A 53,045-nucleotide genomic window follows, 5' to 3' on the forward strand; every position below is an offset into this window, starting at 1 on the left:
TGTTGTTATTTTATAATAAAAACAAAAAATTTAAATTGCATTTATTTATCAGGAAACATGTCAATAACTAAAACACATGTCATTTTCAATATGTTCATCAAGTTTTAGTATAATAAGTGCAAAATTATTGAATTTGCCTTATTCTCCAAAATGTTAAAAAACAAACAAATATGGACACAATTTCCTTATAGCATGGTTTACATATCATTTTTTCTGTTTATATTAGTAGATGTACATCTGTTATAGTTATTTATGAAAAAAAATCCATACCTGTCCTTAATAATTTCAAATCTATAGCTTCCAGAGTATGTATACCCCCATAAAAAACCTAAGTCTGGCACCATACAACTGAGCTATTCAAAACCACTCATGGATTAAAATTTTATGTAATTTCATGAAAAGACACAGATAATAATTTCTTATCACCTTGGTAAAATGTTTGTGAAAAATATAGGAAATCTATTGCATAATGGACTTGATAAATAATTTAATGAAAACAGAGTTATTGTCCTTGGATTCACTATTTTGAAACACATCATTGACTATTCAAATATAACCAAGACTTTAGAAATATTTTATGGCTAACAAGATTTTTCACAATAACTATTGAAAAAGACTCCAACAAAATTTATGTTCCAGTCATTAAATTATTGACTTTGCAAAATCTTATGACGTCACAGGAGTGTGGAACTACGTTAAGTCAAAACTTAATTTGTCTTACTTTTATGGCTTTGAAATCTCAATCTAATTAAAATCAGATCCTAGAATACACCCACAATCGCAGAGTATACGGCGCGGATCTAAGAAGTCTGATTTTAATTAGATTGTTGGTATCTACACGTTATATAATTAATAAAATTTGTCTAGATTTATTGTAATTGGTATAATATTTTGAATATGTCATATATGTAGTGTTGATATGTAAAATAGATAGATACATATATATGTATAATGTTACGTTTCGAATGTTTTTGCATTTGAAAATCAGTAATTCAAGGAGGTATAATATCGTACTTATGCATTACTTATGCATGACGAATTTAAATTATTAATGAAAATATAAATATCAGAAATATATTCTATTAAAAGTTGATTGCCTAGCTAGGTAACTCAGTCGGTTAACGAGTCCAGCAGGGGTTTCCTAAATTTTCAGATTACTTTCAACTAAAACAACATTTTTTTTACTAAATAAAGTAAACTTGAAAGATTTTAATTTCAAAATATTTTCATACTTATCCTCCACTTCGCATCTATATAAGATTTTTCTAATGCGTTAATTATCCCTTTAACTAGCTTGAATAAAAATAAAACTTTTTGATGACGTTTTGTCATAAATTTTGATAGAGTGGATAAATACGAATAAAATCATATTTATCTTCAACATCACGCTTACTGAAATACACTAGAGCCGACTTTACATTTTACCTGCAACAACCAGAAAATATCAAAATAAAAGAAACATGCATATAGTAATATATACCCAAAGATGTTTAGTAGAAACACGAAGAAACGCAAGTGAATTGTACGTGAAATGAAAAGTGGCGTATTAAAGGGGGTACAACAAGCGCCCCCTCCCCCTTCCTAAATTTTCAAATTTAAGATAAATATTGTTTGAATAAATGTAAACGACAAAAGAAGCAATGATTTCTTCCACTCTCAGAGCAGTATGTTTGGTCCGTACTGACTCGTAAATAATGAGGGTTCTGTGAGCGCGGAGAGATCACTAACGCACGTGTTAACTGGAAGACATTTAAAATCAGTTACATCACAATCGACACTGAAGATGTCACACGATACACAAAACTGATACACATGTACAAAGAGGAATAACTCTAATTCATTTGTAACATCTCCCCTCTTAGGTAAAGTACAATCTCAATGATAGTCAAATATTCCAGACCCTGAAAATAGAAACTCAACATTTTCTGTTCCATTCAAAACACGAAAATGAGTATCACCAATTTAACAAACATAACTGTCAAGTTTAACTGGTTTGCGGCTAATGCGTCCACTACGAGTGATCACTGGCTGGGACGCATTGCATTAATTTTGCTGGTTGTTCTGCGACATGAACTTTTTCTGGTGATTTCGGAGCATTAGACAGCTGATTATGCGGTGGTTCTGTGGTTTCATGCGGTACACCTGTATCAGCCAGTTCAGCTGGTACTACCGATGTGGATGAATCATCACTTGCTGGATTTGTATCGGTCTTTATGTTTCGAATCCTTGAGATACACTTCATCACGGTCAGGCCATCCTGGTGCAAAAGCCTCCGGTAAAGTCGGAACTAGATTACGTATCTTACGACCCATAAGCAGCTCCGCTGGACTTACACCAGCGGCTCCCAACGGAGTTGATCGATAATCTAGTAATGCTTTGAATGCATCATCCTGTTGAAGAATATTCTTTGCTACCGTGACTGCACTCTCCGCTGCCCCATTGGCTTGCGGATAATGCGGACTTGTAAATGTTTGTCTGAAACCATATTCTTCTACGAATGAACGAAATAAGTCAGAGGTGAACTGTGTCCCATTATCTGAAACGACTTCTTCTGGAATGCCCCAATGCGAAAACATGATTTTCATTTTCCAATGACCTGTTGTTCACCAGTGATAGATTCAGGGTATGCTATTCCAAGGAAACGCGAATAGTAGTCTGTAACGACTAAGTGGTGTTTCCCTTTTAGTTCACAGAGATCTGACGCCATCTTCTGCCACGGTCTTTCAGGAAGGTCTGTAATCCTGAGTGGTTTCCGATTCTGTGACTGCCTATGAATCTGGCAAAACGAACAAGTAGAGATTTTGTTTTGTATGTCCTTTAATATTCATGGCCACCAAACCGTTGTTTGAGTCAATGCACGGCATTTATTGAGTCCAAGGTGACCTTCATGTAAACTGTTCAGAATGTCAGTCCTTGACGATTTTGGTACAAGTATTCGGTCCCTATGCAACAACGGAGTCATCCGTTGTCAAAATCAGTGTGCTAAGAACGGTCTAACAATCGGTATGAAACACGTCATACAGCATTTGACCCAATGATAGGTTGTATCGACGAACTAGATCATATAAAGACCATAGAAGCGAAATGCTGACTTCAATCGAGACTGTTAAAACCCCTGTATCATCAACTTGTTTGTCAGTAGCTTGTCTCGATTAAAAAACTGACTATACACAGAACAAACTTTTGCGTATCGAATCAATTGAGCAATATAAACACCATATGCAGGTGATAATGGAATATTGCTACATAAATATGGGAAGTTGACGATGGATAAGCTGAAATCATCTCGTTTTTCATACAGTTGAGTTGTCAGTTTGCCATTAATGTTTACTTTCAATAAAACATTTTGTATGAAGGAAAAGTGGATGACACTCTGGTGTCTTTTATTTCGAGCTCACAGGGATATACGAATCGACATATGAATGAGAGTTGACAAAACGTCGTCGATATATCTACATGTCAAATTAAAAACCACAGCAAAATATTTTTTCTTCTCACGTAGTTTTTTAATGGAAACAGGTCAACTAACAAAGGAGCACCATCCGTGTCCACGAGAATCCCAGCAGACTGTTGGAAGACCTGATCACCAAAGGCCACGAATATATTGTCAATAAGGAACTCTAGCATATTTTTTATTTCGACTTCAGAGTACCTTTGCGTGGAATCAGAGTGGTGTTTAACAAAGTAATTTTTTGGATGACTGATCACTTGATATGAATGTTTCCGTATTCTATTTTTGTTGAAGTAGCAATTGTCTGTGCTATCTAAAAGTCTAGTCTAGTCTTTAAATTATCGCAATGAATGTGAGAACTAAACTATATTTACATTAGTATACGATATTTGTCTTAAAGACCGTGATTTCAAACATTCGTTACTATCGCTGATTAAGAATCAACGTTTTGAGAGGTGATATTTCCAACAATATTCAAATATTTGCTTTTTGATTAAACTATGTATGAAAGGTGAAGATAACAAACAGTGATCAGTCTCATAAATCCTATCAGCAATACAAAATAGATAGTTGGACAAACACGGACCCCTGGACACATCAGACGTGGGATGACGTTCCTAGGAGGAGTAACCATCCCCTGTCGACCGGTCACACCCTCCGTGAGCCCTATATTCTGATCAGGTAAACTTGTTATCCGTAGTCATGATGAGTGTGCCAAGAACGGTCTAACAATGATATGCTGTATTGATAATCTTTAATGATAATCTGAATAATAGCTTTTTTAAATATATATTTCATAATGATGCAATGATATATTTACTTAGAAATACACTATTTTGATAAAGATGTTCATTGAATGCAAAGTGCAATGCATGTTTGTACATAATTGATAACTACAAATGTTATTTAATTAGCAGCATCTTTTAGTACGGGGATATAACATTTAGTCCATTGAAATCAAGCCTTACATGTCAAATAATTTTAAAGAACTATTGGATAATCAATCACTAAATCTCTGAATTTATGTTATGCTACACTTTCTTTTGATTAATTTGATAACCTAAAAACATATTCAGAGTGTCTCTAGAAAGCACTTGGTGATCTAAGTGATTGTGTTCCGATAACATGAATCTACACTATCAAAGGTTATGTCTCTTGGCTGTCATCTTTGGGAAAACCTCAAACAATTCCTACAGCAATCTTTGTAGCTTACATTTTCATAGCTGTGTAATTTCATATGTCTTTGGTTTGAACATATTTTATTGTCTAGAGATACCTCTACTATGTTACAATTAAAATCTCAAAATCCAAGTACAACGGAATCAAGGGACAATAAGATGAGTACGAGTACAAACGAAATAATTCATAGTATAAAGTTATTTTCACATTTCATTGTGAATAGGTAGAACTAAGCTATCTGCAAAATAACATGTACTTATTAACAAGCGGAAATAGAACAATCACAAAGATAGAATACAACAGACAACAACAGCAGGGTAAATATAAGCCTATATTCTAACTGTTATGTAATTATCTGAAAGATAGTTGATCTGTGGAGAAGTCTTTAAATTATTTGAATAGCCAGTCATTCTGGGTACCCTGTGTTGAGGAATCATTGATTTTACGTGTACGCTACTTACCTGTTCTTGTATTGTAAGGCGGAGATTACATTATGTCAGAAGGGGGTGGATTTATCTTTCGGGTGTAAGTGCAGATGACATGGCATATTGGTACTAGTTATGCAAATGTAAGATGTTACCTCAATAAGGGATTTTCGAGTTCTTCCACATCCGTGTTTATTCTGCATTTAGTCACTATTACGTCATACTTTTTTAGGCATGGTCATATCCGGTTTATCGTAGTTAACATAAATACACTACAGCTAAGTCTTGTGTAAGTGTATAACCTATTAAAATGGACGTTGATTCTATGCAAGTATAATCGAATTGAAGAAATTTGTGTTACAGATAAGTGTTTCTTGTTCCTTTTACCGTAAAAATAGCATACAAAGGTTATGTAAGCTTGCGATTGGTATAAATTCGGAAATCCTTTCCAAAAATGTTGGTGTAGATACATAAAAAATTTGATCTCAAGCTCTTGAAAATCAATCGCCGATCGATAAAGAAAATTGACTGAATGATTGAGTTGTCGGAAATCATCAATAAAATTGTGGGGAAAATTGAATGAAGACATATACCAGCTACTGAAAGTTATTATGTCATGATTTATCTTTACAAATAGGGGCTGTAAGCTCGCAAACGAGATGACGCGAGATTTGAGTATTTCCGGTGACAAACAAACCTTTACGGTTTGCTTGAAATCATACAAGATTGAAATATCCTGCAGTTTGTATCGTTGTTTTGGTCGATGCAAAGAAATGGACGTTATGGGAAAAGTTGTGCAGGTTAGTATAAATGCATTCTAATACCCGTAGTAAACTTGATTTCCATTAGATAATACATATCTTGGTTTTGTTTGTTACCACATCTAGGGCCTTCATACCGATCATCAGTCTTTAGTTACATATATACGCTCAAGTAGATCTAAATAGATTTACATTTATTCATTTACAATCCACAAATCAAGATGTACACAGTTATACGTCACACGCAGTCACACTTTAAATTGTATAAATCAAATGTTTATAGAGGGAGGAGCATGATTTTACGATCTATAGAGAAAGGTTTTACAAAAAAAAAAAAAAAACGAAAAAAAAAACCAAAAAAAAAAAAATCCTAATTCCTAGACACAGCAGCTGTAGCACTACTAAATAGTACTCTTTCCATGCCATATACAACAAAACTTCATCACTGATTTCTTATCGGCGCCATGCGTGCATAACCTTGATTAGCTGCAATAATGTAGCCATCTCCTTTTTAAAAAAAAAGGGGGGGGGGTCAGATTAATAAACTCGGAATGGGCTACATTATTGCAGCTAGACCTCGATAAATGTAATATTTACACAATTTTCAAAAGGAAGTGATAATATTTAATATTATAAAACAATAAATTATTGTTTTTAGAAAGTGGATTCATTGAGATTCGGTTGGTACTTGGTGGAAGGGGGGATATAATTTGATTACATGATACGTTATACTTTAAAGTTCGTACAATATTGTATTACTGGTTTACTGGGAATATTATAATTAAACAAACCTTCTCCATCCGCATTGAATTTTTCTATCCTCTCTCCCTAAACCAGTTTCAAATTGTATAAACACAGTTTTGTGTATAGAAAAATATTAGTTTAAACTAAATTCAAGAATGTGGCTTTGATTTAAGACTTACAATAACTTCCTTGAGATAAAGAGAAACGTATTGCATGGAAATAATTTCTATTCCAATTTTTTATTTAGGTTAGATGGATCGATGCCATTGAGACTAATCTCTTGAAATATTCCCGGACACCTTGATACCCACGCCATGACATACAGTTCCTGTAAGTGCTGACTTACCGTCAAAGCAGTGACTTGTATAACACCTAATGGTGCAATCACTTATTTTTCAACTTTGAATACAGGATTGACATGTGCTCCATAGCAGAGTTTCCGCAAAACCCACGTCTCTCGTTTTTTTTTTTTTAATATAATTTTCTTCATATATTATTTTTTGCAAATCCTTTATGAATGAAATAAAACGTGTGTAAAATAGTTTAGTATCAAAAAAATGCACTGCTGATTGTTATTGATTTACTAAGTATATTTTATCAATATATGTTGATTTTGAATCCATTCAGGAATGAAAATATTGAAAGTACAGTATATAATTCTGTTAATGGCATGTGCCCATTCAGAGTCCTTTATGATCCCAGATAACTCTGCTGTCAGCTGCTCTCCAAATAATCAAGTTGCAGCAATAAAATTCTATCACTTTGCAATGTTCTTTGTCCACTAAGAGTCCTTCATGATCTGGATAATTTGCATGCAGTCGGCTGTAGTCCAAACAATCAAAACACAATAATTCATATTGCACAAAAGGTGGCCCTGTATCAGGTGATAGTAAGGATGACTAGACTTGAAGGAGAAAATACTCTTCCTGTATTCTAAATGCAAAAAACGTTTATATATATTGTACAGTGAAGGCTATAAAAAGAGAATCCACAATAAACAGGCGTCAATCATTCTCGTACAGAAGATACACATTCTACAAATTCTCTGCCACATTATTGGAAAAAGCAACCACTGGAATTACTCTCTCCGACATTTGCTTCCTTATATCTTTAGACAAGAAGAGCCCCCCCCCCCCCCCCCCCCCCCCACACACACACTTATCCCGCCCTGTAATTTCTTGCTAGATATATACAAACTTAATCAAGCCATAGATAATCAAGTTATCTTAAAATATTACTAATTTCTCCACATTGCTTAAATAATAATAATAATGAAGCAATGGGACATAATATAACCATAACACCCCCCCCCCCTCCCTCAATTTTGGCCACATCACGAAATTATCTACTTGAGTTACATTGTACATTTGTATGTCTAATTATTAACAATAATATGCCTAGTTCTTTGAATTAAAAGAGAAGTAAGTTGAATTAAAAGTATAAATGAATTGTGTAATTATCGAATAATCATTTATGAAGATGAATGTATAATTCGCAGTTACCTGGTTACTTTATACAACTTGTTCTCCATCGACACTTGAACCACTGCATCGACAATGTACTTCAACTTGTTAAATAGGGACATAACAAATGCTTGGGGTACACAGTGTTCTTTGATTTACGCATAAGCGTTGGTTTTTCGGACGTGAAGTTGGTCCAATTCTATACTCGTAATACTGAATCGGATTTGTTTGTCACCGGAAACACTTCACTGGAAGTGACGAGAAATGAGACTTACAGCGCCTATATTGGGCACCATTGGAATGAACGGCGACTTCGGCATTGCAAATCCGATAATGGGTATATCGGTACTTTTGAGGCATGCACGTAGAATGAGGGAGGGGGAGGGAATGGTCCCCATTTTAACAACCATAATTTTCTATTATTTATATATACAAATAAAGATGTATTTCGTGACACAACCACCAAGCCCCCCCCCCCCCCCCCCCCCCCCTCCGATTTTTTTATGGCGGCAGAAGTGAATGGTAGGAATGCAATTTATGAAGTGAATCCATAATGTGTTCTCCCTACGATTCAAGTAATCATAATTTGGGAAAGAAATTCTTTGGCAATATACATGATACGCTATACTACCCCCCCCCCCCCCGGCGATAAAGAACCCTCATTGCTACGGCCCTGAGCGCTAAGCATAGGTCTAAATTTGCGGTACTTAAAGGAGGACATCGGAGTATAAATAGCAGCCAATGAGAAAAATGGTGGTTTATTTGATTTTTCTGGCCATATTCAGATTGCAGAGAATTTTTTAGAAATATTAAAATACAGATTCTTTTTTATCATCAGATTTTTGCCATGCTTGCTCTTCTCATGAATGTGCATCTTTGGTCACAAATTAAATTTAAAATAAAAAATTTTCTTAGCTGTATTTTTCATCGAAAGATGTGAAGCAGGACATCTATTTCTAATTGAAATTCAAAACTGACAGCAGTGGGAGTGACTTAGTTTGTTATTGTTTACACCGGATGTTGTCTGTATCTCATGCAGGCATGGCAGTAAGAAAACCAGAATTCTGCAATGTTTGACTTACTTTCCTCTCTAGATAAATCCAACCTCCAAAAGATAAAATCCATAATTCAGATTTATTTTTCACATCTGTATTGAAATTAGAATAAATGTAAAATCCTCATGATATTTACATTGTAATTGTCAAGTCCAAATACCTAGCTTATCCAAAACAAATGCAAACAAGAGGAAAATAATAATGTGATTGACTGTCAAATATGAAATAAAAACTATTCCCACAAATGACCCATGTATTGTACATCTTTTGGATTTGGTAGCCATGTTCTCACAGTATCCACTACACATGTTGGCATAATGTCACGTCTGTGCCATTCCTGTCCTGGCTGAAAAAGTTCCAAAGCTCGCAGTTTTTTTCTCGGTATATCGGGGATCACTCCATACTCCACGATGTAAAAGCATGGTCCAAAACCTTTTATATTTTTCTTTTCGCAATTTTGAATTCCTGGGATGAGGCGGTCTGAATGGCTCCATTTCCCACCATAATTGCCTGTTGATGTCGTCAGTGATGCATGGTTTGCAGAGGCAGAATGGACATTCGTCTTTGTTACTGTCTTGCAGGATGACAAATTTTTCTGCATCATCTCCATTATTGGCAATGCACTCAGTTTCCAAATATCCAGTTTCTAATTCAACATTTGTCTGCACTTCTTTGTCTACACATTCTGGTCTTACACACGTGTTCCCGCCAAATTTCTCTTCCTGTGATGAGTCAATAGAGTGAAAATCCCAGTCACTATGCAGAAACAAATGTTTTATGGCCTCCATTTGCATTTCACTTACATCCAAAATTAATCTCTGCCTTTCACCCATTATTCTTACAAAATACAATAACACATTGATGGAAAATGGTCTCTAAATGAGAACACTGTAGGTACTAATTGATGCAGCTGTGTGAAGACTGACCCCCCCCCCCCCCCCCCCCCCATGATGATATGGGTGATAAGAGAATATTTTTAATTGAAATAATTCAAATTATTTTTATTTCAATCAAGAGTGTATATTAATTGTATTCGATAATCAATCAATAAATCAGCAGTAGGTGTTGTAAATCCTGCCTTGTATATACTATGTAGAGATTATCACTGTGGGTTACTTGTTTAGCCAAGTAACACGTGTGCTCTGTTCTGTTATCAGCATGCTGGAATTTATTTTTAACTCGGCTGCAGCAATAAGCACCGCCCTACACCAAATTTGCTTAATTGCACTACCACCGGATTTTCAAGTAGGTCAAGCTCGGCCTTTAACCTAAAGCTGCTGGTGTCTTAAAATGAGAAATGAGTGAAAACTCCTCGACGAATCGTAAAAACAATCAATCATTCACCCACCCACCCCCTCCTGAATTTTAAAAGGTGTGAAAAAATATATATTGCGGTACAATAATTCGTATGCCACTACTTAACCTTCATCCGTGCATTTCAAATTTGAAAAATTTTGAATATTAGTCAAATGAACATGTTAGGATTTGTTTGTTTTGATATATTTATTTATTCTTGTCAAGAATTTTAGACAAAGTAGTGTGAAGGCATCTTCTCTGACTACCCCCCCCCCCTTCCCTGAAAAACGATGCTACGTGCCTGTTTTCTTCTCTTACGTAAATCCGTATTGCATCCCTCTGCCACACACCAATGGCACTTGTACTTAAATTCGGTATCAAAACCAGTGAGTAAAATAAATGAACGAAATCGTCTGATTGTTAGCTAAACCGGAAGAAATCACTTGACTTAGGTAGATTCTAAAACACAAAATATGCACGGAACGGAAGAACTCGAAAATCCCCTAGTAACACTTACACGTGTACACTGTTTAATGCACATGCTACATTAACTGTGAAACAAATGATTTTTTTATGGAATAAAACGAGGCATAGGTGAGACGACTGCACAGTGATACAGTGTTAGTAGCAAGATCGGCTTGATTCACCATGGATGGACATTCAGAAAGGAAACATGGAATGACTAGTACTGAACATGTAACCACAAATGAGCATATGCCAACAACCTCTGAACAAGAGGAGAAGCCAAACAGTGTGCAGAAAATGGCCAATAAAACCATCTGCTTCTTTGAAACAGAATTTGAGCAGTGAGAGAATGGTATCAGATATAATTTATATAGGTCTCTATGTAACTACGTGTATTCTAAGTATATTGTTGAATAACTTAGCATCCAGATCGTGATGAACAAGTATCGAGTTGTTAGACAAATATTTAGTTGACAGACAAGTATTTGGTTATTGGACAAATTTTAGGTTATTAGAAAAAGTGGGTTGTTAGAAAAATTTTGGTTATTATACAAATATTGGTTTGTTACACAACTGTTGGACTATTAACAAGTTTTGGGTTGTTACTTGTTAGACAAATTTTGGGTTGTTAAGCAAGTTGGATTTCAAGCAATGTATGACACTTATTAACGGTTTGGTAATAAACACTCTGAAGGTTTCTGTATATCGTATATTATTGTCAAAGTTGTAGTGTAATATATCATCATTGATATTGAGAGAACACTAGATGCACTCCCTTATTGTATCATTTTTTCCACTCAGGATTGGCATTTTGATAAGTGAACATCCATGGAAAACAATACTGGTACTTAAAAATTCTATGAATTTGGCCTTTTGATGAATTCTTAATATCACTTTCCCATTTGTTTAATGAATTGATCACTTAAACGTTGTTTAACAATAGCAAGGACCATATTTTTGTCTAAAGAATCTTGCCCATCCCATATATATTAGCGGAAAAAAGAAACTGCGCATTATTTAATATATGAAAAAATAATAAAAAATAACAATGAACAAATTTTATTTTTTGTAATACTGTTAACAAATGTATTTGTTACAACATTTCATAATCCATTAATGTTAACGTTGAATAACGTCAATTTCAGCACACTCGAAAGACGCTGGTATTCGAACTTGAATTAACAAAGTTAATAACGGGTGTGACCACCATTTGCATTCACACATGCTTGACAACGGCGCCTCGTTGATGCCACTAAAGTGTTCAGAAATGCTTAAGGGATGTTGTTCCAGATGTTGGTCAAATCCTGGCCAAAATCCGCCAATGCCACTGGCTGATTTGGTAAACGGCGTAGACGCCGTTCCATATCATCCCAGACGTGCTCGATCGGCAATAAATCGGGGGAAACAACTGACCAAGGCAATATATCGACATTCTGTTGAACAAAAAATTCCCTGACTACACGTGCAACATGTGACCTTGCATTATCTTGCTGCAGAGTGATGTGATTTTGCTGTCTCTGTATAAAGGGTATCAAATGGTGCTGCATTATTTCTTCTCGACAGCGTATGCCGGTGATATTTCCATTGACAATTTGTAGAGGGGTCATTCCAAGTGTTATTATTCCACCTCACACCATAACGCTACCTCCACCGAATTGTCGACGTTGCGGAACACGTGGCCAGGTACCGCTCCCCAACGCGACGATAAACTCTACAACGGCCGTCACTGCTATCCAAATGAAATCTGGATTCATCAGTGAACAGAATATTGGCCCAGTCCTGTATTCTGAATCTCATATGACGTTGAAGCAGTATTGGGCGCAGCGCTGGACGTCTTGGTCTGATGTTGTGCTCGCGCAGACGATTACGCACAAATATTGGACTGATTGGTCGAAGTTCAGGAATGCTACGAGCTGTCGAAATTGCTGTCTGGAAACGATTTCTCAGGTGCACAAGTCTAATGTGGTTGTCCTGTCGACGCAACGTCACACGAGGACGCCCTAAGCGTGGTCAATCCCGAGTGTTGCCAGATTATTGGAAACATCTCCATAATGACTGGATGGTGTTCCGATGAACTCCAAAGTGTCTTGCTACGATATTTTGTGCCATTCCAGCTTGAAGCATCCCGACAACACGATTACGTTGGTTTTCGCTGAGTCGTGGCATGACAGAAGGGTACATTTTGTCAAAATTAAAGTGCTTTCCTCAACGAATAGTTTCCAAACAAACCTTTTACGCTTCTTACTCCAAACCGTATTGGCCAGTAAAGCTCGTGCGTACGAACACTTCAATAAGCAACATGTGTTCACTAACCATGAAACGGTCCGTGCATCTGAGTTGAGTACTATCTGATATTGTTCAAAAACATCACATTTATCGATTGTTTAGATTTTATGAATATAAACAATAAATATAAAAAAAATTATGCTAAATTTTATAATGCACAGTTTCTTTTTTCTGCTAGTATATATGGGACGCCACATGAAGACCGGGTTTTTGTAATACAGTTTATTCAAGAATTGCTAATTAATACCTTTTTTAGAATTTTGCAGACGTAAAAATTTATACAATACACAGACAATTTTGTTTTTTGTACAAGTAAGTAGATTAGTCCAAAGAGAATTCATTCTCGTGAAAATATATATATTTGTATATACTGAAAAGCGCCCAGATTCGTCATACACCATATAGGAAGGTGTACTACTCTTTAGATGAAAAATATGTTTCACGAATTTTAAATGTCTACGCTCAATAATATCAATATTTTCATAACCTCAAATTTCACAACCATATGTCAAAACTGGAACAACGATTCTATCAAAAAGATCAAACTGAGATTCGATAGGTAAATTGAATTGTCTTTTCTTATTCAAAACACCGTACATAGCTTTTTGTGCTTGTTCACATATATGTGATTTTTGCTTTACAGAAAGAACCTGACCGAGGAAATATAATTCCTAGATACTTAAATAGATGTAAAGAACATTGGAATGTGGTTGGGGGTTATAAAAAACTAATGAAAGTGGTATGTTATGTAGGGTTGTGAATTTAGTGGAGGTCAAAAGGCACGAGTTCTTTATTTCATAAACATGTCTGAAACATGCATAAAAACGCATTAATCTCGAAGGATCTTTTAAAAGTTTTAATTGTAAATGTAGTCAGTCTGCTATTTACTGAAAGAATAACTGGGCGACAAATTGAAATATATGTGAATGTTTCAGTATATACTGTGACTGGGAAAGAAATACCGGGTTGGATGAAAATCGATCACCGGCGTCTGTTGTGCATGCGATAAGAGCATATTCTCATAGTAGTCAATCTGAAGTATCGCATTGCACGGGCATTCTTAAATACATCTTGTACAAATATTTTTCTTCCTTTATATATGACAAAGAATTTGATATCGACATTTTCGCTTTAATAACGAACTCGTTGAGAGAAATAAGTGCTAATGAATATCTGATCATTCCAAAATCCTATTGGGAGATTAATTATTCCATGGACAGGTACTGTAAATAGTTTTGCTTTATCTTAAGATCAATGGCTTTTATGTACTTTTTAGTTTGCTTTGCTAAAAAAAATATATTGGATTTTTGTAATACAATTAATTTGTTCAAACTAACCCTGTTTAAAGAAAGAGAACGAAGTTCATCAAATAAATATCGCGTAATAACGAACGTAATTCTTGTAGCTTCTCTAAAGTTTTATGCTAGTGCGCCCTCTAATCTTTCAAACTAAATTTAAAAGGATCTCGTAACTCACTACAGAATATAAAGGAACATCAGCATTATATATGTGTCCAACTGCAAATATATCTTCGTTTCCATATTGTAGTTCATTCTTTAATTGACACAACAGTTTCGAGTTATTTTTGATAATTATTTAATGACAGAAAAGGGCGATATATAATTATCAAAGGATAAAATATGATATTGATGTAGAAAATAAGAACAATTTAGAAACATCATACAAATTATAGGTTGATGTAATAATTGTAATTATGTGGCAATATTATTAATTCTGAAACACGGAATGCAAATGGCTGAAATAAGCACTAGAAAGATACGGGTACAATATATTAAAAGTATATGAAATATCCTTGAGTACACCCTAAGTATTCGATCTCGTTGTACCTTTGACTAGTATATGTAATGATGTACTAGTAACAAAAATCCAATGCCGATCAAAGAGAGTAGCACCTGTAGAGGCAAATTTTGACTCCCATGAATAATGACCGGGGGTCATTTTTCGACGTCGAGAAGTGACCCCCACAATCCTAACAAAAGAAACAAAAAGTGGATTACCTTAGGACAGATAAGTATGTTTAGATACAATTAACGCCCAGACGCCAAAAGAACTCTTTATTTATTCAATTATTCAGGGTTACTCTGTATTGCAGAGTATTAGAAGGGTCAGCCATAGTTAATTAATCATTGATTTATGTCTATTAAGTGAGCATCCCGATTTCCGTTGCATTTCTCGGCAATCAAGTACGTGTAGTTCTAATATACGAACTGAATGTTGATTAAGTCAGATATGGAAATGCAGTTAAAATATGACTGAAAGCAAAATATTCATATAATTATAACATAGATGATAGCATTTTCACGTTTATTTGATTGTTTTAAAAATAAAAGTATACTTATTTCTTAAACACATAATTAAACTGGTGCATTATACAATGTACATTGTAATACTACATGCATATATCTATACATAGAGAAATACCATATTCAAGTGCTCCACATAGTTGACACTTTGGACTAGAACTGGAATGAATTTGCTAAAATCATATTGCCGAGTTTGGATTATTTGTGTTTGCCATTCCTTTACATTTCAACAAATTATTTTCGCCCATATTTAGTGATTAATTGTCCGTAATACGTCAATTTTACATCGCATGTCATTCGACATAATTGTTTATATTATTGTATAAAAAAATTCAGAGCAAAAGTCAATCAATGATGCTTGATTTGTCAATAAAAGCATTCTAGAAACTGTTCGCCCTAAAATCGCTTAACAATTTCGCCATAGTGGACTTAGTCAGTATCAACAATGCAAGCATGACTTATAATTTCATTTGTCTGTGATTTATCGTAATCTGTTGAAAACAAAAGCAAGTTAATTTGGATCCCTTAATTAGCATCAGACTGATCTAGTTTAAAGTGCACATCTTAGCTTGTGTGAGACACACACGCACACACACACACACACACACACACACACACACACACACACACAAGAGAAAGCGGAAAAGCTCCCAATAGTTCTATAATCAATTGCAAAATCCCGGCAAGTTTCTATCATCTTCGCTAACAAGGGTTTACGATCCGCTCCGCTTCTATACAACCCTTGGCTGCGTTACAGCAATTTTCGTAGCTATGAGTGGCGTTCGTGCTCTAGCGAATGGAAAAAACAAACTGTTTGGTTTACACCATGTTCAACCTTTCAACACGCTTTGTGTGTTTTTAAAATGAAAATAGCTGCAACCAGTGAGTTATACTGTTTTATATGTAAATTATTTTAAAATTAATAAACTTTTCTTTTTCGTAGGCAAAGCCTCATTGCACAGTCTACACACCATCATGTTGTATGGGGAATTTAAAAATCTGATTAAATGGGAGAATTTTGAAGACACAAACTAATTGTTTACACATTCCTTCGTCTTGCACGTGTTCTGACGCAACACGCGCTCTGCAGGGAATTTCATATGCAGGAAATTGTTGTCACGAAAATCTTGATAACGCAGCTAAGGGTTGTAGAGAAGCGGAGCGGATCGTAAACCCTTGTTAGCGAAGACGAGTTTCCATTGGCTAACATCAACCCGTCGGGGAGAAGGCGGCCGTATCGAAGGTTGGACTTGAAGACAGTTTTCTTCAGTTGAGCTTTTTATTTACACAGTTTAGTAATGTCATTGATAGATGTATGAATATAATGATTGGATTAATGTGGTTAAATTTCTTTGGTTTAGTTTTGGGGGTCGTCACTCATTTGCCAGCAGTGAAAGGTATGTTTTACGATTATATTGAGTGCTAAAAGTGCGTAACTTAGATGAAAATGCATGTAAAAGCCTTTATATGAATACTGTTCGTTTCCAAACATTCGCTTGTTGTAAAACTTCGTATGAATTTAAAGCTTTTCAGAAATCTGCATTTAAGTAAAATACAAAATATAATCTATACTTGTTTTGTCCAGTGCGTGGGTCAATTTTGAAAACTTGGAAACAACATCCTGCCACTAAACCGGGGGCCTCAGGGAAATGAATTTAATCGACGATCATGTTAGAGGTTTTTAACTTTTCTTCAAATTATTTGCTTATGATAATGGTAACGATGAAACGTCGTGTATTGCATTAATATAAAAAAGCAATGTTGTGAAGTTGTAGATGATGGTCTTTTATGCATATTATCATTTGTTATACTAGTAAGTGAATCAATAAGGCTCATTGGAGTTAAGAAATGAAACTTAAAATTTTATTGTTTGATGCATGTATCAAACGAAAAATTGGACGGAAAAATTCATTAATACGCGTAGCGCATTGATGAAAAAGTTCTCCGAAAAAGTTTTCCGTCCAATGTTTCGTTTGATACATGCATCAAATGTGGTAGTTGTACGTAGTCTAGTTTTATATAATATAATTTTCATTCACATTCATTCACTTCAATACAGATTGCGCTGCGCTACATACTAACTTTGTGATGTGTGTTAAAGGAACATAAACACCCCTTTTAAATGTAATGGTTTAATCTGTAAGTGTCCAGTTAATACTTAACTTGGATTAGTTCATGTATCTCTTAGGTGTCATACTTGTTTTGTCATCTGATTGGTCTTAGTATTTTGTTCTAGCCAATAGGAAGTCCTGGCGGGAATCCTTGAGTTTTAATGAACTAGTTAAGGAAACCTAATTTTGAACGAGATTCCAAAGGGTGTTGCCATTAATTGAGTTCTTAAAAGTATAAGGCATATTTTATTTATAGAGGAATTGTTAACACCAACAACTGTCATTATAAAAGAGTTTTAAGGAGCTTCACCTTTATTTCGGAAGTTGTAGCCCAGTTCCATAAACTGGGTTATTTTCATCGTTTTCCCCACTATTAATCGAATCTGCGACCTTAACCATCTTGTGGATTATCTTTACCCAAGACCGGTTACAAATTTGGCGCCCAACGTGTTTCCTACCTGAAGTCGGCTAATTGGTGGTTTTACCGCGTACTCCATTCCGTGCACGATGTGAATAAAAATCACTTGATGACTTTGCGATTCGTTGGAAATACACCGGAAGTCGCATTCTAACTGTGGGCTATGACGTAAACATTCTTCTCGGACTTCAGTGTTGTGGTATATGTTGTGTTTTGTGATACCTTGCGACCTTATATGTGTCATTCATGTCTTCATGCGTGTCTGTGGCTATGATTCATTGACAGGACTGGTAAGCTCATACTTTTGTTATCTCACGAATATATTGCCCTGTGTGTAAATTTAGATTGGCACAATATTTTGTCACATGGCTCAGCTGATTCAGATATCAGCTGTTGAGTAGGTAATTTGATTTTTTTCGGTCATTTCATTTTTGCCTATTTATTTTGTGTTAATCTTTTTTTTAACTCACGAATACTTGTATTGCGCTTAAACCTGTATGACATGTGCAAGATTTGTGTTGAAAGAGTATAATACGTAGATTAACATTTAAAACACTATCCACGAAAATCCGGAAGCTTATATTCAGGTTAAACTAAATATTAAAACATTTGACCTTGAACTCTAGCAATAAGATCCGGTAAAAACAAAACCACGTTGTTGAAGTTTGCTGGTAAAATCAAATGGTTGTTTTCTTTCAGCTTGTGGCACGATACTCAGCTTAATGATTTAGGCAAATCTGAAATCATCTCCCCCCCAAAACAAAACAAAACAAGGGTTACTACGATCTAGCTTATATTGAATCACTTACCTAAATGATGATGGTGGTGTGTGCAGTGTCGCTGTCAGCAAGTGCAATGTTAGTACAAAACAAACACACCAAATGTCAAAGGGTATCAAAAAATTGACTTATGTCTAGATGATTAGAATATTTATTACCTTGCTTTTTACGCACTGAAAATAACCAAATCATCAACAACCAACAAACTAAATCCTATCGTAACAAGTTCTCATTACCACCTACTATGCCATATACGCTGTCAAATTTGTGAAGGATTTCCACAATTGATGGATCTGTACCAAGGCGCATAAGAATCCTTGATGATCCTGAGCGCATTAATCTCCTTATACTCTGTAAAATTGTTCTGCGTAAGAAGAAAATATCTCTTGCTCTGGCTTTCAATTCGAAATGTAGATATATTGACGACGTTTTGTCTATAAAAAATAATAACTTTCATCCATATGTCGATTCGATTTATCCCTTTGAGCTGACATAAAAGATACCACAGATTCGTCCACTTCTACTTCATACTTTATTGAAAGTATACATTAACGGCAAACTGACAACTAAACTGTTTGACAAACGGGATAATTTCACCTTCTCCATCGTCACCTTCCAATATTTATGTAGCAATATTCCATTATCACCTACATATGGTATTTATATATCTCAACTGATTTGATATGCAAGAGCTTGTACTGCATATAGTCAGTTTTTAATTCGAGGCAAGCTGCTGACAAACAAGTTGATGGTACAAGGGTTTCAACAGTCTTGATTGAAGTCAGCATTTCGCAAATTCTATGGTCGTCAATACTATCTAGTTCGTCAATACAACCTATCATTGGGTCAAATGCTGTCGGACGTGTTTCATACCGATTCTTAGGCCGTTCTTGGCACACTGATTTTGACTACGGATAACTCCGTGTACCTGATCAGGATATAGGGCTCACGGCGGGTGTGATCGGTCAACAGGGGATGCTTACTCCTCCTAGGCACCTGATCCCATCTCTGGTGTGTCCAGGGGTCCGTGTTTGCCCAACTATCTATTTTGTATTGCTTGTAGGAGTAATGAGATTGATCACTGTTCTTTATCTTCACCCTTCATTAAACATTTGACTTCATAGCACCACAAGTCATAATAGGTATCCCCTTTCTTATCTCCTGGGAAAACTGACAATTTATGTGCATGAAGTGGAGTAATGTGTTTTGTCATATGGGGACTACTTATCGAACCCAGAGGTTCATAAATTTGATTCTCGCTTAAAAGTTTCTTCGGACCGTCGATATTCAGGTGTAGTCTATTTAGCGTAGCTAACCATCCATTGTCTAAGTTCTGCAGCAGACTTTGTCTTTGGCTTTACACCCAGTGCTTTAAATGCCTCATTTAACTCCTTAAGTTCTGTCTCAGTTAAATCAGATTCCTCTGTTGCTTTCTCTCTACTTCCCGTACCCATGCTAAATGTTTATTTTCAGCCCTAATCTAAATTCTAATTCTAATCCTGAAATTAATATCGATAAGCTATGTATGATTCTAAATGCCTTGAATATTTTCAAACTAATAATATAAAATAACTATATTACCTGAAAGCTAACTAAACTTCATATATAATTTGGATATCTATTAGGGGAGAGTATTGATATTTCGGACAGTACATGTATGTGATGTATTTCGGAAATGTTCATCATCTAACCACTGAACTTAAGCATATTGCATATCGGTTGATTCAACGAACATTTTAAATTGTGCTCTCGGGTTTCTTTGGATTTTTTCCCGGCCATGTATGCCCCATATTAACACTTTTAACACAGTTAGGTAGAATGTTGTAATTTCGGACGGTGGTGTTATTATTTTGGACACATGGTGTTATAACTTCGGACAGTCAGGAAATTCGGTTGTTGCCGTTTATTTCGTGGCTTTTGTGGATTATCTTTACACTCAAGACCAGTTAAAGAATTATAAAGTTTCATTTCTTATCATTTAATCATGTTTTTAAAATAGAAAATCAAATAGTTTCTCTCATCAAAAAGCTTGAATTAACGTTTTTTTTTAAATGGCGTGTAAGAATACTTAAAGGGTGAATTCGATTAAGCGACCCGAGTTACACGGGTAACTAGAGTTGTAAATAAAATTTCGAATTATAGACACTAGTGTTGAACTTGTGTTACTCGAGTATACTCCCCATTTTACCAGGAGTAACAAGTGTTCCAATATGGCGGCGTGTTAGAAAGAAACGTAGTGTGAAGATTAATTTTGTCTATATTTCGTACCAGAAATGTAACGCATCGATAAAAACACGATACGAAACATAATTCTGACACTTAAAATTGAACTGGATACTAAAAGGAAACTTTAAATCGCGTTTGCGAATGCACAGACTGTCGAAATGCTGAATTTACCAGACAATAATAAAACTATATAATGATTTTTTTTTTCGTAATTGGCGTTTACTAATTTTACAAAATGCAATTCTAAATGAGTATATGACAATTAGAAGATATAAAACAATTGCCTATGTAAATACAACAATGAATTTGTTATATTACATTTCCCCATCAGATTTCGCATTTCTTGCGTTCCTACCCTCCATGTTGTAAACAAACACCACACAACACGATATGTTTTATTTTCATATATGGAGTTCATTAACTGAGCATGCGTAAATTCAACTCTAGCGTCACAAGAGTTGCTTTAATCGAATTCACCCACAGGTAACAATGAAAACAATAACAAAACTGGCTGTGCGTTCAGGTCAGGTAGAGTTACTGTGCAGAATTAAATGGATTATTCGCCAATGGTTAAAAGCTGAATTAGGTATAACGGAAGATAACAAGTGGTGACTGGATGTATGCTGCATTGCATTCGAGACGTTGAACACCGTTGTGTCGTAGGGACGGTGGAATGCGACTCGGCTCCTTTTCAACATCAAGTAAAAAACTAAGCATCTCTTCATCTAAATTGCCCTCCTTGACTGAGCCCCATATAACGCAGTTCAATTTCATTAATATCTCGCAGATCAAAAGTCGCTGCTTGCTCCGTCATTTTATCGAACTCGTAAAGCAGATGATACATACCAGTAAGTCGTGTTCCACAGACACTTATATCGCTTGTATAGGCCTAATTACTATAAGAGTACTCTTATATATAATAATTAGGCCTCAAGTGATATAAGTGCCTTTGTCTTCTACCAGTCAGTGTCCTGCTACGTCATCAAGCTGACTATTCTGCCACGTCATCACTAAGCCTTTGTGTGCTGATTCTTTAAATTAATTTGTATTTTATTAACATTTTCGGTTGTGTTTATTTTTGGTAGCTTCAAACGAATACATTTCGTCTACAATGCTTATGTGGAAATTCCCGTTCTATAAATAGCGATAAAATTAGAACGGGGAAGGTGCCTTCCAGAGAAAAGTAGTTCCGCGTGCTTAGTGCAGATCAACTCCGGACGAAAATTTTTTGACTAAGAAATCAAACGAATTTTTCATCTAATCAGCATCGTTGTTCAGTCATTACTTTAAAAGTTATTAAATGAAATACACATCTAACGTTTATGGTTCAAAGTCGCTCTCAATACCTCATGCGAATTTCTATGGACGCCGATTACCAGACGACAGTTATAGCGCAACCACTAATTCTTATTTAATTTATTTGCGATATAGCGGATTCCTGGCGGAATTTTTTCTCACCCCAAATAATTTGAAAATGTTTGAATTTTTATATTCTAATTTAAATATTTTGCCGTCGATAACATAAGCTTATGCAGCGGCGTCACTCGGACAATTTACACGACTGCATGTCACAGAAAAAAAAGTATTGCAAGGGACACATTTCTTGTCTGTGACATAAGTTTGCTACATATGATATTAGACTCTCATTCCCGACTGTAAGACTCGGGATTTGTCATGCCTCGGTCAAATTTGGTATATATTTTCTAATCTACATGTCAGCATCCTGGCATTCCCGGTAATCGGGAAAACTAGCTCGAATGTATAGATGATAAAGCCCATTTTGCATATACATGTGAGCTTGAAATGAAACGTTAAAAATTGATTCATTGTCTCTCTCACAATTACTTTTGTTATAAATGAAGGGACTTCATTCAGTCCTTAGCAGTTGGTGACTTGAACAATGATTGGAACCGTCCACTTTTTATATGTTTTGTACATCCGGTGATCGTAATACTGTAACTTCTGCTTGCCGGAAAGGCTCAAGAAACTTCATGATTGCTTTGGGGTTATTAGTCATAATGTTTAGCACAACTCGGGTTCATTTTCAAGGGTCAAATTGTTACACTTTTATTATATCATTTGACGTGTAAGGAAATGTAAAGAGTATAGTGACTTTAGACATTACACACATTTTCTCCAATTCGTAAAGTTCGAAATAATTTCTCGATATATACCAAAGCTTAAATGAGTTTATGTCCCTCCTCCATTTTAGCTTTGCAGAAAATCGACAAAACTTAGAATGTATTTCATATTACCTATTTTTTTAAATTATGTTCAAGATTTTTCTGGGATTCTAAAGAATCAATTATAAACGACGACTAATTCTTGATATTGCCCATCGCATGGTGATTCGGGTTATAGTAGGTCGTCAGTACAGTATCCCCTTGCTTGTCGTAAGAGGCGACTAAATGGGGGCGATCCTTCGGACGAAACTCTAAAATCTGAGGCCCCGTATCACAGCTGTAGATGTGGCACGATAAAGACCCCTCCATACTCAAAGGCAGTAAGCTCCGAGCAGAAGCCTACATTTTGCAGCCTTTCATCGGTAGTGGTGACGTCTTCATATGAGGGTAAAATTCTCGAAAGGGACGTTAAACAGCATACAATCAATCAATTGATATCATTCTGTACAATTGTACTATTAGTACAGGACATTTCAATAATGGATATCTTTTATGATTAAATCAATTCGTACTTATTTGATTAAAGTCCGATTGTTTGAATACATATTTGTTTTTCTGGTCGCTGGGGATCATTGTACAAAACTTTCGCTGCTTGACCAAAAAGTCGTGCGTTTAAGCTTTGTTTGTACTGTTGTCGAGAGAGATGTAAGAAGTGTAATGCGCATGGTTTGTTGACAAATCCTCAGTATTAAGTTGTGAAAATCGCGGGTTTTCCGATGACACTTTAACAACCGAGGTCCCATGCATGATGCAATGGGTGTTAGCATGATACATCGCTAGTAAGGGTCATCTGTATGTATAAATGTGTATGTTACCACCATGAGGTGGTGATATCTCGATATGAGTGAAAATCTACCATAGGAACGTAAAGCAACCAAAGAAACAAAGTTTGTATGTAGTGAAAAAAGGTAAATCGCAAATTACAGTAAAACATATTTTTAAAAAATACAACTGTGTCTATAGATCAGCTCAACTATCTTGTGTACACACTTTTCACTTAGATCCAAGTTTCGACGTCCCAATCACCAACGTGACGGCCGTTGTTGGGGACACAGTAACACTGCCATGTTCCATCAAAGACCTAGATAACTACAACGTAAGATGATAAGGCTTTGTTGATTTTAATGTGCGAACAAGTGGTGATTTACAAAGGGGTTGTACATATAACTATCAAGGAATTAATTATCTGTGGTTTTGATTCATTTTTGGGTTCGATCATTGCTGACGTTGGAGATACTCATTAACATTGGATTGATCACGAATTTCTACTCATCATCCGCGGCAAACCCCACGAGAAGCTAAGACGTCATAGATTATTAAAGTTCATGGTGTCACAGATTGACCGAGTTCTTGTCCAAATAAATACAAAAGAAATGACACACTGCACAACACTTTACAATATATATATATTTTTTCTCCACTTTTACAGATTACATTTTTGTTTACTACAGTTCATTAAATAAAGTTGGTTTCTGCTTCCACATATGCTCTTCTTCCCAAACTTTGGCGGGCAGAGGTATTATGTGCGAATGGCAATATTTCCTGTATTTGGTCTACTTGTACCTTGGACCTATAATATTGTAACGGGAACCAGTCTGTTTCCGGCCGCAAAGTGCATTCAGTCTGCCCAAAGCATAAAAACTATCAAAGTACCCTTAAACTCTGTACTGAAGGGCGTAATACTAAGGGACAGAGTAAGTCCACTGACAATGTCAATTTACAATGGCTGGTCCTGTTTTTGTTCAACCCAGGTTCAGATATAAGATTCCTAGATTATGATCAACACCTTTGAATAAGAAGAGAGTTTGAAAGTTTTAACATATCATTTATTATAGAATAATACTGAATAATTTGATTGACAACAAATAACAAACAAGTTCTCAAAATAATCTCCAAAAATGTAAACAAAATAAAAAGGTAAATGAGTTAGAAAACGAAAATGAATTGACCACTGAGTAATTAATAACCAAAATAAATTTAAATAACAAAAATAAATAAGGGAAAAATGAAAATATTATGGCCTAAAAAATATCAAAGGAGAAGGGAATAGGCTTCCATACAACACCTAACAAACCCTAAAGCGCATGGTGGCTCGCTATACAAGTAAAACTGTATGTAAATTCCTAAGTATCAAAAAGGCACTAAGCTCAATAATTTCTCTACATAAAAAATAACTACAATGCTGTATAAGGTAAAGTTGTAAAGGGATATCTAATTCAACCTTGAACCAGTCTGACTCTTTCCAGGGACTAAATTACATCTTAAAGAATTTAGACTATTTCCTAAACAGGTACAAAATAAGACTGCACGAGCAGTCCGGGATTTAACCCAAGAGAAGAAGAGAAGAATAGAGAGAGAGCACGAACCTGTGGGTTCTTTAGCCCCTAGCAAAGTGACTTGAAACTGCTGCTGTCACTGTTTATATACTAACTCTAACCAATGAAAATGACTCTAACTAAGAGACTTTGAAAACTGCAGGGTGAAAATCTAAAACGATTTCTGGTGAGTTTAAGGCACTAGCTTTAAACCAATGAAAAGTTAGGAAACAAATTAACTTTGGAATGATTGACAAGATGGAGGCAAATTCAACAGTATAAACAGCACATGTGAGAAAAATAGTAAAGTGAACAATTTACATCAGATTAAGACTTTACACAAAAAATGATCATCTATAGGATGTATAGTAGCATAAACATAAGTAATGAATTAACTATTTAAATGTTAATTAAACCAAAACTGTCACAATAGCAATCTCATTTCAAGAATACATACTGTATCGTTACACAACAGTTTACTATGTACGTAGACTTCATACTGTACATTTGATAAATCCACTATAACATTAATACTGTGGTTTTACATTTTACCACTACTTCTGTATACATCGCATATTTTGCTATACAATGTATATACACGGTACACTGTACTACACGTACAATACGTTACGCATATGTAACTTTACTACTACTCTATGAGCATAAAGTTTTACCCATATTTACTCATTACTTTGATATAATATACTAACTACTGGTACATTATGACGTGTGGAACAATATTACATGTACAATATGCAAACTTGATATTACTTTTACTATAAAGTTGTAGGATAAGAGAAAATGGCAAAACTGTTTGCAATGCATTACGGTATTCACTAAATATATTGAATAAAGATAAACTTATCTCAGAAGTGAAGCGATGACAATCTGGTTTATAGGAGAAATTTGCAAGTGAAGTTTTCAATAGACAGAACACTGGGTGCCAAGTATCTCTGTGCACGCCTTGCCTGCTACGCTCAAACTACTCGCAACTGGTATTTCAAGTGAATATATACACAGGTATCTACATTTAGACCTGGTGAACATCATTAACTTTACCTGTATGGAAGCAAGTTAGGAATAACATTATATACATTTAATTCTTTTGTAGAAGGTTAAAACTAGGGAAAGTATTTTGGACATAAAATGTGACATTCCTTCCCCCTTAAAGAAGTACGAAGTACTTTAGAATGTTTATGTTACAAACACTTTCATACATATATAACAAATAAAATCACTTTTGGAAAACCTGTTTATTTACACTTCATTATACTCGCTGTCTCAATGAATGTTTCCATAACTACAACGGATTTAGTGACGACTCAAATAATCTGCACCGACATTTTCTTTTCCTTTATTTGACCGAATTCTGAATCTATATGGCTGTAACACCAATGTCCATCTCATAAGTCTCGAATTCAACAGTTTTGAGCTATTAAGATAAAGCAAAGGCTGGTGATCCGTTTCAAGAATAAATTCGCGACCAAACAAATACTTGTGAAACTTGTTCACGACCCACACGATTCCGAGACACTCTCTTTCTATGGTGGACTAATTTTGTTCTGCTTTATTTAGCTTTCTACTTACAAAAGCGATAGGTTGCTTCACTTTGTTTTTCTCTTGAAGCAAAACCGCGCCTATACCCCGATCTAAGGCATATGTGTGTACAATAAATATCTCTGAAAGGTCAGGGAGTTTTAGAATAGGTGAAGACGTAAGAGCTTTTTTCAAACCTTGAAATGCAAGTTCCCGAGATCCGTCCACTGAATCTTGTTAGGAGCAAACTTCCTGGTCAAATCCGTCAGTGGGAAAGAGATATGAGCACAGTTTGTGATAGACTTTCTATAAAAATTTACCAAGCCCAGAAAAGAACGCAATTGTTTCTTTGTAGTAGGACGGTTTGCTTCTTGCACTGGCCTTACCTTATCTGGAAAAGGTTGAATTGACTCTTGTCCTACGATATGTCCGAAGCACTCTAACTGATTCTACGCAATGGCACACTTACTTAGTTTGGCTGTTAATTTAGCACTTCTAAATCTCTGTAACACTTCAGTAAGCATGGAAATGTGTTCTTCAAAATTCATATAATAGATCAAAATATCATCAATGAAGTTATCTACTCCAGACATGTCATGAAGTACCAAACGCATCAGTCTACAGAATGTCGCCGGAGCTGTGACGAGACCAAAAGGCATTCTAGTAAACTAAAATAGACCAAGTGGTGTCTGAAAAGCTGTTTTCGACCTAAACGCTGGTGTGAGGGGTACTTGTCAATAACCCCCTGAAAGATCTAAATGAGAGAAATAAGTGTGACTGGCCAATTTTGAAAACATACTATCTATATTTGGCATAAGCTCAGCATCAAATACAGAAATACGATTCAGCGATCGAAAATCAACACAAAATCGGTAACTGCCGTCCTTCTTTACAACCAACACAATTGGTGATGAATACGGGCTATCAGAAGGTTTTATTACACCCAACTGTAACATTTTCCTTACCTCCTCCTTCACTATTTCTAACAAGGCATAGGGAAATTGTCTAGGTACAATCCTCACTGGTTTCTTTGTTGTGGTCTTTACATCGTGTTGCAACACACTGGTACAGCCTGGATTGCAAGTGAACACATCTGAAAACCTACTCAGAACTTCCATTACCTTTTTCTTCTGACTTTCCTGTAAATCTCCGTTGATGTCAACACTGTGAAAAGTTTCTTCATCAGGGATGCTGAGACATTCTACGTCCTGTTCATCAGCACTGATGGTTTCTGCATTTACTGACAACAATATGTTATCCCCAAGAAGCACATTTACCTGATCATGACGATCGATGTACTGTTTCAACAAATTAACATGACAGGTCTTAAGTTTTCCATTGACTTCTATCTGATAATCCACTTTATTTAGTTTATTTCGAATAGTGAAAGGTCCTTTCCACTGCATGAGTATGTTATTGCTATCAGTAGGCAACAAAATAAGAACTTTATCTCTAAGGTATTGGGTACCTTCGACATCTCAATCCATCTCGTGAGTTAGGATCCCAATCTTACCGTAAATTGAGTAAACGTCTCACCTACCTCTGGTCTACTAGATCTAAACTTTCTTTTCAACCCATCTTCAGTCATCTCGAACCTGCGAAGCAGAGCTGACTTCAGTTCATCATAATCTTGAGCTTTAGTTGAAGACATTAAAGCGTACACATCAAGAGGTTTTCCCCTCTTTAAATTTTCTTTAAATCTTCTGAAGCTGACAAACTGTCTTTATATTCATGATAAGCTTTGCGAGGATAATTCAGAGGCTCTCTCGCAAAGATGTGGCTCTATGGAAATGTTTTACTTCTGTAAAGATATGTTCCTCTAGCCATGAATATTGAATAATCAAACTGAGCAGTGAAGGGGTTGGCCTCCGGTAAAACTAATTTCCACGTAAATCCAAGCATCGTTCTGCGTGATAATTCAAATTGGGGAGAAATATTATTTTCAATTCAGAAAGGTGTATTTGTGTAATTGATGTAAAATAAATGTTACAGAAAACAACGTTGATTATTGTAGATAGTGATAGTCTTGCAGGAATTCATGCTCATTATTGTATCACGAATGATCTCTCTTTTGTATTACTTTGATTTTCCCCATCAAATCAACGGTTCACGAAATGGATTAAAAACAATGGTACTGAATTTTAGATACACACTATCTTAGATAATTCGAATCTGTGATATTTTGAATTTGATGATATTCCATATTGATAATTCTTAGTGATATAACGAATCATTGTTAATTCTTCTTTTAATTATCCAATTCATTCAATAAAAATGTCAAGGAATCATAGTATTTCGTACAGTGTAAACCACGATCTTGCTCTTGCTCATTGTGATGGTATTAGATAAAGCTTCATTACTGGAAGATATCTGATGACATAACCTGTTATGTAATGTCTTTACGTGGTAATTTCATTACTTGAGTCACAGAAGGGTTCAGTTTTGCCAGTACCTTCTTTTGTTATGGATATTGAGATAAAGACCTTTTTGCAAGAATTTTATTGACCTGTGCATCACGACTTCGCCTTTGCCTGGAGGAAGGGGTCATAGTTTGAACAAATTTTAATCTACACACACTTGTGAGTTATGTCCGAGACAGGATGTAGATACGATATCGGCAATATTGAAACGATATCAGTACGATAAACCATACTGGGTTTTGTACTGAAGAGAATGTTTAGTCGAAACCGTATTAACATGGAATTATGATTGCTGAGATTTCTTGTCTTGTCGATGTTACACCCCAAATCGTCGCCCCATCCCAAATTGTCGGCGGCGACGATTTGGGACAAGATTGCACTATCATTAGGGACGGCGATTTGGGATGTACTATTATACACCCCAATTCGTCGCCCGTCCTAAATCGTCGTCTGCTAATATTTTATTGACGTTTTTAGGATAGATTACACAGAAGTTATTTCATTGTATCCCTTTTTTCAATTGGGTACATATATTTGTCTGTCTGTCCGCACCCATATCTCCGTCGCCGGCGACGATTTGGGACGGTTGACGATTTGGGGTGTTACAGTCAATATCTGATTTAGAATCTTCAGTTTTTTCTGTCTCGTCGATATCATCGATATCGAATTATTATCGTGTTAACTATCTGCTGAATAATGCATGCAACTTTTTGTCCTCTTTCCTGTAGATATCGACGACATCGTATCGATATAGAATCATGACCGCTGATATCCTCCATCTTGTCAATATCAACGACATCGTATCGAAATTGAATCGTGATCTTGTTGACTATAACGATCATGTGTGCAATTTTCGTTTGAGATATTGTTTCCTGTCGATGTCGAATCCTGATTCTTGAGATCCTCTGTCTTGTTGATATCACCATAATGCGTGCGACTTCTAGTGTGAGATATCCCTTCCTATGTTGTGAATATAATATAAAGTTTGATACTGTATGAAGGGTGATTAGAATGTTCACAGACTCGTGCCACATAATAGAACACTTCTAGTATATTGGTCCCCATAGATATGGCACCAGTAAAAAGTTGTACAGAGGTCAGCTCTATAAATAAACTGTCTAACCCGAACGTAACCGTAAACCGCATGACCCTTGAAAATAACCTTGTGCATTTGTCTGCACAGGCTTGTATCAATAGTGCAATTACTTTCTAGTCAGTTATTTTGCTTGTCCGGTAAATTTTTCGCAGGGTCTCTTTTGGATCCCGTCGCCAAAATTCCTGTATTACTGTGGAATAATTTTAGTTCGTAGGGGCCAATGTTCGTGGGTAAACTAAGTTTGCTGGCTCGTGATGACGTAATTTCGTGAGTAAGCGATATGATGTTACTTGGAGAGATAACTCTATTTGGTTTTAAAAAAATGTTCGAGGACACGTAAATTCAGGGAGTGACCCACAAAATCCACGAATATAATCCCCCACGAACAATGCTGATTCAACAGTAAACAATAAGTACACTCTCGTCTACCTGTATTGTGCAGTGACCGTTGATAAATACTCATAACCATGAAATAAATTCTGTTAAAGTCATAGTATAATGCAATTATTCCATATTCGATAACTGCAGTCACGTGATGTTTGATTCTAATTGAAAAAAAAATCCAAAGTCGAATTTACGATAATCCACAACCAACACTTCAAGTCCATAGTGTACTGTAAATCATAACTTTTTCAATGGGGAATCTGAAACAATAACGTCGGTATCGTACTTGGGACCTCCGTGGCCGAGTGGTTAGAGCATCGCGCTCAAAATCACACGGTCTCTCACTTCTGGTCGGCGCGGGTTCGAATTTCGCTCGCGCCTGTAAGTGAGAAAGTTTCCCAGTTTACTTTCGGAAGGTCGGTGGTCTTTTCTCAGGTGCATTGTGTCTGGGTTCTCTCTTCCACCAATAAAAAACTGCGAGCCACCAGATAACGGAAAAATTGTTGAGTGTGGCGGAAAACATCAATCAATCAATCATGGTCCTTAAAAATAGTGTTGTGGTAAACAATAACTTTGTCAGATGACGAGGGCTACAACAAGTTATTTTTTTCCTCATGTAAACGGTTTTGAATTAATTCTGTCCCGTAAGAATGTAAAAAAGAGTTCAGCTAATATATCTTGAAGCTTCGTACAAGGTAAAATGTTTTATATTGAAGATGATTAGATTCTTCAAACAAAGTATATATTTTTTCACCATCAGCATTTCTTTATTGTTTCCCCTTAACATATCACATTTCCCTTTAGTTGATAAGTCTGAGTTATCTTTATATATGGGTGCTTTGTATTGGAAATTGAAATAGGCTTTGTAATTGGTTAAAAATTATCACTTTGATAAATATTTAGTCTGTAACATACGAAGTCACTCCGACATGTAACATGATTGTTGATGAATTTTCAGAATTCTTGTCGTGTAGGATTCTTGACAAGGATGTTGGCTTCTGGGTATGAAAATCTTACTTTTTCACTCAAAGTACATCCATGTATTAGAAAGTAAATAGTAAGATTTTCTCTCAGAAATATTGAAATTCAATAGCAGAAAAAAAACCACAATGGCCCATATTGAAGATTGAGAGAGAGAGAACAATAAGTGTAAATTTTGAACGGTATTTAAAATAATTTATCTAGATTTTTCTAAAATATTTACTAAGCATAATTAAACCCTTCTTCTTCGTATATGATATTGAATCTTTAGAAGGTGTGATATCAATTTGAGAAGTTTGATAAATTTGTCTTCGCTCGTTGCTTCTCGTTTTGTGAAATGTGCGGGTATCGAATTATTTTTTTCCAGTTGATCTTATATTTAAAGAAATACAACCCATTTAAAATCGAATATGTTGTAATTTGCATTTACAGTTTATTTAGTTGAAACTGTAAAGTACCTAGTAGGAAATTTATTCATGATGTATTTTGATTTACAGAACCTGAAGCATACTACTACACCACTTGCACGAAACGGTACTAAACGATTCTTGCAAGGAACGTTCCGGTGAACGATTTGCACGAAATTTTAATTACATGTAGATTGTTGCATTTGCCTCAATTTTAAATCTAAGGAAAACTGCATTCATTTTTGAGAGACAAAGGATATAAACACCTCTTTTGTCATATTTCAATTAAAAAAAAAAGGACCTTGGAATTTGCGTAGAATATACAACATATACACAGGTCGGTGTTTGCATTATGCAGACAGTTCCGATAAACAATTTTGATGAAAATATTTTTTTATTTAAAAAGAGAAACTTGATCATACAAATGTAACAAGACAAATGAATTATTCCTATACACAAATGAAAAATAAAATAAAAAGATAACGAGGACAGAGATATACATGCCTCTTCACTTGCTAGAAACTACCAAGGTTGAGAAAATGTTATTGGATTTTGCTCTGCCTGGTGGTTTTATAATAAACTGTTTTCTTTCGATTATTTGCAGATGCTCATTGTTGAAAGCCCGTCTAAGAGACATTTTGAAATAATTTGTGAAATTCCCAACAATGTTTACCTGTCCTACATCCCATGCCGAAATTACTTGCACGGTCTGTACGTTTCTAAGGGCGTGGTGTGAACGATCTGCACGATCCTATGGGCTACCCGAAACGATTCTTGCACGAAACGATTTGCACGGAATGGTGAATGGTCTACACGAAACGCTGAACGCTCTGCACGGAATGGTGAACGGTTTGCACGGAACGGCGAACTATTTGCACGAAACGCTGAACGGTCTGCACGGTACGGTGAACGGTTTGCACGGAACGAAACGAAACGCTTTGGAGGTGTAGTAGCACGCTTCAGGGTCTGTAATAAACACTTGCAAACGACGTAGCTGAAGTCTCTAGAGCGAACAAACGGTATAAAGTGAGGGGTGTCTGCGCACAACTAGCATTCACGTAGGGTTCGACTTCTACATGGTTAATTATTTACAAAACTGATTCTTCCAATCTCTGTTATACCGAATTATTATTCATCGCCAGTCGTAGGTTTTCCTCTCCAACATTTGTAGTAAATCTCCCTGAGGAACCGATGTTACTCAGACGTTTTTGTTTTTGCAAAACGAAACCATATCCAACCTCTAATGGAATAGTTTTCCAAGAAAAAAAATATTCAATACGCATTAATATGGGTACTATGTTGTGTAATGCAATATATATACTCCTAAAAGTAATTGCATATTAAGACCCACGGGACCACGCTGGTAGCAATATTCTTGCCATTCGTCTGTAGAGGTCGTAAGCAAAATATTAATTTACACTCAGTGGTTGGTCGTTCTTAATTTCTCCCATTATGGATTTAAAAAGATATACAAATAATACACTGCACGAATAAGAATTTTGACTGCGGATAACTCCGTTTACCTGATCAGGATATAGGGCTCACGGCGGGTGTGACCGGTCAACAGGGGATGCTTACTCCTCCTAGGCACCTGATCCCACCTCTGGTGTGCCCAGGGTTCCGTATTTGCCCAACTATATATTTTGTATTGCTTGTAGGAGTTATGAGATTGATCACTGTTCGTTATCTTCATCTTGCATATGCTAATTTATTATTACAATCCAATATGTGATATTCAGCAACTGAGCCAAAGGAGTAATGTTTGCCCAACTATCTATTTTGTATTGCTTATAGGAGTTATGAGATTAATCACTGTTCGTTATCTTCACCTTGCATCTGCCAGTCTGTATCCCCGACTTCAAGGACAGAGAACCATTCTTAGTCATCTATATAATACATTTCTTAATATATATATCGAGTCTTTATTTGATCTCTGCATGAGATAGGAGCTTTCTATAAAACTGCATCGCAATGCCGTAAAAATATAACCAGAAAGAGAACAGATTACGGATTAGAAGGGCTCTTTCGGTAAAGTCTAATTGATTTTTATCTCAATTTCACCCCCAACATTAAATGAAAATACAGGGAAGTAAGCATCCCCAACTTTAAGGTTTCATAAATGGTCTCGCGTTTGTTTGCTCCCTAAGTAGTGTATCTCTTAGATTCAAACATAAATTTTGAAGTGGATATCAATGCACAAATGATCAACTATTCATTCCTACACCCTGCAGTACGAATATAATTAGGTATTTGTGTGTTGATTAGATTAGAATATTTATTTACCTTTCTATTACATGTATTCCTCTTCATTATATAGAATAAATGTTATACCCCTAATCATACGACAGTTCTTCTGTCGCGATTGGTTATTTTTTTTTTTTACATTTAGTTATAGAAACCATTTCCCTATAGGATTGATTATAACAAAGGTACAATTATTTAAGTATTTGGATATTTATAGTTTAACCATTTATCACACGAAGAAAGCAAATGCTGTCTTTAATGACTATATAATGCGTGTACAATTAATCCATAATCGTGCGCAAAATTATAATAGTGAAGAATAGACAATTTTTGTCCATCTATTTTCAATGCGTCAAATTCCAATATAAGATATTCATCCATTCAAATGATATATTATAAAATGTAGATGTTCTTTTAACCACAGTCTTTTACTCGTGGACAGTCTTCCAAACATTCCAGATACGGGAGTGATAAGACCGTTTCTAAAACATCTTCGTTATAAATGCGTATACATATAATGTACATGTACATATTTTTCCTCTGATGTAGCCCTATCTCTGATGTAACCCTATCTCTGATATAGCCCTATCTCTGACGTAGTCCTCTCTCTGATGTAGCCCTCTCTCTTATGTAGCCCTATATCTGATGTAGCCCTATCTCTGATGTAGCCCTGTCTCTGATTTAGCCTTATCTCTGATATAGCCCTATCTCTGATGTATCCCTCTCTCTGATATAGCCCTATCTCTGACGTAGCTCTCTCTCTCTCTCTCTCTCTCTCTCTCTCTCTCTCTCTCTCTCTCTCTCTCTCTCTCTGATGTAGTCCTATCTCTGATGTAGACCTATCTCTGATATAGCCCTATCTCTGACGTAGCCCTCTCTCCGATGTAGTCCTGTTTCTTATGTAGCCCTGTCTCTGACGTAGCCCTATCTCTGATGTAACCCTATCTCTGATGTAGTCCTATCTCTGATGTAGCCCTATCTCTGATGTAGTCCTATCTTTGATGTAGCCCTATCTCTGATGTAGCCCTATCTCTGAAGTAGCCCTATCTCTGATGTAGTCCTATCTCTGATGTAACCCTCTCTCTGATATAGCCTTATCTCTGACGTAGCCCTCTCTCTGATGTAGTCCTATCTCTGATGTAGACCTATCTCTTATGTAGCCCTATCCGGTTTTTTATGGTGACGTTTTCGGGATAGAGCTGCAATTCCATAGGATATCCGTAATGATGCAAAATAATTTGATGAATAACCGATTATAAGCTCTCTGTATTAGTCCCAAATGTTAATTACACCAAAACGAGTACCAAATTTTTGCTTGGGCATGTCTAATAAAGGTGTTTTTCATTAAAAATCATGTACATCGTACAAAATTCTTCATCTGTTCTGGCATGCTTGTTATCGCGAGATATCGTAGGTGGATCTACTGAAAAACCTAAACATTGACAATCTGTTCGAAAATGTAGTTACTCGAGCCAATCCGACAAATAAAGGAAAATTACATGGTTGTAGAGAGAATTTACACTCTGCTGTTCGTTTTTTTTTTTTAATTTGATATTAAATCTAAACCTTTTTAATACCGATGAAATAGCTTTCTCCTCCGTACTTGTCCATTGATGTAAATACTACCTTATATGGCATATGCAAATAACTTGACAATCGGAAATTGAAATTTCAGTACATCAAACATGGCGCAGAAATATGTATCGAGAAATTAGAATATCTCGAAATTGTTGAAAACGGTAGAATAGAGCTTCACGAATCGTAAGTTGCCGGTTGCTAATTTATATATTGACTAAGAAACAGAATATCATTCTATTTACGTAGAATGATCGAAAATGTTGCTGGAGTGAATCACTCACACATTTGCACCATTATGGAGATCCGAAGGAGTTGTACCCCCCCCCCCCTAAAAAATCGGAGAGGGCTACATTATTGCAACTAGACACGCATATACAGATGATGTGGCTTAAGAAATACATGTCACGCATTTTATAGGTGACGTGGATAGACCATAAAAATATGATACTTACCCTAGATATGAGACGAATAATACGAGACGAGAGAATCACAATAGAGAGACCCTTCATCAGCGACTGGAACCTTTTTATTCACGAGTGGAGCTCTCTGATGCAGGAACATATATGTGTCAGGTCAACACTGTCCCGGTCAAAAGCAAATATATCGTGCTTTCTGTACACGGTAAGCTAATAGAGCAACGTGCTCGGTCGTCCAGAGAACGCTAGATGTAGTATAATGTCGTGGATATTGAGGAATTATATTTGAGTATTGCTGTCATCCTTTCATTTGATAGTGCTTTATTATGTTTGTATATATTATGGTAATACCAAGTAAGGGTATGAGTAATGTAAAGAGGTATCATATCCAATATGTCTACAGCGAAAAATTTGAACTTGGATACATTGCCTCCTTATCAAATGGATGGGTATATTGTATATACGAAAACTTAACTACGGTTTAGTTTTGTAGTAATTGTTTTATTATTGAAGAACCACCTGCTATCATTCCTGGAATGTCCAGCCCACAACAAGTCATCGCTAAAGAAGGGAAAACAGTTCAGCTCGTCTGTAATGTGACAGGGGTTCCCGCGCCTACAGTGACGTGGTACAGGAAGTCCAATCCCAACAGAAAGCACATCAACATGGAAGGTATGAACTGAAATGAGCTTCCAGTCTCAGCTTTCGCCCCCCAGGGGCCGTGGCCATACAACACGGACTATCTCACTTTTGATACCAGTTTCATCTTTTCTCAATGTGCATGTATATTCCTTCTATAAAAGTAAATCTAGGATCAAAAGTAAGCTCGTCTATGATCCCCGTATTAGCTTAATAAAATTGATAAGTTTAATTGTGATTTGATGACCATTCTCACAATTTTATAATAAAAATAGAGCGCGTAGTCTAATACTGTGCATATAATTCAGACCGTTCCAGAATGCTTTTCACATTTTCCACTAACATCAACAGCTTTTAAACTCTTGTTTCAAATTCATGGTTTTCATTTAATATATTTGCTTACATAAAAGCTATTCCATACGGGGTGTTGTCGTTTCATTAACTTGTATCCAAACCTTTTTATTTATTTCAAGGAACATCATTATCATTATGTTTAATTATGACATTCATGGTTTACAGAACACGTCTCTCGTGTGTCTTGTATAGATAAAGACCTTGCCTCATCTACTGTTTCTTTATAAACTTTTATATTAAATATAGATATTCGTGTTATGATTTAAAGTAAATCTAGCAAATAAGCTACAATAGTTATTCTATAATTCATTCCAAATGTCTTGAATGTACATGATGAAATTTAACATAAAATGCTCAGATGTGAATATGACTTGTGGGAGGAATACATTACCTCTACATTACCAGAAATAAGATATTTCATCTCGATTTCAGATGTACGTTTAACATGTACATGCATAAGGTGCTGGCTAATGGTAGTGATAATGTATACTATATTTAGACATGGTAATGTCACGGTAATTTTGATATAGTGGTAAGTTAATGCAACCTCACCTCATGTGTTAGTAATGAAAACGAGTTGTGCAAAGTTCCTACTACCTCTACAAATATATTCTTGTTGCACATGACACAATGCACTGAGCACTAGGTTTCGATCGTTGTTTTTCACTCCATTTACCCCTCAAGGTGAAAAAAGAAAATTCCGAAAAGTTATTGGACACCGCCAATTATTTCCTAACAAATGATTTACCTACTGCAAAAATTGTAAAAGGAGTTCCGGAAACCGGGTTTTTCTATAGAAAAACGTTCTTTGTCAACCTCCATTTGGTCTTAAGGGTGAAAATGTAAATTCCGAAACCTTATTGCACATCTACAGGACACCACAGCCATCTTCCAAAAGGTATTATTGTGTAAAATGTATGAGGAGTCCATGTCCTTGTTGTTTTTACCCCCAGTTTGCCCCGGATAAAATTGAATATTCAGTAACCTTATTGTACATCTACAGGACACCACCTATCATATTCCAAAACATTAAATGGTTGCTGCTTAAGATAAAAGAGGAGTTTGAAGAAGAAGCGTAACATATGGACGAACGAGGAGAATAGCAATATACCCGAACTTTCCTTAGAAAGTGCATGTATAAAAAGTATTGTATGACGATAGTACCCTTTCTACTTACAGTGATTGGGTATAACGGGACGGTTCTTCAAATACGGAACATCAGCCGTTCTTATGATGACGTTTACGGATGTGTCGCTAATAATGGAGTGGAACCGCCCGCTAGCCGAGAAATTACTGTATCAGTACAGTGTGGGTAAAAATAAATCTGAATTTCCAATAATTCATTATTTCATGAAGATTATAAATAACCCAAAGGTTTTAAATTTGAAAAAAAAATCACTAGATATTCCTTAGTTATAGTGTTTTGTTTTGATGATCTTAACGATATAAGGTCTTATGTCATACTGTCATTTAATTGTGTTTTATTGTCCTTTATTCCTGCATCCTTCTTCTTTCCCTTGCAAAGCTTCTTAGAGTAGGTTACTTTATATAAGGCGCTTTATGAATTTTATTCTTATGTAATTATATTTCCAAAACATATATTGTAATCATTGGTATGATTTGCATGTTTGTTGATGTGTATTGTAATTTTAGTTCCTCCAGAGGTACACGTACAAAACAGGAAAATACAACAAAAACGCGGTAAAGAAACAATACTGGACTGCCGAGTGACAGCGAATCCTCAACAAAACAGTGCATGGACGAAAAACGGCATCACGATTGAAAATGATGAAAAGTTTGAAATTGATCTATATCGAAACTACAGAAACACTTTGACTTTGAGTTTAAAGATATCCGACATCCAAAATTCTGACTACGGAGCTTATCGCTGTGAGGCACAAAACGAACTTGGTCGTGATTTTCAAGATACATATCTTCTCGGTAAGAACTTTGGTAATTATAGATAAGAAGATGAAATGAGTGACATAGAAGAAGTCTAGTTGAAATTTGCACAAGTAGTATTTTCTAAATATTATTCATATTGATGTTTTCAATCTGTCGCCTATAAGAGGAAAGGGATACCGGTAACATTAGCATATTGATTAAGGCGTTCGCTTTGCAAACGTGAGCCCCGGGTTTGACTCGATATCCTGGGAGCCCGTCAAACCAATAACTTATAACATAGGTAGAGACTGTTCCTTCACCAACTGTCCAGCATTAGAAGAGAAAGTCACCCGTCTTTCGGATAGGATCTTTAAAACGAAGGTCATGTGTCGCGGTAGGCGTTAGCATGATAACGAATCCTCAATGACATGGTCCCAAGCACCAGGCATAGATCGAAATAGGCAATTCGTGTAATGTTGGTATCATCTCTACTGGATTGAAACATTCTGGAACAGAAAAGAAAGCTCCAAATAAACACACAAAGTATGAAAGGAAAGCGCCATAGATAATCAAAATAACTTTCATTTTTGTAAATACATGAGTGTTATGAACTGTGATAATTTCAACTGCATGCTTCACGTTAACGTTAGGAACATGGAAATTATGCCAGCACAAAGTGTTGCCGGTTCATACCTCGTGTATTTTCAAAATGAAATGATATTTCTATTTTTACATTTTCCGTTTCTGTCAGAATACACAGCCGTTAACATTGACACACTATATCGAATTTTATCAAAATTGATACGTGCTTTGTTCACATCTGCAGTACATTCATTAGGAAAAGGTTATCATTACAATTGTAAAGATGTCAAATACAGCTCAGTTAATGCTACCCGAGAAAAATCAGTGCTATCATAAATGTACTCCTGTGCACTTCGCACCATATGACGTCACAATCAAAAGGTACGTCACATTTTACATGTTCTGATGGTTGTATCGCGGGGAAAGTGTTATAATATTTTGTCGTTATTTACTATTGCTATACCCCTATAAAACAGTTCCTATATAACTCCTTACAAAACAAGTCCAGCAATTCGACTGTTCTGGCGAATGTTGGACCTGGAACTGTTAAAATCGACTGTTAAAAAAGACTGTTGACCGATGACGTCATATGGCGCTAATTCGAGTTATCTTTTCGTGCCGTTTGGATAAAGAGAAATGGCGGATGCACATTTTGCGACAGCAACGGGAGATGAAATTCAATTAATTCTTCAAAGTAGGGACAGCAAGAACATAAAAAATATCTTTTCATCATTTTCTAGAATCAATTGTATAAGATTAATTTACTTATTTTTATTTTATTCGTGTTAAAGCTGTTATCCACAAGTCACATGATTCTTGGCTTGCTGATTTGTTTACGTAATGGCGAGGTTCACTGATTTGACTGATGATGAAATACGGAATTTATTCTAATAGATGAAAAGCAGAGCAGATACACGAAAAATATAATTATCAATTAGGATAATGAGTATGTTTTCTGTTAAACTAATGGAATCGGTGATAAATGTACGCAATCACACTGTCGATCCGTTTAAAGTCAACAAACCATGTGCAATGTAAAATCAACCTAAAAATGAAGGTGTATAACAAAATAGTTATTAACTGGGTCCTCGGACAACAGTTGTTTTGTTTGACCCTCGAACATATCAGTTGCCCTCAGCCTACGGCTTCGGGCAACAGACCCGTTCTCGGGTCAAACAAAACAGCTGTTGTCCTCGAACCCAGTCAATAACTGTATACTGTTATCAAGTGATAAGCTGTATACGTGAAAACATTTCTTGTGAAATGATTGTATAGATTATTCCTTTATGATATCAAATCATTCTCCATTTCTAATATATAGTATGCACGAAGGTGATATTCCTATTATATTGTGAACTTGAAATCGCCCTTAATCTGAATGACTGATGCGTTTAAAAATTCCCCCATGTGCATAAATAATCTCGTACTACAGAAACAGTGGCAAAGTTCAGGTTCAACTATTATAAAAAAAAAACTATATGAATTTTTCTGAAATATAATCTAGATATATTTATGCGTTTGAAAAGTGCGGGGAACAATTTCTGTTTTCTGTATTAACTGTATGATATGTATAGGAATGTGGACAACCCCGATAATTCGCTTATGACTGTTGATATGTTGTTAAATTACAGCATGGTTAGTTTGAGTATGCATTTGTTCCCAACACTTTTCATGTTAAGGATTTTTATTTTTTCTGAGCATATCAATAAAAATTCAGCTGGTTAACCGCATGAACCTGAACTTTTGTTCACAAGTAATGCCGTTAGCTGATTTCCAAAAATAAAGTTTTACGTGATATTCAACTGACGTCACGGAAAATTACCATGAGGGGAATTTACGGTAGCTCAGTCACAGTCGACATATGGGTTGTGTCGTTTCGGTGTTTAAAGGTAACAAGTGTAATTATACCTGTAAATTTTAGGTACAATTTCACCCCATGATTATTGTGCATTTTACTATGGAAATCCTTAACCTAGTTGCGAAGGCAAAATCATTGAAAATGTGAATATTAGTCACTTGAAGTGTACGGTTAATTTCCAGTAAAGACAGATCGTAAACCCCCAAAATTGCTTCCTCCTAAAACATGATTCGAGTTCATAACATGGTATGTCATGGGATCTCATTGTTTACGTTTTGCTGCTCACCTGATAAGAACAGTCGTGACTTTGTGTGTAATTTTTGCAACAGATGGACCGTCAGACAAACGTATTCAACTTAGCGGAGGTACATACATGTATAATGATACTGAGCAAAGATGCACACAATGCCTAAAACTTTTTTATGCACACTTTGCTAAATTCTCTTCCCTACTCATAATCTAAGTTACGTTGAGTAATTATTGAACACCTGTTAAGTAAAATGGGGCAATAATTAAACATTGATTATAACCATGTCCAGAGTTAAAGCCAAATATTTCAGCACCCACAACTCCAAATACCACCAAGAGGACCACAGCACCCAGTAATCAGCACATCTTCCAGTGAATAAATAAAAAATAAGAAATAAACCAATAACGCCCAGAAAAGACTATCAAAGCAGTAAGTTAAAATTCATCTGTTCCTACCTCAACAGAAATAAAACTAATTTTACAATGACTGAAAATGTGAAGGCATGTTTTCAATTTGACGAAACAGAATGGAGTTGTACACTACGATTGAAAACGATTTAAACTGGAAATCACTGTCACAATATCGGTACTTTAGAATTAGTAATACCTGTACAGTTCCTCTTTAGTGAGAGGCCGCAAACTTCCTTGGGAAGCATATGACAATCCTTCCCCCTAAATACGACCATCTCAGCATATAATGGTTGGCTGCAACACAGATGGCGAAAACCAAACCTTCTGTCAAAAACAGCTTCAAAACATCTGCAGTTCTCTGAATAATCGGGTCCCATATCTGAAAGGAAATTGCAAATAAAATCAGTATTGGCTATCATATATTATTTGTCAGCATTTAACACACTTGTCATAATTTTTAATTAGAAGCAGAATAAATATTTTCCGTATTTCGTCTCTTTGTTTTTGTTTGCATGCTATATCTAATAACGCAACGATAAACAGTGAAATTGTACACGCATACAGTGTCCAACTATCTATTTTGTATTGCTTGTAGGAGTTATGAGATTGATCACTGTTCGTTATCTTCACCTTGCAACGTACCATGACGCCATGATTCCATTTGTGATTGTATTATCTGGATTTATTTGAATGTTAACCAACTGATTTAACCCTATATTCAACCTCAAAGAGTCATAGGTAGTCAATGTCAGGCTGTCGCTACGAATAAAATGACACAGTTCTTGGATCAGGTGTCCCTGTGTTCTCCTGACCAGCACCCTTCCAATGCATGTCTGAATTTGTCATTACTCTGTCATTAGCGGAAGATACCTGGAAATTTCGCACTCAAGATTTGGATGTCAATACCCTTTTTAAAGCTGAAAGAAATACAATTAAGAATTATTGGTTTATGTTTTACGGTAGCTTATCACACTAAAAAAAATAATGGCTCGTTAAAAGACCTTTTATAAAGTATGGTTTCACCATCGAAAGAGTGATACAAGGTCTGATGTATTTTGTATGATTTTTTTATGATTTATCCTGGAAGGATAAAAAAGGTCATTTGTTTGCAAATCAGATACTCTAGCGTCCGTATTTTGTTGTGATTTGATGCATAATATGAATATCTAAGAAAATATTTAAAAACGACTCAGATAGACGTTATGATTTTTTTTTTAAAATACAAAAATGTTTATGAAAATTTAAAACGTTATTTGCTAACATTTTTTTTAAGTCTATGGATCAAATCTTCAAAAAACATGTCAGTTAGAGAAAAGATACGGTCGAAATTCAGAAATGTTACGATTTTTCAAATTTAAACCAAGCCCGATCGGTATTATAAAAAAAGTAGACATAGAGAAAGTGTAACCAGAAAATTACATTGTGTTGATGTAAAATGGTTTACAAATTAAACGAATTCATAAAGGAAACCAATGTCTTGATAAACAATGCATACAATTAGCAAAAATATGATTATTTTCGTAGTTTCTATCAATTTTGTTCAGGATCAGTATTCTTTCTCTCGTTTGAATATAGTGATTATATCTGAAATTTGGTCGTTTCCTTTCAATTTCTTTTGATAATACATTTCTTCGATATATCTCCTTTCTAACTGACACGTTTTTGAAGATTTTATCCGTAGCTTTATCAATATCAATGAATGGCGTTTTCAATTTTCATAAATATTCTTTTCTAAAATATTAGAACGTTTATATCTGAATCTTTTAGGCATGTTTTATTAGATATTCATATCATGCACCAAATTACATCGACATTTTGACTCTATAATCTCTTAATTGCAAACAAAACACTTTTTTATCCCTCCAGGAAAAATCATATAGAATTCAAATAAAATACATCATAACTTGTATCATTCTGTCGATGGTGAAATCATACTTCACAAGAGGTGTTTTAACGAGCCATTAATTTAAATTTTAGCGTAATGAACTACCATAAAGGAAAATTATGCTTCATGGTAATAAGGGGTAGTTTTGCACGAAAGTATTGGTCAAATTTATTTAAAGATATGGATGTTCAATATTTGAAGTGCCATTTGGAAAGGGATTACATACATGTTCAGAAATGAATGGAATATCTATTATGCATTGCGAGTGTAACAGAGTGCATAATGAAAAAAAAAGATATACATCGTGTAAGTGTCAGACTGTCAGCATTATGCCTAGTATATAAATGGGGACAAATGCTATAGAAATTCAGGTTAAAACATACAGGGTCCAGCGAAAATGTTGTAACTGTGAGGGAAATTGAATGGCCCCAGATTTAAAGTAGAATTCAAATGTTTCTTCATGATAAACAGTGTCTAAATCTCATTGCATGGTATTGTGATGGAGTGTTGATTTAGTCGAAATTAGAGAAAATCTAGGCATGAATGGGTCGCATGTCCATCAACTCGTAGCACACCAGCACCATCATGTATGGATCATAAGTAATTTATGGTCATAAGCTACTAACTAAGAGTATATAAGATAAATGAAAAATTTGGGTGATTTTTCAACAGCCTGTCATAACCAGATATTGATTGATGTTAACCACCTACCCCTTCCCCCTTATTTGGCCCAAACACACATTTCATTTTTATTTCTTTTACCTTATGAACAAAATAACTCAAACTACGGTAATATATTCAATTATTGCGATAATACAATAATATAATATGGGCTTTTTTAACAGATTGTGTTCTCTTTTCATAGAAAGGTATTTTTATAAACATGATAAAATCTTGGAAAATAGCCACCGCACCAGTGGCCATGAATGCCTAGTCTGATTAAAACCACCATCCCCTTTTCATTGTACACTTAATTGACCAAATTCACCCGTTCTCATACTAGTGCGTCAGGTAAAGAGAGAGAAAAAGGGAGGGGGCAGTCAGACTGATTAATGCCGGGCCAGGACAGATTAATTGATGTCAGATAAGTTTAGCTCTCAATAAACAATAGGGTGTTATACACTTGGTTTAGATATTATAAAATATGAATATTTTCTTTCATGAAACGACAAATCATGGCACGAAATCGCGGTTAATATATTAATCGTGATTTTTTCATAACATGACATAACCGCGAACATTATTTTTTCTCTCCGTCTAGTCGGCCTATGTGGCTACATCAACTTGCATGTTATACAGGATACATGATCATTTAGGGCCATACTGCAACAGGAGATCCAGTGCATCTTCTTCATCTGACATCAGGTCGTTTTCAAGATGTAAAATACATTACAAGTGTTCGCTGTGTTGTTTTCGTAGAAACGGAAACACGTGTGTTGCCCGTGTATACTTTCAGAAAACCCCGCGGCCGCGATCCGGATCACGGAAAAAAGTACAGTTGCGGACTGATCTTTTTTGTTTTCTTTGTTTGGCAGAAAAAATTATTACTCTTCCGAACAAATATTACAAAACGTTTATATCTGAATTTGAAGTATTTTATTATCATATGAAGTTACAAGTAGGTGGTGTACACGTAACTCTTATATACCATTAATGGTTTTGTACTTTTTTTTAAACAAAAAGGAAGAGAATACCTGCTGATTATTTCATACATATGCACTGTATATTGGTTTAGTGTATGAAAAAGTATTCAATTACAATACAAATAGTTTTCACTACTTTATTGTGCGACGCGCGTCGATCGCTTTCAGCAACGACGTTTTGTTGCTAATTTTAAAGAAAACCATTCAGCATGTCCCAAATTAATTTTATCGTAATATAAAACTATACTACTCAAAATTTGATAAGGATCACTAGGTTATATGTGTGTAATTTACCACTAACATAACAAAAGACATAAATTTGACTCAGAAACGTGTTTACTCAGGTTACGAATAAAAATTCATGAACGGCATGAACTTTTATCAATACGGAATGCTTGAAATCTGATAACAACACCAAAAGGCATTTCATTACAAGAATTTAACAGCAAACCAGAGAAAGAATTACACAGTTTTTGTTGGGATAGTCCATTATTACACTTAGTCGATGAAGTGTCAGTACCGAGTATGGCCTCCACTTGCATCAATGACGGCTTGACAACGTCAAGCCATGCTGTCAATAAGCACCCGGATGTTTCCAATGGGAAGGTTGTTCCACTCTTCCACGAGGGCGTTTTCGAGCTCTGCCAAAGTCGTGGGTTGTGCTCTACGGCGTGAAAGGGCAACCTGCAGCATGTTCCATACATGCTCATTCGGGTTCAAGTCCGGCGAGCGCGCTGGCCAGTCCATACGGACAATTGTCTCCTGCTGAAGGTACTGCTCCACCACCCTGGTGCGATGAGGACGGGCGTTATCATCCATCAGGATGAAGTCAGGGCCAACAACACCAGCGTAGGGTCTGACGTAAACATCGAGGATCGCATCCCGGTACCGCACCCCCGTCATTGTTTCTCTCTCCAGGACATGAAGATATGTTCTTCCATCCCTGCTGATTCCACCCCAGACCATGATGGGACCACAACCATAACGGTCATGTTCACGGATGTTGGCATCATGGAAACGTTCACGTTGTCGTCGTCACACTCGGTGCCTCCTGTCTGTAAAGTCCAAACAATACCTGGACTCATCGGTGAACAGAACTTGAACCCAATCGTTCTGTGTCCAAGTGACATGATCTTCAGCCCAGTCCAATCGCTCCCGCCGGTGTCGAACAGTCAAAGGGACTCGAACACATGCCCTTCTCAAGTTGAGACCTGCATTGTGAAACCGATTCCGTATCGTCTGAGTGGACACGTTCACCCCCAAGGCGTTCAGGAGGTCGTTACGTAGGCTGGTTGCTGTCCAGAAGGGATGGTGTCGTGCCTAAAGAGCCACAAAATGGTCTTGGTGTTGGGTTGTCGACCTCTGACGACCACCAGCATGTCGGTGTGCTGCTGTACCACATGTTTGCTGTCGTTTCCAGGTCCTGTTTACAACGCTCGGGCTGACGTTTAGTGCATTTGCAACGTCACGTTGTGAATAGCCAGCGTCAAGCATTCCAATACATCTGCCCAGTTGTTCTGTCGTCAGGTGACGCCTTACACGTTGAGGGGGCATTGTGTTGATAAACGTAGTGTAAACACTCAAGTGAGGTTGAAATTTTAAAAAGAATCAGACACCGATGCTTGAGTGAAAATCGTGCAATGGTATCAAAAGCATAAACTGTGATGAGAAACGCATTTCCCATGGCATGAAATGCGCGTGCAAGTTTGTTGAAGACGTTTTTGATTTCACTTGGACACAATATTGCCAGTATTGCAGTTATTAATTTTTTAAACATAAAAATATCTATGATCCTTATCAAATTTTGAGTAGTATATTAAGAATTATAACACGAATAAGGGTCCATCAAAAACAAAATGCCCTCTACTTTTCCAGGCTGTATTTATTTTTCCCTATTTCCATATATGAATGTAGGTATAGCGCCGATCTGTTTAAACATTGAGAAATAAAATCGTAAGAAAAAGTACATGTGCAAAAAATGTTATTTTCTTACAATTTGTATATGTACTGAAAGCAGGGGCTTCCAAAAATAAAAAAAAATATAGTGCATTCATACGGAAAATAAAAAAAAACTCGTATCGAGGGGGAAAATTACCTTGCGACAAAGCGTTGCGTCATATTTATGCCTCGTTCACACGAAGAATGTGATTTGCATTAAACGTAAGTTAATTCGAATTAAATCTGAACTGCGTTCACACGGAGATTTTAATGCGCATTAGTTTACTTCGAATTAAAATTGACGTCGCGATTTAATGCGAATTAAATTGACTTCGCATTAGCTCCGTGTGAACGCTAAGCGAAGATAATTCGAATTAAATGTAGACGCATGCGTAATGGCAAATTTGGGTCACATGCATCATATCCGTGGTCAGCTATATATATCAATGTTAGTTTTGAGCGAAAAACTAATCAAAATGATATTAATTACTAAAATACATGTACAAACAGCATGTCATTAGATAATGTCAGATGTAAATATGTGCTCTGCATGGGCATACTGAGTAATACAATATGGAAAGAATTGCTTTTAAATAAGACAAAAATGTTTCGATGATTTTCTCTTTTACATTTTAACAAATATGCCGCTTGATCATTGTTGAATTTCTTTATACCATATGACGTCATATATAGTAGACTTACAGTGTATAATACGTATTAGTAAAAAAAAAATACGTCACAACAGTAGTCAGCGGAATGGTGAAAGAAACGTTCCGATGTTTTAACTGGGCTTTTATAAAGAAGCAATATAGTGTTTAAAGTGAATGCTGGGAACATATAAAAACAAACACGACAAAACTCCTTGTATGTAGATATGTTGCATGTACATGGTTAAAAGATATAAAGTGTTTTGAACAATGAATTCTGTATCTACACAATATTCATTAAAATATCTATAAAATAATTTTCAATGATATAGTCTATATTCTTTTATTCATTGTGCGCACCTTTTGATTTAGAAATGCAATCGAATTTAATGCGCATTAGTTTACTTCGCATTAAATATTACCGCTGTGTGAACGCTATTTAATTCGAATTAATTTAATGTGCAGTATTTTACTTCGCATCAAATTAATGCGAAGTAAAATTTAATACGCATTCGTGTGAACGAGGCATTAGACGAAGCCATCTTTCACTTTAAATGATTTTATTATTTCAGTGACTTTATCTACTTAACTGATTTTTACATCGTTGAAAAATATATAAGATTTCCCAAAATATTATGTGTACATCACATATCTTATGATCGTAGTTTCAAAGATTTAGAGGCACTTCCTCTGCGTTGTACTGTTTCTACGCGACACCGGTCAAATTGACCGGTACGGTAGAGAAAGGGTTAAAGTAGATATTAGTCTTTCTGTTCATAGTGTGTCCTAGAAAACGTTATATTTCATGCTTAATGAAAATATATTAATAATTGTTATTACCAGCGTATATGTCTCTTTTTTCTGTAGTCATGTTTTAATCGTCTAAATGAGTGCTTTTTCCACAGGCATGCTAATAGTATGTACAGGTTTGTCTACAATCACACAATGCGCCTTTATATACCATATTTACAAATTATATATGTGTACGTTTAATTCTTATTTCAGTTTGCTTATTTCAATTTCACTGTTCGTTATCTTCACCTCCCAAATATCACAGGTCTTATATTTGGTAAACTTTGTATTTGTAGCACCCAGTAAATTCACAATTGTCTACATGAATGGCTATGAACTATTAAATCCTCACATCATCTCTCACAACTAGATGAATACTATCATGATAAATATTAAAGTGCAGATTGGTTCATATGAGCATGACAGATGTGTATCATTGCAAGAAAGCGTTCGTATATCATTATACGAGGGACGATCAGGAAATAATGCAAAAAATGCTATTCCATAGATTTTCTTCTTCATTGGCGACCAAATTCAATTTCGCGCATGAGTAGACGCAGTGATTACCTGTATCTATCTGAAATATCTCTCTAAATGATTTATTCACTTATTCAAAAGTTACTTGCAAAAAAGGAAGGGTATTCGCACAGACTGACCATGCCATCTTTTGTGATATGAGAACTACATGTACATATTAACGGCAAACTGATAACTCAACAATATGACAAACGGGGTGATTTCATTTTCTCTATTCCATACTTATGTAGCAATATCCCATTGTCACATGCATGTGGTGTGTATATTTATGGTGTGGCAATGTCCCAGCTCATAAACGTGAAAATGTTCAGAGTGTTTTAAGAGAAGAAAATGTTGTTCAACTTCTTCGTCCCCATATTCTCAAAGTATTTGTGATTTTTTTTTTGTTTCGGAAGCAAATGTTATCTGGACGCCACTATACTTAACTCATTGCAGCTGGTAGTGTTGTTTATCATTGTCAAGAACGGCCTAACAATCGGTATGAAACACGCCAGACAGCATTTGACCCAATGATAGATTGTATTGGCAAACTAGATCGTTATAACGACCTTAGAATTTGCGAAATACTAACTTTAAACAGGACTGTTGATACTCCTGCATCAACAACTTCTTTGTCAGTAGCCTGTTTTGATTTAAAAACTGATCATACGCAGAACAAGATCTTGCATATCGAATCAGTTGAGATATATACACACCATATGCAGGTGATAATAAAATAGTGCTACATTAATATGCAAAGTTGACCGGTGGAGAAGCTGAAATCATCCCGTTTGTCATACAGTTGAGTTGTCAGTTTGCCGTTAATGTCTACTTTCAATAAAATATCTAATCATGAAGCAGAAGTGGACGACTTTGTGGTGTCTTTTATTTCGAGCCCACTGGGATATATCGAATCGACATATGGATGAAAGTTATTATTGTTAATCTTAGGAATCCATGGACTATTCTATTTTACATTTATTAGGTACTCGAATTCGTGGGTTTAAAATTTAGTTCCCATCACCAGATTTTAAATACAATTTGCTTCTAGTATATCAAATACAAGTGGGTCTCGAAAATTACTCCAAAAGTCGCAATGTCGTTGTATTTTAATGTGATGTGGTTTTTGGAAGTTCTGAACATGGACACGTCCAAACAGTTTAATAGTGATTGATACATATAAAAACTAACAAGTCTCAAGTTTCGCCGAGGCGTATTAGTACGACCATTGTTAATTTCTGGCAAATAAATCAAAAACTTATACGGTACCAATGTTGATGCACCACATGCACATTTCGACAAATAATGTATCTTCAGTGATGCTCAAGCCGAAACATTGAAAATCCGAAATAACAATCAACTTGCAAGTACTGGGAAAAAAACAGAGTGCCAAAGACTGGAGTCAGATTCATCTAAGGATCAGAGCTATTCATGAGGAAGAATGTCGAATGTAGAACGATTATACCATCTCTTTCTTAAAAGTAAATGTAAAAATGTAAAGAAGTATCAAATCAATAATCACTGGTATCTCTTGCTTTCACACAATATAACGTAGAGATCGCCTTTCAATATCAGATAATATATTAGGAATATGTGCGTCATGAAAAGAAAATGACACAAAAGAATATATTTTTATAAGTTACTTGTCTATTTGTAGGTGTAAATGGTCAACCTGAATGTTTTTCATCTGTACATGCTATTTCTATGATTGGAATATTTACAACTGTCTGTGTGCTGCTAAGGTGATTGTAGCTTCCTGAATTGGGAGAAATGGTGCAAAGTTATTGAACTGCAGATTCCATTAAATGGTGGATTTCACCGCTCAGAATGACTCGGCTTTAGCTCAAAGAAAACTAATCTATTAATTCGGAAAATGAGATCTAGAAACCCGTTAGATGATTTTTAGATGTTTCATTTTTTTTTCCAAATAATAAACAGCCATATTAGGAATTACTCGCACCTGTTCACGGACAATGGATGTCACGTGATATTGAGAGTTCGATCCTCTCTGCCCATGGACGTTGGAATATACTTAACACCATAATAGATCATGGAATCATTGAATGATTCAATAATTTTATTACTTTGTCAACTTGAAGAAACTTTCTGTATTGTATGTCCTTTGCCTTATTGACATATGCACCATAAAGAAAGCAAATGTTTTCTTATCATATGGGATAGATGACCCAATTCACCACTGTTTTATTTCTAATTAACTTACAGTTTGGCATTCATACACTGTAATCTTCATACTAATGTCATATATAAATCTGATTTGTTGGGCCAAAATACGAATAAACCTAAAAAGCTTTAATTTTGATACGTTATCGACTACTATGTACTTTCTTTAGTTTTGCCATGCCTGAAAGGAACAATGTATACGAACTGTTCAAGGGAAGTGCGAATGACGGCATTGATAGTAGATCTGAAGTTTATAGCATTTTGAAATCTACATAGTTTTTTTTTTTTTTTCACAATGACAATGTCCCAAGTAACAACGACTGAAAGGCAATCGTATACCTTTTCAAAATATCGTAACTAACTCAATAACTTTGATACTTACTCTACACTGAATTAAAGCACCAAGTTTTAAAACGCATTGGCAAATACAAGCATATTCTAAATACACATCTAAGTGACTATTAGAGGAAATTTACAATTATGCAAAACTTTATGACCATCACCAATAAGTATGTAAATCTATATTCCTTGAATACAATAAATTGAATGGTGTAATACGCACATTTAGAATTCAAAACCGAGAGGTTCGTTGGAGACCGGATTTTAATGTCATAAAACTTAATATTCCCGGAAATGAGAGAGTGTCATTCTTTCAATTATTGAGGATTGTAAAGAGCAAGCATTTTGACATGCGAAGGGAATGGTTTTGTTTTATCGGATGCTATAATGTAGCAAATGGCCGTGAACTGTTACATCATCAGCTACCATGAGTGTGGATTATAAATTTATGTCCATCGGGCTACTTCTTATTCACTGTTTTAAAATTCATAGCACACGGTAATTGAGTTTAAAAAAAAATTCCGATACCAAAATGTATAAACTAGCTTCTCTGAAATGTTTAGGCATTCATATTTTGTCGCATT

General features: G+C 35.6%; 1 protein-coding gene across 1 annotated transcript; it reads left to right on the forward strand.

Moving 5' to 3' along the window:
- The first annotated feature begins 16,739 nt into the window (after positions 1 to 16,739).
- On the forward strand, positions 16,740 to 52,255 carry LOC125676568 (protein amalgam-like). Its single transcript, XM_056160440.1, is given in 8 exon segments — positions 16,740 to 16,846; positions 24,168 to 24,262; positions 36,545 to 36,659; positions 36,662 to 36,748; positions 37,057 to 37,215; positions 38,716 to 38,844; positions 39,190 to 39,477; positions 51,599 to 52,255. Coding segments are annotated over 8 exon segments (1,044 nt in total). The 5' UTR covers positions 16,740 to 16,764; the 3' UTR covers positions 51,688 to 52,255.
- Positions 52,256 to 53,045: the final 790 nt, after the last annotated feature.

This window comes from Ostrea edulis, chromosome 3 (assembly GCF_947568905.1).
Source record: "Ostrea edulis chromosome 3, xbOstEdul1.1, whole genome shotgun sequence".
In the NCBI taxonomy this organism is placed as follows: domain Eukaryota; kingdom Metazoa; phylum Mollusca; class Bivalvia; order Ostreida; family Ostreidae; genus Ostrea; species Ostrea edulis.